We start from the raw sequence: 72,089 nt of genomic DNA on the forward strand, positions 1-72,089 counted from the left end.
GTTGAATAAAAAAGTTGTAATGCTCAATTTGTACACATCACATGAACCTCAGTATGGAATATGAAGTCATGAATCAGTCAGTCCTGATGTAACTTTTCTGTGGTGAAAGTAGAGTGATATAACTATTTTACTCCAAATTCTAATTTACACATTTTCATTTTAGACATGAACAACACATTTATATAGGCCTATAGTGTAATTCATACATTTCACTACTTTTGTGAACCAAAAACGTTGGTAAACCAAATCTGAAACACCAACAAAAATGGATGACATGAGTACATCTGTGTTTTCACAAGAGTTTTTAAGTTTTCCAAAAATCTGATTTCTAAGCTAAGTATCTCATGAGACAGTGCTCTAAGGTGAGTGACATTGCATTTCTAGCAAGACCAGAGACTGAACATTTTGAATGTTACACCATGCCATGTTATAAGAAGTACAATAAAAGGTGATTTAAGGAGACATAAATACCCTTCACTTCAGTAAGGTAAGGCGATTTTATTTTAAAAGACAATGAAGGCAGGTTATATTGATTGATATATTTATTATATTGAAAGGCAAATTAATACATAGTCCCCTGAATCTGGAATAACGTACAATTTACAGCCTCACAATGTCAGGAACTTTTCATCTACAGATTGCTTTGGTCTGGCTTTGCTCTTCCCTGATTGGTTACTGAAACTCTGAACTTAAACGGACCTCCCCATTTATTAAACGGACCTCCCCGTTTATTCGCGCGAAACTATGTGCGAATAAATGCGCCAATCCCCTTGCTAAACAAGGGATTAACTACCCTCACTATCACTACAATGAAACACGTCCAGAAGAATGTCATGCAAAGCTACCTGCCTTCCTTTGATTCTCTCTGGTCTTTTTAATGTTTAATGTCAACCATTTGTGCAGATAGCATGAAGTAGAAAAGATCGCGGATGCTAATGTAGCGTTAGCGTTAGCATTTCTCCCCCGGGCTTAAATTGTGTATTATAGAATGATCACACCGGTGTGACAGTACTCTTCAAAGGGTTCACGAAATATGACTACTACTCTTACTGTTTAACATTTTGGGTTACTTCATGTTAAGGCTAATACAAATTACAAGGCTAAGGCTGTAATGCTAACTAACGTGCTTGCTACTAGCTAGGTAGCTAACTTGATCCAGCCACTCCTGGTCCTTTCATCAGACGGGAAGCGAAAGAACGAGCAAGACCCATTGCTGCTATGATAACAACCTGGTAGGCTACTAAGCACACAGGCATCTTGTTAAAGTTATCTTATCTTAGCCAGCGCCATATAGATAGATTTTAATCTATATGGTGCTGATTTTAGCTATCTCTTAGTGGAGGAAAACAATTGTGACATCACTTACGCAACTCTGGGATTTGTAGTCTTTCTAGTTGCATATTTTTCATAGTCTTATATTTCAACAGTTTTACGAAAAACTGTGACTTTTTTGACATGAAAATGATTTTTTTAAGATTGACAAACATCATATGTGTGGCACAATTCAAACGGGATCGAAAGATAAGTTTTCTCTCTCCATTGACTTCAATACATCATTTTTTCGAAATAAGGTCTCATGGACCGGAAGTAGATGGGCGTGACTTCGCCACTCTATTCCTTTGAGCGATATGCGCCGGCCCGTGCCTTACCTTGGACTTCTAATAGAACTGCTCGGGTCTTGATAGATTGAGTGGGGAAGTTCAGGAGATATTTGTAGACATGTCATTTAGAACACAGTTTTGTTTACAAGGACAGCCTGGCAGAAGAAAAAGGCTATTGAAGGAAGAGAACAAATATATAAGATCATGACATGTTCTTAAGTTCAAAGTCTTTCTGATTTTTGCCAAGTCGAGTCTAAAGTTATCACATGTGATGTCATGTGACTTGAATCCACACTTCTGAACTTGATGATTCATGTTTTGCAGGGGGAACATTTCATGTAATGTGGTTACGTCCGTTGATCATAACATTATGTTCTTCTGTTGAAATAGAGATTTAGAAATGTTTTGGAATGAAAACAGTAATGGACTCAAAACTATTAATCCATGCTGTTATCTCATGTGTGGTCAGAAGAACAGATTGGAAAGTATCAAGAGTGCTGCAAAACTATCAATCCTGCATGTTTGGTTTTATTCTACAGAGTATTCAGACATTGAAGTTGGAAATGAAAATATTCTAATATCAAATCAAACCCTGCCGTTCTGTGTAAAAAAAACTGAACAGAAATGATGGAGGTTATGTCCTCATAATGTACAATAAGTCGATTGACGTAACTATTGTGACAGGCCTACAATTAATTGGTTATCATTTACATTTTCACTCACATTCTAATACTCATATCATGTTGTCACCTGATGCAAAGTAAGGTAGCGAGTAACTTAGCCCCACATTTCAGCTGATCAGGAAGAAGCCTGAGAAACATTTCCTAGCTCAAATAAAAACCCCACGGGTGCCTTCACAGTGAAAAAAAAAAAAAAAGGCTTCCTAAATAAAATAATAATAAAAAAAAAAATCTTGAACAAAAAACACATCAACCAATAACATAATAAAGCCTACAGGCATGAGGCTGGTAAGCAGTCTCACACTGAAACCTGCCCTGATGCAGTTCACCTAGTGGAAACTGTTTTTCTTTCATGTGAATGCTCAAACACATCGTCAGTAATACAAGTAAAACAATCCATCTTGAAGTGTTGAATAAGTGGAGGAAACATGTGGTGTGTGTTGTCTTCCAATAATTTTAAAACCTAAAAAAAGGGCTTGTCTCACTCTGATTGGCTGATGAGATATGCACCAAGCTGCTCTCAAGTAGGTGATCTGAATAACCTGCAATCAACTCTGAGTGAGTCATTCAGCTGAAATCTATTGGGGATATCAAGTTGACTCAAAGTGTTCAGTTAGAAAAAGGTCAGATATCCTTTAGGTTCAGACTGCAGATGGAAATCTGGCATCATTCATCTCTTCTCTGAGATTAATGTATTTGTATGCATGGTCCTTGTTGAAATAAATACATCATAATAATCATATTTGTTTCCATCCCTGTAATTGTTGTGGTAGTTCCCATTTTGTATAGGAGGAATTCCCCCCCAAAAAGACAAGACAACCTGATTGTTTATTTGTAAAATACATTTAATCCCTTTATATTTGGGCAAACCAAAGTCTACAAGAGAGAGGGGTTGAGATTTCAGTGGCAGAGGATCCTGAGAGTCACTTCCTGTTTTTAAAAAGGCAGCAACATGGACAGCAGGTCCTGACAAACACAGAAGTCTTGAGAATACTGGACTGGTGGCTGTTGTCATGTTTTCCAATGATTTCTGGGGACAAACTATTGAAGGTCACTATTCACCACTGGCACAGAATCTCCCCCTCTCTGCGCAGACTCCTTTGACAACGTACCAAACACTGATATCACAATACAAGAAGAAGAAGAAGAAAAGGCATACATTGTCTTTCTACAGCCTTCATGATTTCATTAATACGTCAGAGCTGTAAATATTACAAGACACTTTACTGTTTCTTGGTTTGAGTATGAGATGTTAACAAGGTTTTACTTGGTTGAGGAAAGCTGTGATAATATGGAAGGTTACACAAGATGACTCAGTTAATGTGAGTGTGTGATGGATGTGTACAGGTGTGTGTTAGTGTCAGCGGCAGCAGGAGCTAGTGAGAACAGACCTCAGGACAGAACAGTATCCAATAAACAGCATGTGATTGGCTGATCATGATATGAGGTTCTTATCCTACTTCCAGTGGATGGTGGTTGGCACCCCCCATGTTTTGAGAAGCTCTAAAATGGAGGCCCCACTGAAAAAGTCAATATCAATTTAACTGTACGCTGTATTCAGCCACCAGACTCCATTGACAAAAACTGCATCTATATAACTGTATCAGTTAGTTAGTGTTATTGTGTGACTTTGGTGTAATAAACGTACCAAAGTCACACAATAACAGAAACTACTGAATTAAGAAACCCCCATGTTCTGAAGGCCAAAATAACCGTTTTTGTCAGTGGAGTCTGGTGTTTCCTGTTGGAATGGGCCATCTGCAGGCAAGGTCAAGATAAATATAGCCAAACTTATATTGATTTGAATAGGTAGGCCTTTCTTTTAAGAAGATAACAAATGTTTTGCAGCTCCACAGTAGTAGATAGCTTAGCTTCTGTACTGTAACTTTTTTCTATTCAAACTGGGCGTCTGCCAAACACCCTCCACTGACTTCTCATACAACACTAAAAACATCCAAACTATGCCTTCAATGTCACCGAGCTGCCCTATAGTACACATATTACCACTGTAAACAGCAAACAGCCAATCCAACAGCCGTGAAATCACTTTGTTAGACTGACGTTACAACATGATAGTTGAATACTTCTTGGTAAGGGATTAATAACAAAGTAACAGAGTGAAGCTGGAACTATTCATCTTTTCAGGTTAAATACCCGGAGTCTCGGCTGGTTGACTTTTATTTTATTTTTTTGCTGGCAGGAATGGGAATCACAGTTTGATTGATGGTGATGATAAGGGTAGTAGCTGGAGAGATAGTACTATGACACAGCAGGTCGCACGAGACCAGACTCAACCAGATATTTCCACCAACTTGATTTGAGTTGAAATGTGATGGGTCATATTTCAATGTAATTCCTCTGATTTGGGAGAGATGATTATTACATTAAGCACGTTGCCTTCACAAATAAGTGCATAGTTGTATAAAACCTTTTAAATGTATCATTTATAATAATTGTATCCACTTGCATCAAACAAATGCAAGTGGTGAACTAATGATTTCTCAGAGCAGCAAAAGCCTGGTGGTGACATGTTCCTGCCTGCTAAGCATATTATACAAACGATATGCAGACTTATGATATTCATATGAAACCTTTTCACTACATTTGAGATGCCGGTGAGGATTTATAAGCCGGGCCGGCCAAACAAGCCAAAGTGTGGTTTGAACGTACATTACTTGATTTCATTTGATACAATTGTATTACCCTTCCATAAATGTTTTATACAACTTAGCACTCAGACAGTTTGGACACATGATGAGCGACAGACAGCCAAAGACAAAACACTCCACAGGTCCAACATGACAGACATCGGGTCACTTTGACTTTGGTTCCAGCTTACAAGGTTAACTGAGAATTCCTTCTTTAGTCAGTTTCTGCACACACCATCATCTGGTTCAGTCTAGAGCGAGACAAACAAGCAGAGTGCAGGAAGAATACAGGAGAAGGATCTGCTGTAATACAATTTCCATGCTGAGGCAGTCATAAAGCACTGTTAATATATATATTTATATACAGTTTATACATAAAACAGTGAAAAAACATCCATAAAACCAAGAATATAAGAGCATGTTCATACGCGAGGAAGCAGTAAACAACTAATGCATCACTAAAGTATTAATGCACCAGGACTGGTGTGATATCTACATATCAGGTTAGGGTAGCACGGGTCAATATGCAAACCAGCATGTGTGACCGACAACAAAAGAATGGACAGTGTCATTCAAATGCTCAATGTGTTACGCTGTCTTCTCAAAGAGCGGACTAAATCCAGCAAGCAATATAATACGTGACGTTTCCTGCTTATAAGAGAAAAAAGGGAAAGAGCGAGACGGAAACGCGGGGGTCCTCCCTCCTCCAGCGGGCTGTCGGCCCCTCGCTTTAATACACCGGGCTGTTGCGGATCCCGCAGCACAACACCATGCTGAAGATCATCTCGAAGATCTGGGAGGACCAGCACAAACACAAGCAGTGGTTACATTGAATGTTTGAAATATGCTAATATATTCAATATTTGAAATATTATTGTTAATACAGGCCTTTTATTTTAACATAATGTTCATTGAGAAGGGTGCTTATCCAAATTGGTGTCTGTGTCCTCGAATGAGATAATCTTGTGAATCTAAACTTGAAAGTATGACAATGTCTTCTGTCTTCTTTTAGATACATTCAGGCATCAATACAATATGTTATATAACGTTTTGAGGTGCGATGTGCAGCTTTCTGGTCTCACCATAATAACTGCGACCGCCAGAGCGGCGATGCCGATCATGCCGATCTTAACTGTGAACAGCTCATCGATCCTCTGGTGGCAACCCTGCAGAGGAAACCATCAACATGTCATTAAGATCTGATCATACCTGCAAGTAGAACAAACGACTGTGGCTGAGTATTTAAATAGTACTCCTCAGCTCCGCACTTGACAGTGATCAGTTCAGGGCTTTATTCAGCGTCTGGCTCATGATAGGATGAGGTCATACGGAAGTTGTTCACATGGGCAATAGAGCGTTCACTAAGCCACGCCCCTTCAGTAACTGTTGCTACCAATCGGTCCAATCACACACCGGACATTACAGAGTGTAAAATGACAACTGAGCCACATTTCCAACTTGTAATTCCTGATCACTTTTGAAACCGAGGCAGGCTTTTCATTACTGACTACTGTCGTTAATTCTATTGTCTTGAACTGTCACAATGTGCTTTACATGAAGGCAGCAAAGTGTGTGAGCACAGGGAGACATTAGAGGGCAGCAGAGCGACACAGTATGGAGACTCCTAGAGAAACACCAACTGCCTCAGACATCAGATCGTCTGCCAAACAGATGTACACATGTGCTGTGTGCAGGCTTGGGGAGAAACGGATTACATGTAGCAGAATTACGTAATCAGAATACAGAAAAAAGTACCTGTATTCCCTCATAGTAAGATACAAAAATATATAATCATATAAAGGTTACATTTCTAAAAATGGTCTATTACTTGCAGGATTACAGATTCTGCTTTTTGGTTTGAAATGTTTTGGTTCATTTGTTCTTTTTTTTATTCCGAAGGGGAAATCCAGGCAAATCCATGCTTTGACAGTGCGTGGCCACTTTAAAGCACGGATGTCTGTGACTTCAGCCCTATCATCAGACTATTATTGTTTCAGCAATTTGACTTTATTAAAGAAAATGCACCAAAATAAATTCCCTGCTCCTTTAAAAGGTTATTGGCTAAATAGTCCGGAAAACCCCAGTTCCAGAAAACGGAACACACAACACACAACATCCTGGGAGGCTTGGCTCAGACTTTGGTCATCCCAGTAATGTGCATGTGCTGCCAAGAAATCAGGTTAACCCGGGGTGCAGCACACAGTGTGAATACAGATATAGCCAAACAGGGGAACTACAACTTCTGTGTCGGTCAAGTGATGTGATTGGGACCAAAAATACTTTGGCTGCGTTTCACTTCTCTTATTTTTCATTTCCTCGCTCCTCGGTCTCGGTCTCACCGGAAGTTGATTTGTCTGCGCCATCTTGAGTAGCGTCCCAGTGGCCTTATTTGTGCCGGAGGACCGAGGATCGAGGAGCGAGGAGTGATAACGGAGGAGCGATAATCGAGGAACTACCAGACCATCCTGCGGTGAAACCCTCAGACACTCGCCCCGCCTCCTTACTGTGTATCGCTCACTGATTGGACGATGCAGCGCATGCACTGATCTGGCTGCTGTCAGACGATCAGCTGTGCAGCGTCATCACAAACGGACGTCGCTTCACGTGACGCTCTGGAGGAAAGGACGTCCCATTGCTCTTAAAGCTCATGTCCCTGCTTCTCGTGGTTTCCTTGCGTCCCTCCATGCTTCCCTGGTGGGAGGGACTAAACGCAGGGAAACGACGCAAGTGAGGGAAGCAAGGAATCCATTTAACCGACCTGAGACGCAGCCTTGGTGTCATTGATTTACATTGAGAAAGAGATATCTGTAAATTAGCATATTTTAAATCAACTACCCAGTTTGATCCACAAATAGCCTTTATTTGAATCATGAGCGCCTTTAGATTGTTGTGGGAGAGAAACTCCCTCTGAAGGGAACACAGGGATTTGAGCCTTTGCAGACCATTGACATGCACACAAACCACTACAGGGTAGGGAAATCCCAAACAAAGCATAAGAGGGCCTCTTTAAGCATTCCAAATGTTTGATATTCAAATATTTCAGAGAAAATCTTAATTTAAGGTCAAGACACATTATTCTGTGATGAAGTGGTATTGCACAAACCTTCTGAATAATGCTAGATGTTGACTTGGTGGGTGTAACCTTTTGAATATTTGATCTGAAATCAAGCCTACTTGAAATGCCAGCTACAATGTGAACACAACAGAAAGGGGCCTTAGACAGTGTGCAGGCAGGGGCGGAGGCACTTACAATTGGGGTTCCATTGGCGGAGCAGAGGTTAGTCAGGCCCAGGGTTTCTGTGAGGAAAGACGACGTCTGGCTTTTACCACAGCAGTTCAGCTGAAACACAGAGACACACTCATTATGGTTCTATTCTTTACACTTCTCCTCAGATTTCCTATTATTAACCTGCATTTAGTTTCCTTTTATGATCTGGTCCAACTTAAAACACGGCGAGAGAAAGTGCAGCCAAACATCTTAATTTACGTATCAGAAATCTATATTTCTACATTATCTAGACTTCATTATATCCTTACAAAAGAAAACATTTGAAATAACAATTTAGAAAAAGAATAGTTACACAAATCAGCTTCCCCCGCTTAGGAACTCAAAAAAAGGCACAGTTCACCCCAAAATAGTCAATTCTTATTTATTTTTGAAGTAGTTCTATTTGTAAATCTAGATTGTTCTGGTGTGTGTGGGAGATATAGGACGTAGAAAAGTATTTCAAATTATTTCAGCATATATTTTCTTTCTACAGAAACTAAACCTACCTACTGAATCACTGCGCAGGAGAAGTGTGTTTTAGTAATAGGTAAACTAAGAGGTCCCATTGAAATGCATACTATGCCAAAGCCCTGATTGTAAAGCCTAAAATGAAATGAAGACGTCTTTTGTCAAAGTACATCCTGTGTTTCAAAATGAATGAGTTATCTTCGAGTCCTTTTGTTTTGTTCTTACAGTCTCGTGGAAGACCCGGAGCACAGCGGTGACGGCGTCCTTCTCCTTGTTGTCCTTCTCTGTTCCTGGTAACCCTGGGAAGGATATGGCCTTGTCATACGCAGAGTCGTAGAAGCTGATCATCTCCGTGGCAACCTAAGACAGAAACAAAGAGGTCAGCCTGGAACTTTAAACCATGTGTGTTCCCTGAATTCAGTCAATTCATTTTGAGCTGATTTCAGGAAAGTCGCTAATTCGTTTGAAGGATTAATAGACACTAAAGGACACACAGTAGGATCTATGCCGTGCTACATAGAACATGTTTTAAGAATCATTTCACCGTTTTTGTGATATTATTAGTTTTACGATGTTTTTCTACCTGGCAATTCAGGCCTAAATCAGAACATCTTTATTCGTCCTACAGAGTGGACATTTGCAATACTAATAAACCAGAATAACTTAGTAATTTGTTTCATAATATTTAACTCTTTCATTATACACCTGCAATTGAACTGTATTTGAGCCTCAATGTAGCATGCATATTTGAACCTCCCGTCTTACAGTGTCTTTGTTCATGAAGCCCCAGATTCCAGCTGCAACCTCGCAGGCGAACAGGATGATGAGGCAGGCGAAGAACTGCAGGACAGAATCATCTCATTACTCCTTCAACAAGTCAGATAACAAAGGTTTTGACTTTTTAAATAGACAATATGATTTCATGTATTTCAAATCCAGTGTTCTTTACATCCATGTAAATGACCCCAGATAATCAGTGGAGCAGTGTGAGTATTGTGAATGCACACGTGCGTACGTGTGTACTCGTGCATGTTCCTTCAAAAATTAAACTCACAATTTCAGGATTGCACTATTTGATTATTGTGAAAAAAACATTTGTATCAATAGAAAATGAGAATAAAAAAACATGAAATAATGTGTGAAAAGTATCTTCACAGCTTGAAGTTGGTTTTGGTTATTTTTGGGCCTCTAATTACAACTAATTAAAACCTACATATGTGACTCACCGTTCCCAGCAGACACTGGGACTCCTGGATGGCGCCATAGCAACCGAGGAAGCCGACCACCATCATCACTGCGCCCACTGCAATCAGGATGTGGACACCTGGACAGACACAGAGAGGAATGATTCATATCCATGGCAACAACCATACATTAACAGGTATACTTATATATATTACACTTCATTTAAAAAAACAAACATAGGATGGTTAAAAGACAATAAGGTTAAAAAAGATTTTACTTTTTAAAATCTCATTTAATATGAGATTTAATTAAATAATTCTTTATGTTTTCCATTTTGTGAGAATTGTTTGAGATTGTTTTTTTAATCTCATTTTTTAATAATTGTTTTCTTTTGTTTATCAATCTTTATAGGATTTTTTTTTATCAATGTAGGTTGCTAGGCCTGCAGACATAAATCTGTTTGTGTTAATCAGGATGAATTCATTCGATTTTTTATATTGCTCAGTTTAAGCGTGATTTCAATGTTGATCATTTAAAAAAGTGTGCAGGCAGGATGACTGCAGGGATACCATTATACTTGACACTCGTTCTGCCTCTTAGAGAAAAACAAGTGATTGCAAAGAGCTATTACAAGAATGTAAAAAGAGGAAGGCTTCACTGTGGCTTTGACCACCTCCTGTGAATTCCTGCCAGCCTGCAATGACGCCTGATGGACAGCAGAAGGCGCACTCTTGTTTCTATGCCAGTAGAATAAAGCGAGTCATTTTCACAGGGAGTTGTTTCTTGTTTCTCGCCTGCTCCACAATGCTCAACATTATTTTTCATTCCGGACATAAAACAAGGGCTGCCCCCCGTCTAGCTGATGTGTTTTGGTTCTTGGTTTCAGTCCTATTAATATAAATGATTGCTCAACACTATCCTTTGTTTCAGATGACTTAATGTGTGTTTCCATACAGGAGTGAAGTTTCCAATTTACTGCAACAAAAACCTACATTCAGGGACTCATTTTGAGTGAGGTCATTTATTACAGTAGCGATTGCATCTGGTTTGAACTGTGTGCTTTTGGAAGTGCTGACACATTTGAGAAGCCGACTGCTAATCTGTGTTGTTTATGTGCTGAATAAAGCAAAGTTACAAGGTAGCCACGCCCTAAAATATACTGTTTACAAAATGACCAGCAGACTATATTGAAAAATATTTGAAACTAGCAATTGAGAACAGAAACCCGTCAGGAAATGTTTACTCAGGTATTAAAACAACTGAAAAAAAGGTGATTTTCTCATAGACTTCTATACAATCATACTTATTTTAACAAACCCCCTTGCACCGCCCTCTATTGACTAAAAATCATGCTGCCAGAATAGCAAACCAAACCAAAAACATTACCTTTATAACTAAAATTGTTATAAAGAATTATGAAATGTATTACATAATAACTAGCTGAGTAAATCATTATTTCAACATTTATATAAATTACACTTTTTGCATATGATCATTTAATTTAATTTAATTCATATTGAGCTCTGTGGGGCCCCATGAATAACACAATCCCGCCTTGATTGTATCCCACTAAATTATATTTCAGTGTATTGATATTGATGCCAGTGAGCGCTGTGGCATACAGTGCTTATTGTTCTGCAGTGAGGCTGGGAGTGCAGCTTTGGCATGGTTGCCAAACACAGAGAGGGTCTTATTCGCTGCTTTTGGTGTATTTTGTGGCGGAAGTACAGCGCCACTTACAGGCCCGGCATATGTACTACAGCGTCTCCAGCGGGTCGAGCGGTCTCGTGTGGACGGACACGTTTCTTGTGCCGATTCCGTGTGGACGGAAGACTTTTTTTATATCGACCTCCGTTTGTTTTCGTCTCCGTGTGGACGGGGCCTTAATTCGATTGTGGACCACTAACTGGTCCCGTACTTCACATGCCCCATCCCCCACCTCTCCTCTGGCCACAGAGACACTCACGCACACACTAAGGCTAATTTGTAAATCGATATCTTGGAGACTGACCAAGTGCTCTCTCCATCTCCTATATTGTGGCTCTTTAGCCTGACACAGTCCCTCCATCCCTGCCTTCACGATGCTGTTAGGCTTCTCAATCTCTCCCTCTCTTGCCACCACCCATCTGTCCTTTCCATTTAATGCATTTCCCCGTTCCAAATTATGCTCTTAATAATTCCATTTGCTTAAATGTCTTTTCCTGTCTGTCTTGATCTAATCTTCTCATGGATCCTCTTCCATTTTGCTCTCTCACCAGGCATTCTGCATCTGCATTGAATGGTCCGAAGAGGAGCTAATGGATTACATGACTCGAGATGAAAAAATGTCAAGGCTATACATAAATAAATAAAAAACACAGTCTACTCGCAAGTATTTAATAGAAACGTTACCAAAATGTGGAATGAGATTTAAAGTGTCCATAGAGGGGTGCAGTGATGATGTATTTTTGTAGGACGCATGGAAGTTGGCATCAGGGGGCCTAAAACTAAAAGCACTGGGATTTGAGAGTATTGCCGAAAATAAGTTCTGGAGCAACCGCTTTTTTTTTGAGACAGAAGCTTCAGATAATCACCAGTGGGGTTACTGATGTATTTTATGTCGTAGAATAAAACATTCTAGACACATCTCTTAAGATTGTGTTAACTACAGACCTTATTCCAGGCATCTAACCAAAAACCTATTTTAAAAACAATGAATTCATGATAAGGGAACTGGATGTGGTAAATTGATTTAAATTAAGATTAAACTCATTTCCGGCTTTAAGGACTCATTCCTCCCACACTCACGCTACTCAAGGTGTCAATATGCTTCATCAAAAGTGCTTGTCAGACAGTTCAACAGCATAACAAGAAGTCATTAACGCTATATAAATGATAACATATATGACTTAAATCTCTATTCCTTTCTCTATTAGTATGTTTAGCTATATGAATATATATTTATAAAGACACACCTATTTGTGTTTTATAATGAGCGCAAACATTAAGTAAATATTTCCATCTATGTTCTTGAAATTCGCCTATTGTGTTTGTCCATCTGCTCACTGCCGCAAACAACATGTAGTTCAGGTGGGGTTTCCCTAAGGTGATGGATCTAATATTATAATATCTATCATATTTCATCCAGATGCATTTAGTTGAAGTCATCCGACTATTGTTTATTCTACAATGAAAGCCTTTTTCCATTCCCCTGTTATATTTTGGTAAATGATTGTGAATACTGCGATCAGCCATGTAAGGACATCTTCAGATTTCAGTGGAAAAGACCTTTGAGGTGGAATTTCATTGAGGGCACTGTAAGACAGACAGCATGTCATCACTGCAGACTAAACTGTCAACGCTGCACAGAATGACTGTGTTTTATGAAGTATAAAAATTAGAGCATAACAAGTTGTAATCTGCTTCAAATTTTTGATTTGTTCTTTTGCTAATTGGTACAAAGCCTTATTGTTTCGGAACAATGAATATCATGCCTTGGCTCACTGACATCTTGAAGTCGTTGTCCAAAACAATGGCTGTTTCACTTCTCTAAAGGCCCGGACACACCAAGCCGATTTTGGCCGTTGATGGGCGTCAGGCCGACGATGAGCGTCGACACGCCCTACTCAGATTGGTGTGTCCCGCACCGTTGTGTCTTTTCAGCCGTGCCGACACCTTTTCGTCCGAAAACCCACCGATTCAACATGTCGAATCGATGGGCAGTCGGCCAAAGGCTGTCGGTCAAATAAATCACTCTGATTGGCTGTTCAGCTAGCGAATCAGGGCATGAGAAGCGAAACGGAAGTGAGGGACCCAAACAAACGATGAAAAAGGCAAATCTGAGATTTCATTTAACTCCAGCTCTCGACACAGGTTCGGGAAAGCCCCGTGAGCTTCTCGCTGTAGAGTGAAAATGGAACGCTATTTGTTGTTTGTTTATATCACGCAGTCTGTTCTTCTTCTCTCGGTGTATCACGCAGTCTGTCTTCCGGTTGTTGCCTCTTTTGAATGACGAATACACACTACCGCTGCCATACTTTGCCATATCCCCATTTCTGGTGCACTTCTGAATTATTGGAGCAAATCCTGAAAAAAGGGAACCCCTTTGTACTGAAACCAGAATTGATTTTGAATAATGACCCAAAGAATAAAATCAAAACCGAAGATTAGATACTGAAAGCCTCTCACCCCTACTCAGCAGGCAGCTGATAAACATGTGGAGCACTACTCTGAAAGATTGACCAGTTGGACACGTTTCAGGTTTCAATCCCTTCCTGGACAAGTCTATTAGATTCCAAAAAAAGCCTGCCTCTCTGTAAAGAGGGGATTCTCCTGTGACTCTGCTTCTATTTTTGTGGGGTGGTGCTGCAAACCACTGGTTGTGTGTAAAGTTCCTATGCTATGTGTCATGTTGGTTTCATGTTAACTCTTCTGGGAATACTCACTGTGACAGTGACAGCAAATGCATTAGCAAGTCAATGACTATGCATGTTTCTGTTGAGCAGGAAAGTCAGTCAAGTAGTAACTTCCTGAGGCTCCTCTTGCCTCAGTTGTTCTTTCTACATCACATGACATGTCACTTGTTAGACGCTTTTATCCAAAGCGACTTACATACTCAATACTGTGGGCAATCCCTACAGGAGCAATTTGGGGTGAAGTGTCTCAGGGACACCACGACATGCTGCCTGCAGTGGGGTTTGAATCATACGAAAGAACTCTCTCTGCCAAAGATCTAGAAATGTTTTGTTATGCTTGGATCAACCACTTTCCGCCAAAACATTAAGAGTTACAAAGGTTTGCAAATGTGGGTTAAATATTAGGCAGGGGAACTGTCGAAGAATGCGCTCTCGCCTGAAACACGCACGAACCACACCCATTTAGTAGTTTTCATTTTAAAGCACTCAATACAGTGAACCAGTACAGACTGCACTTCAACTGTAAAACCTATAATCACTAGGGATGTAACGATATATCGAATATCGCGGTAAATAAATGTCTCAATACCGTCGTGAGACTGACAAAATAGGCCGCGATTTTGTTTAGATAATAGTAAAATGAATTACCAAGCAAGATAGTTTTTTCCACAGCAGGGGATATTGTAACGCCCAAACATCCCAGCTTCTACCTGCAAATGTGGACATGCTCATATTCCTAAAAGATAACCTTGATGAGTGAGTGAGTGAGTTAGAGTTGAGTTACTTGAAAAACTAAAGTGAAACTTGATTTATTCTATTGCAGGGTCTGATTATTATATTGTTGACACTTTAAAATACTGCTATCCTACTAAAATGCTGTACAAATCAGATTTATTATCTAAGAAAAAATTAAAAATTCAAGTAAAAAAAGAAAAGAAAAAAGATTCACATTTTTTTTCAATATCACGATAAATATCGTACCGTGGACTTTTTATCGCGATATTATCGTACCGTGAGTTTTTGGTATCATTACATCCCTAATAATCACATTGTAGATCTTTAATCATGAACTGTATGTATTTCTCAATTTGTATTCTAAAATCAACTCAAAATGGGCAGTTACCATAGGTATTTACAATGATAGATACATAGACAATATAAGTAGCGAACATAGTACATAGCGTCACCTAATGTTGACCCCTGTTTTGAAGCCTCAAGTTTTCCATTTTGGCCGACACCATCTTGGTTTTTGGCAATTGCCTTTCTTGGTTTGTAGTTACAAATTATTTGAAACAAAAGGGATAGCTTAGTGAGACCGAACACCGTACTTAATTTTAGCCAATCAAAACTTAACCCCTAATTCATTTTCGTGACTGAACTGAAACACAGTTCAGGGTTCATAAGGTAGCCATGCCCTAAGTCATACCCTGCTTTATTTTCTGTTTTACACTAAATTTGATCAAATAAACATCATGTTGTAAAAAAAAGACTTAAAACTAAATATTGAGATCATAAACTCATTAGGAACACTTTCACAGAGGGTACTACTACATTAAGTGTGAAGTTTGAACATTTTCTCATAGACTTCTACAAAATCGGATGTCTTTTTGCAACCAGCTCTTTTACACACAGTCACTTTAAAAAAAAAAAAAAAAGTGTATTGGTGTATGGTTTGATATCATTATCCGTTCAGCCCAGCTTGATGGTTTTGCTTCGTTTATTGATTGGAACAGTGCATTATAAGAGTTACGCTTGAAAACAATGATTACCGTTAACATATTTTAATAAAGCTAAATTACCCACTTAAAGGTAGGGTAGATAATTCACTTCAGAAACACTTTGTTATATTCCATGGAATGCTCTTAAAGGTCCCATGTCATGGCCATTTCCACTGATCATAATTCCATTGTTGAGGTCTACTAGAATAGATTTATACTGTGCAATTTTCCAAACTCACATTGGTTTCGCATACAGCATCTCTGTATAGTATGTGTATTCAGCAGTATTCACTCTCTCCACTAAACGGCTCGTTGCAGCTCTTGCCCCCCCCTCCCTGTGAGCCCAGTGTGCTCCGATTGGTCGGGACGTTGTGAATCGCGCTGAGCTCCGTGGAGGTGTGATTTCCTTGTTTAGCGATACACAGCGAAACACAGCCAAACTCACCCTGAGCGCACACAAAGTCACAGCCGAAGTAAAAACAATAAGTGTGGCTTGATACTGAGTAAGAAAAAGGTTGATAAACGCTGTGAGAATGGGTCTGCAGAGAGAATGGGTCTGCAGAGAGAATGGGTCTGCAGAGAGAATTTCGCCGCGATCCCAACTGTCTGTTATCAGCCTGCAGGCAGGGAGGAGAAATCAGCAGAGCTGCCTGCACTGAGTGTGTGAGGAAGTCCGTGGATTGGTCAATTTGGACCAATCAGCGGGGGCTTAACGTAACGGCTCCGCGGACGTAACGTAACGGCTCCGCGGACGTAACGTAACGGCTCCACGGATTGGTCCATTTCGTTCCGGGGACGACATGACGTCATGATGTACCAGGAAGAATCAAATGGACAGTGACGTATCTTCAACGAGGCGTTTTGGGGAGGTATTTTCTGTTTTAGAGTTTTACTCGCTACAGGGTGTACTTTGAGGGGTTTGACTCTGCACACCGTTTACATGCATAAAAACCTTCATAACACACAAGGGGACGGGTAACAACCGGAAAAGCATGACATGTCACCTTTAACGTCCCGATAGCAATGAATAAATTAAATGCTTTGACAATAAATACATCCATTTCATCTGTAGAAGCCGTGGCGCTGTAAAAGCACGACCAATCATCTGAGCCGGCCCGGCTAAAATAACTGGATGGCCTACCTGCCTGTCAGCCTTCCGTCTGTGCACACACTTATCTCGTGCAATCATTGGTCATGTGCACGTTTGTGTGTGTTGGAGGAGGGGCTCTGGAAGGAAGTCTGAAGGAAGGGGCAGATTTTTTTCCGCTGCGTACTTTCAAATTCTAGCGCACTCGAGCTGGTTTCTCCATTCTTACCTACCCTACCTTTAACTGTAATGGAATGTTAACAGGAGACAGTTATACAATTTGTCTTTGTTTTCTCTTAAACATTTATTTGAAAAACATAAAGGTTGATCTTCTGACTGCTTGCGTTTTTTCAAATGTTTACCCATATTTGCATCATCCTTCATTCAAGATTAAAACATATTTTATAAAATATGTATTGGTTCCTGTTTTCCGAATCAAAACTGTGAGTCATAGGTCTCTTTTCTGATCAAAGCATTTGTAACAAAAAACAAAATAAGTATCTATTAGTTCTAACTGCCTATTTCATGACATCCGATAAATATACCACAGAAAATGTAATGATTAGGTAATCTGGAAGGAACGGACTTCTCAACTCCTTTGCAATTGTGTAAACGGATGCATCTATATGACTAAACAGGAACTGAAACAACACGTTCAGGGTTTCCCACACATATACTTTACTTGGGCGGGCTATATACAGCGCCACCCATTTATTTTTTATTATTCATCTGTGATCTAATCAACTAGTGGACAATGATCCCTCGCTCTACGCCTCATGTACCCAGTCCCGGACTGGCCATTGGGAGGGCCGGGGGGTTTCCCGATGGCCTGGCCTGTTAGGTGGCCTGCTGGCCTGAGGATTTTTTGTATGTATTGTGAACGCAACGCTGCGCAAATGTGGGTCTGCCTCACACAGGGTGACTGGCTGTCCACATGATGTGGCCTGCCGACATGGCCACTGTCATACAGATCATAAATCAAAGCCCTTGATTGGTCTCTGTGTGTCATTCAAGCTCGGGATAACCTCAGCTCAGGTGAGGTAAAGGACTCTCTGAGTGTTTAGATAGTTAACTTAGTCTAAGTTCTCAGTGGGTCTCAAACGGTTTGGTCACCATTTATGTAAACACATTTCCATTTGAGGGGGAAGTGATTAGTACTTTAGTACTTTTAAAAGTACTTCCCCTTTGTTGAGAGCTAAAACTAGTCTTTGCTGCTGCCTCAAAGAGGAGCAGGGAGGAGAGAATGGAGACAGGAGAGGCTGGTTCAGGAGCACAGACACACTCACAACTATAAATGAACCAAAAATAAATAAATAAACAAGTGTCAGTGTTTTTTCATATTGGAAATGGGATGTTATTGGTTATGGCCATGATTTTATGATTATTGAAATGTATGCAGTTCTGTTTCATATAGGTGTTCCCATAGATCTAGTCTCTTTATTTCCCCCTCAAAGTGCACCAGATTGATGCATTTAACTCCAACATTTAAAAAAAAATCTTACTGGGGAGCATGAGAGAAGCCGATGTAGGACTCCATATTGAAACGTTCCTGGCAGCAGGGGATGAAGACAAAGGGGGGACGGAAAAAAGGGCAGACAGAGATAGAGGGGGGGTGGGCAGTACTAAAGGAAAAATAAGAAGTGAGACAGCGCGACTTGAACGCTAACCACAACCAGATGGGCTAGTGAGGGGGAGCAACAGTGGAAAGAAAGCAGGCGGAGAGAGGGAGAGGAAAACTTTCACAGAGGACGGAGGAAGAGGTTGGGGGAGGAGAAGAAGGGAGGGCTAGTGAGGAATTTTTTCCTATACCGACGAGGCTCTTTCTCCCCTCCTCGCGAATGAGAGGCAGGCTTTATGTAATGGGTAGGATGCAATCATTGAGGCTGTTTGAGAGAAAGTCCCTAAGTAGTTCCTCTCTGACTGGGGAACCCTTTTTTCAGTGAAAGACCACAGCTATGCCACCACAGAGGACGGAGAAAACAATGTTCAAACACACCCTCATTTTCTTTCTGTAGCTCTACTTTAGATTGAGACAGAAGACTCAACCATTTCTGATTTCCTCCGTAAATCTTCTTTTGGTCTCTCATTTCGTCACAAGGCAGATGACTCAGGTTGTTGGCCGATTGGGGGAAGTGATGGGTACATGTGGACGCTGCTTTGTAGAGTTCAAGAGGCGACAGCGGATAACTATATAATGGAAAGCGAGCTTTTAACAGTCATATGATGAGCGGTGTGTCCTCTGTTAGTCCTGGTCACAAGCCGCTGGTGATTTTGGCCAGTAAACTTCACCCTAACGTATTTCACACCTCTTTAATATTCTCACGTCCAGGTTACTGAGGGTCCACTTTGTACATCCTGTACTGTACTGTATACATTTATAAACAATGCTCTGATTGGCTTGACACTGTTCAATCGTGCTGGAATAATAAGTCCATTCATGGAAGAGTGGAATAACAGAGCTTCGTTTTCCTTTTATATCACAGAATACTTTTTTTGTTGATTGCACAAACTGAGGAATTTGATGAAATGACCTTAAACTCTGGGAAATTCCAACAGGCCCTTTCACTATTTGTGTGAATGTTGTTATATTGTTATGTTATTTTGACAAAAATTCCACTATTTCCTAGTTCACACTTTTGTAGCTCTTAGTGTGCAAAATAAACAACACATTCAAGTGAACTTTTAGATAAAACATGTTTTAACTTAAAGACCATGTGTTCATCACATTGAACTGAGTGGTGTAAAACAACTGTATATATCTTCTGAGCAATGAGTGTATGTGTTTGTTATAATCAATTCAGATGACTGATTTGATTAACTCAGCCATTTCTAGACATGATTTCATCACGATTCGATATGATGATTCATTATCACAATGGATTACCGCCCAGCCCGCTATGAATTCATTATAACTCCTACATGATGTTTCATAAAAGCGCTTATGAACATAAGCTTAAATATCTTTAACTTGTGAATAATACATATCAACTTCATCTTTATCAGAGGGCCTTAAAGAAGCATCTGTTATTGCCCCCATTAATAGTTAAGGTGGACCTTTTATAGGTAACAATCATTCCACTGTCAGTCATTGCGGCACATCAATGAAACCTTAAAAGGCAACGATTGCTGCTTTCATGATCTGGCTATGTTGTTTTAATAAAACAGTGTAACTGTGTCTCTTTAAGCAAATCCTCAATGGAGATCTCTCACAGCTGTTGAACTCTATTTGTTTGGCTTTGACATGTGTTTTCTAAGATTGGGCCGATCATATAACCTGCCAGGGATTCATTACATGTCAACTTTTATTTTTAAATGTCTGCCAAAGTCACATCCTTTTGGTCTGACTACCTAATATGATAGTGTGATGTGTTGCTATGTTGAGAACAGCCCTAAATCATATAAGTAGATAGTAAAGAAATGGAGATTATACTGGCACAAGCTTAACAAAGTGAGAATTTAAAATTAAAACGTAAAAAAGATTATTGCCATTTGAACAATTCTACTGAGTAACATTCAACTGTGTGTGGTAAGTGGGAAAAGGGTGTCGTCGTGTGGAAATAATGTAGATCAGCAGAAATGCCAGAAACACCGCAATTTTCCAAGTGTGATTCAGTCGTAAACGAGGTTAAGACAGGGTATCTGCAGGAATCCTGAAGTCAAATGTAATACCCTTTAAGACCTTTTTTAAGACCCTTTCCATACACTTTAAGACCTCATCGCCACTTCCAGTTTTAACCGGTTACATTGGTGACAAACTTTACCTCATATTGACTACACACAGTATTGATTGTCCTTCCTCCTTATCTTCCAACCATTTGGACGCAGACTTGCATTTCCCCATAACGATGTTGCTTAGCAACCGGCGTAAACGGACCTTTGCGCTATCAAGCAGTGAGCGTGCGATGTCCTGTTCAGATGACGTCAAACCCAACGGGATGCCATCAATAAACTACACAGAATCACTACACACCTACGCCATGATTACATTCAGGCAGACTGTAGAATACAACCTCTTTGGACCATTTAGATACTTATTGAAAACAAGCTACAAAATGTAATACCTTGGAAAATACCATTTAATACTTTTTAATAGCCTTCATTTTCGCTAAATTGATTTATCAACTTTGAATACTTTTTAAGACCCCGCGGAAGAGGATTTTTTGATTTGTTTTTGCCACAGGCCTCGCCATTACTGGACTGTGTCCACAGGTTTAAGTTTTCCATCAGACAGCGTGAAGGCGCAGACAGAGGCAGAGAGGAGTTGTGGTAAAGATGAGATACTGTCACGATTTGTATGCTATGTCACGGTTTTAGTTTTGTATAGGTTTGGGGTTATTTTGCTGTTCTTTCCTCCCTGTTGTTAGTTTCCCTGGTGTGTCTAGTTGTCTAATTGTGTTCACCTGTTGCCCTTTGTGTTTCTGCCTCCCCTGCCCGGCTGTTTCTCGTCTCTTGATTACCCCTCCCTGTTTTAGTCTTGTCTCTTCCTGTGTTCCCCTGTCGGGTCATTGTTTGTCTTTCATGTCTCCCTTCATGTGGGTCACAGTCACCTTTTGTTTGGATGCTACCTCGTGCTACAGTACCTGTTCACGGATTCATGTTTTTCAGCTTTTGTAAATAAAGCTCGCCTTTTGTTTCATTTTGAAACCCGCTTCCCTCCTCAATCTGCATTTGGGTCCTATTTTTCCCCAACCCTGACAGATACGTACTGATGTAAAAGGTGTTGGGGGCCTGATTTCCATCAATCTCCAGTTCCATCAGGTTGCTGGTCTTGGGGTCGTGTCTCAACCACAGGGCCACGCCCAGAATGACACCTCCGGCAAGCTGCAACACACAACACAACACATGAAGTTCCTCTTGTTCACGACATTGCACTTGTATGAGGCATGATGAAAATGTCCTCTCATGATTATCCTGTAATTGCAATTTAACATATTATCCTGAAACATACTGGAATCACTTTGCATGACATTTTGTCAAGAAATAAATAGTTGTAATGCATTGTATATAGAGGACAAGCAACTTGTATTACACATAGTAGTACACATCTTCTCTAGTGAAAAAAATAAATAAAAATGTACGAGGTTATCATAAATCATTAAGTCAGTCCTGATAGAGAAATAAAAAATAGCAACAATTTCTGAGTCATGTTCTTTTTCTAACAATGGAAATCCATCAAGGGACAACAAATGATATATCATATATATTTATTAGTCATACGAAGTGAACTGAAACAAAAGTCCTGTTCCAGTCCTAGTTTGTCCCATTTTCTTCCTTACAGTTTACAGAAAGCACGTCTGTCTGCTTGTTATTACGAAGACAGCATTAGCTTAAGTGTCAAAACTTGCTGTGTGTTAGTGTTTGATACAAATATGAACAATACTACACTCACGTGTGTATACTCTACATGAGCTAAACTAATTAGCTAGCTGCTGGATGTAGCCTTAATCCGACAGACAAGAGGGTGGTATCAATCTTACTGTTAATTGTACTCTCTGAATCATTGTGGGTATTTTTATTTCACAAATGGCATCTTTCCATTAACACTATAAAACCATAGGGGCCTATAGTGGGAAATTAGCAGTGGTGCTATTTCACACATTTAATGAGCAAGGCTGTTGTTTTGCTGATTATTGAAGATTAGAAGCATTCAAGATGTAGGTGACCTAATTATAACTAGAAAATATGTTATTCAGTTGCCATAAACTCTTATGGATAGGTATTTTGGTAGTTCATGGTAGTTGTGCAAGATGACTAAGGCACATGGGCAGGGGAAATTGAGCAATGTGGGCATTTCTAATTCAAATGTTGAAAAACGTAGTAGTATGTGCTTCGCCTCTTTTGGCATAAGGATTGGGTAAACAGCTCGCCTGGATCCACCCAAACCTCTAAAGCTAACTAGAAACAATCTTTACTTAGGGTGTCAGTTTGGTTCATTTGGCTTCCAACAGCCCCAACAGTTGAAGAGGAGCTTTCAGTTAACCTGTTAAGCCCTGAGCCTGTTTTCCAGGTCTCAGGCTGGAAAAAGACATTCCCAGAACAAATGACTATAACTTCACTTCTAAAAGGGGTTAATGAATCGCCTTTTTCCTCAAAGCAATGATAAACCTGTGAGTTGGATGCAGGGTGATAAGGAAACATTATGTCTTTCATCTAACTCTCAGCAAGAAGGTGATTAAGGGTTTTCCCAAATGTTCAAACTATTCCTTATTGGGGTGTTTTTTGGGAGGCTAACAGATATACATTTAAGGCAACCAGGCAAACACTGGAGCATCGAACATCTGTGAAACCTTTTGTTCAATTGGTTTTCATGCTTCCTCTTCCAACCAATTTCCTTGGGGAAGCTGTGCACATACTGTGTAACTTTGTTACTGAAATGTATTGTTTTTTCAGGGTGGTTTACTTTACATTGACATAAGCCTTCCTGAGCCCTTTTGTTTGGCCCTGGACAAAGAAATCCTAAATATAACTGGAGTTAGCATATACCTCAGCCGGCACACAGGAACAAGCACCACAGCGGCAGTAAAATAAACCCCCACCACCGACACCCCTCTGCTGCACATGGGTGGGGATATTTAATAAAGGTCACGCTTAAGGACATATAGAAAATGTGGAGAAACAGAATATCTAAATTAAACTCGCCAACACTAGTTCCTGTGAAAAGAGTTGAACCAAAACAGGCCCATCCGCCCCCCCCCATCCATACTCCTCCTCTTCTTTTAGTGAGGTCCATTCCAGGGCTGAGGCCAGCTGCTGCCCAGCAACCAGATCAACACCATAACTGGAGGAGTGCAGATTCAACTCACACACACACACACACACACACACACACACACACACACACACACACAACACACACACACACACACACACACACACACACACACACACACACCACACACACACACACACACACACACACACACACACACACACACACACACACCACACACACACACACACACACACACACACACACACACACACACACACACACACACACACACACACACCACACACGCACACGCACACACACTCACATGACTCACATGACTCACTTACTTCAAGTGAACTCCCCACCTCCTAACCCCTGAATTACCACTGACTCGTCAATGACATGCATGAAGGTTTAACCAGATTTAAGCAGATTTACGCAAGGCTTTCATTTACCGCGTTTATATATAAATGATGAATAGAGGGAGAGCCCAGACAGAACATAGTTGAAATCCATGACGTGTTATGCTTCACCTGATGGAGTCTCACATTGCCACAGCTATCTCCACTTGGTTTTAGTGCCGTGTCAGCATAGGGGGAGAGGTCTTGCTGAACTTCAGGGAAAAAAACTAATCACAAACGTCTTGGGAAAGATTCCATCTGAGATAGGAAACCAATAACAGCCTGTTTTTACGATACTTGAATTTCTAACTTTAATAAAATACCTTGAAAAATGTGGATTTCTTTATACAAACAGGAGAAAACGACACAAAATTGAGGGTATTAAGTTTTACATTTTTGGAAAAAGATAAATATGAAAAGGGCAGTGTTTTCCACAGGGTTGTGAAGATTACTTTAAGGTTAAATTGGTCAATATGTTGCTCTCTGAAAGCAAAAGTAAAAGGCTTGATCTATGAAGAACGTTGTACTCCTGTTAACAGTTTATCATGAACTCTTTGGTGGTATAGATATGAATGGTGATTACGGGCAGATAAGGGACACCTGCGAATTATGTTAAACGAGACGGGGATCAATAATGAAAACAATTCATACGTTTTGACAACTCTAAAATGCACGGTCTACATAGTGTGCGTCAGATATGTGACCGAGGAGCAGCACGGCAAACTGCTGGTCCTGGTCCCATGTTTGCTACAACCTTTTACGGGCCGTCCACACTACAGCTTCGACAGCTTCAAAAACGGTTTCCAACGCGTCTGCCCATTCACTTTGAATGGGGTGACGTCACGTTGCCTCGCTTTTCGCCGAACTGAATTGTGGGTAGCATAGCGGTCCGTCTCCGGCGTCTCCGGTGTCAGAAGTTGAACAATGTTCAACTTCTGACACCGGAGACGCCGGAGTAGCCAGCGCCAGCCAATCAAATCCCGTTTCTGAAAATCTGACAGCTCAAGCCCTAGCCAATCAAACCGCGTCTAAGCTGGGAGAGATATCCCGCCGTTCATTTCTATATTTCAAAAAAAGATGGAGGAGAAACTAATTATCGCCGTAGCAAATCACCCGGTTTTGTATGACCAGACCCTCTTCACCTTCCCGGATACAAACCGGAGGAACCAGTCATGGAGGGAGGTGGCAGAGACAGTGGGTGAAACTGGTAGGTTTTCGCCTGTTTGGAGAGTTTATATATATATATATTGCTCGCATAAAATCCCCAGGTTTTTTTGCTTTGTATGTCGGGGGCGGGAGATTCATGTGATTGGTTGTTGGTCGCGTTGCTCGAATAAAATCCCCAAGCTTCAGACACGCCCAGCTCCAAGCTTTTTTTGAAGCTGTAGTGTGGACGCTCCGTAAAGGACTCCCAAACACATCGACAAGCTGGCGGTTGCTAAGAGAAAGTTCAAAAAATACACTGATCACAAATCCATGAGACAGCCTTTGAGCTATAAATATGTTATGTGGGAAGTTTGAGTCACAGGGACCAGCAGTGTGAACTCTTTCAGGATTATTTTAGAGAATCAAAGTAACTTGAATGAAAATCTTAAATTAGTAGTTAAAACGTTAACAGTAATTCCTTTCAAAAGACATATTTCAACAGCCAAAATGTTGCTATTGACTGGTTAGGTAGAACTAAAACAATAAGTTAATTAAACCTTTTTGATACAAATACTCTTCGTTCTTACACAGGGGTAGACATTAAGGGTAAAATGCCACTGGCCCTCCGGGCCGGTGGAATTGTATTATCACTGGCCCCACCATTGTACCCACTGGCCCGGAGCATTTGTCCAAAAAAATAAATCAACTAATAATGAAGAAAATTAACACATTTGTTGCAATAGTAATTGATGCACTAACTACATTACTACTTGTACTACAACATTTGAACAATCAGTTCTTCCTCATTTTCCTCAATTGTTAATATTTGGTTTATTATAATAATGATATTGTGGTCATTGTTAAAACATTTCTGCATTATGAGTATTATTATTTGTATAATGCGCTTTCTGCCTTCCTGTCATCAGGAGTTAGAAATGTAATGGCTATGTAATAGATTAGATTAGAACCTTCATTATCCTAAACTGCTGGGACATTTCCCTATAGCCAATACCTTTATATTTTCTAATCTTCACTTACTTGTCAGCATAGGTCGGCATTGATGCACAGAGCCGACAGAAGACCCTGTTTATATTGGCATAATATTGAGAGGTGCAGTGACGCGTCCTAAAACCAGGAAGTAAGCTGCTGTTTCCCTCGACAAAAAGCAATGGGATTTCTCCACAGGGTTTTGGAAAATAGCTGGAAATAAGGTCTGTGGAAAACTAACCTGTTTGATAAATGCACGTTTTGTTCAGCCGGATAATCTCCACATGTCTACCCTACTTTTATAATTTTCGAATCATAAATCTAATCGATAGATTATAAAAGGGTTTTAGGATGCGTCACTGCACCACTCTATAGAAGCCAACTCCATCGATCAAGCTGGCTGAAACTTTCTCTCCCTCTTCTTCTCATGCTCCCTGTCACTCTCCTTTAACTTCTCCGGTGACTTTCTTTTATTTGAAGATTGTTTTTTGCCCGGCGCTTGGCCGGTTACCGCTGGTATTAAAAACATTTGGCGAATGGTTAGGTGGCACGATAGTCTGTAGTGAAGGAGCGCGCTCCCGCCCACGGGAGCCTGCTCGCGCTGCGCTCCAAAGCAAACAACTGTTTGCTTTTCACCCAACAACGACAACCGACTCACGAAACGCTATGTTGTAGCGTTAATAAACGAAACAATTTAATTAAATTGCTAGTCAAAATACCAATACCACAGGAAACATTTTCTTTTTTAAACAATATTTTTAGTGGCCCGAGCGGGCAAGTGGAAAGTACGTTATGCTGGCCTGGGGTGTCTAAATAGTGCTTCCGGGCCAGCGGGCCATTTATAATGTCGAGCCCTGTTACAGCTTCTGCACTTTTTCAATGACTGCTTATATTTTTGGCCTCATATGCCGAAGACATTATCCAACCATCTGTTGCTCATTTAACTTCTGCATTTGTTGTCACACATTCCACTCCAGGAAAACTGTCTGAACACATTACAGCCTGCTGTCCCGATAGAGAGCGCAACTACTGCTGCCTGACAGTGTTAATATTAATATCGAACAATGTGTTGCAAGGCAGGAATCATCATACTAAATGACGCTCAACAGGGAGGGGCGACAGAGAAACGAAGGTGAAACTCTTAAATTGCTTGGAATATCATCCCGTGTTGGATCGAGTTTCCCTCGAGTGTCTATTTCTGCCTGTTGCCCAGAGTACAGGGGGTTGTAGAATGCCGGGCATGCTGGAGGGACTGGGAGTGGGGGGTTGGGGTGTTGTCTGCACTTCCCATGAGGCTCCACTACCACCACACACACAGAGGTTTCCCCCCAGTAGCCTCTTAACCCTCTTAATGTCCAGTGTGATATATGGAAACAGGAGGACTCCGTTTTAAAGAGCCCGGCTCCACGGCCCGACTCCATGGCCGCCGCACACTGCAGGCAAAGTGTTTGTCCAGAGCCGTCTGCTCTCACACATCCTTTCAGAGCTCTTTGGAGGAGCCAATAACACTAAAAGGGTTAAAGTGGAATATGTGGAAGAAGGTGCCACAGAGCTGCGGTAATACACTAAACAATCACATTAAAAGTGGCTCCTGAAGAGTATTACCAACACTTCTGGAACACTTTGCACATTGATTCACAATTAGAGATGCTAGCATCCCATATTTATGTCGCTGATATTGATTGATTCATGATCACCCATGAGCCTTATCAGCCAATACAGATTTGTTTTTATGGCAAATGGTATACAAGGCTCCATATAGAGTTGTTTCACTACCCCCACATAACTAGCCTGGGGGGGAAATTGTCAATGTAAATTGACAATTATAAAAACAGTTTCAAATAATGAGCACGTTATGTGTTTTAATATTGGCTTTGATTGAAATAAATCTTGCTTTAAGTATTTTTTATTGTAATGAATTATAACCTTTAAGTTCATAATTTCCCCTCTTATACCTTTTTTTTATTGCTATGAAATGATCCCCTTAAAATAACTGCGTATATTCAAGTTTCACGCCAACAATTATACAAGAGTACATTTGAACGCATCATTTGAATGTTATCATTAACTTTGGCTAACAGCTTACGTCAACTAGCTGCCCACAGAACTGTAATGTCTACAACTTTGGCTGGAGGTGTGTGTTTCGGCATTAAATAAATAGGATCAAACAAATCCACAGATACAATTAATACTAGATAACATATACATAGAAAGAGTATATGAAATGAAGTTCCTTGGTGTGGTTTGAGAGCACAACATCAGCTGGAAACCTCATATCACTCATGTAAAAGCAAAACTGGCTAAAACTATCGCAATATTGGGAAAAGCCGGATACATTCTGGACTATAACTCATTGCATACTCTAATACACTAATATTGCTGATATCTGATTTACTGTGTGGAGATTTGGGGAAACACGTACAAAACCAACCTACAGCCGTTATGCACATTACAAAAAAGGGCTATAAGAGTTATCAATAATGTTGGATATCTTGAACACACTAATGTATTCTTTTTGAAGTCACACATATTGAAGTTCATTGATCTGGTTACATTTAAAACGGCACAAATCATGTACAGAGCCAGACATAATCTACTTCCTAGGAAATTAAAAACATTGTTCGTAGACAGAGAGGGTGGGTATCATCTGAGAGGAAATCTACATTTTAAACTCAAGGTCAGAACAACTCAGAGAAGTATGAGTTTAACAATCTGTGGGGTGATTTTATGGAATGGTTTGGAGCAGGAGTTCAAACAAAGCACAAGCATCATTCAGTTTAAAAGGATGCACAGAAACACTTTTTTGGGAAAATATGAGAATGAAGAAAGGTGATTGAAGATGAGAAATGATTGTATATGTATGTATGAATGTAAATCTAAGTAGGAATAACTTGCATAATGATTTAAAGGACAATCATTGATCAAGTAAGGGGTGGGAATGAATAAGCATTTGCTTCCTCCTGCTCCCTTTCGGACACATATGATTTATTATTATTAATATGAAGACTTTTTTTGTTGAATATACAAATATGACCATGAATGTGGATAAATACTGTATTATAACAATACGGTATTCTGTTTTTCACATTTGTTATTTTTTAATCTGTTCGAAATAAAGACTGAAAGAAAGAAGAGGCAGTATTGGTGGTGAATGAAGATGCATCATAAGTATAGTGGGTGTAGAAAACTCATTTGAACCCAAAATAGTGTAACTGATTTACAAAGGTCTTGTTCTGAAGGGGTAACGCACTATTTAACATAAAAGATTGGTAGGGACTTGTATCTCCAGCAATTGTCAGTTGACACTTTATATGCTGGTTCTGAAAAGTAATCAAAAATGATCCAAAGAAAATGTTTTAGGTTGGAAAGGGACACGTCGCTGCTAACTTGGATACCGTGCCTGTGTTGACTTTGAAGCTGCTGCTGTGCCTGCTGACTTATTGTTATCTATGTGAGATAGTGTTGGCTATGGGGCTTAATTATTAACTCCCTGGACAGTTAGACTGAGAAAAAGTGCAGCGGTGGGAAATAGAGTCGATTACTCACTTTTCAACACCAGCTCTTAGGTTGACATTCATTATTGATAATGGCAATCAGAAGTGGGAGGTCAAAGGTCAACAGCATTTCCTTTTGGGGTTCCCATGCTTAAGCTGCAGGCCAGGTGTGTGTCAACTAGGGATGTTAAGATTCACCGATTCACATCGGTGCACCGGCACAAACTTTCAAGATGCGAGTGCACATCGGCTACAGTTTGGGTTGAACTCGCGATGCATCAATTGTAGGGGTGTAACGGTATACGTACCCGTACCGAAATGATTCGGTACGGGCCCTTCGGTTCGGTACACGTGTGTACCGAACGAATATAACGTTAAACGTAAAAAATTGAGAACGTGAACAACTTGTTGGAAGTAATCTCAGGTGCTGCGTCGCAGCATTCAGAGTAATTTGCTCACATTGGGTTCACATTAGGGATGCACCGAATATTCGGCCACCGAAAATTATCGGCCGAAAATGGTTAAAAAGGCCCTTTCGGCTTTCGGCCGAAAGGGTTTTAGCACCGAAAAAATATCACTGAATGTCAGAACAGGCTTACGTTGGTAACCTAACGTGTTGTTGTGATGACGTAATAAAGACGCGGCGACCATGCTCGCGGCTGGCTCACAGGGGGGGGGGGAACATTGACCTTTGTCATCGAGATTGCCCTGAGCCTTTAACAAATCGTATTAAATAATCTGATGACAGACTGTAAACAGAATAGCTGAAACTTTAACAAACTAAATAACTCAGTTACCTCTAATCATTAACCCATGTTTGTATCATGTAGTTAACTCTCTGTGTTGCTGCTAGCATACATAACACCTGACGTGGAAACGTTACTCGTGGATGGGGCTACAGAGCTGCTAGAAAGACGGTCGAACCCGGTGCATTCCTCCGTCTGCATGCGGTGCACTTTTGCTAAATGTTTAGACAAATTGCTCGTGCTTACATGCTAAACTCTTATTGCACTTATGGTAACAAGTATTCTCCACATCGAGACGGGTAAAGTTTAACCACACCTCGGAGCGCGTTCTCTCCGCCATCTCCGCAGTGTGCTCCGCTGCATGTAGCAGCTGCGTGTGTGTAAACTGCCCCGCCCCCTCGCACACAGACGGGGGAGAGAGATCTCGTCTGATCGAAAATACATCATAGACGCATTTGTTGTCTTTGCATATTAGAAACGAGTTGGCGACACTAAGACTGCGATATCATGTTTTTTAGCAATAATACATGACATATATAAATGTACTGTATGCATTCAAAAGTGCTGAATAAATGTTTTATGGACCCATAATAGTGATTATTATTTAAGTTAAGTTTTGCCATAATCATGTCTATTTCCATAATCAGGTAGCTGAACAACATTGGTAAAAAATGTATACATTATATATATATATATATATATATATATATATTTCTATTAATCATTTTCGGCCTTTCGGCATTCGGTTTTCGGCCAACTGTTTCCTATTTTCGGTATCGGTTTCGGCCAAGAATTTCCCATTCGGTGCACCCCTAGTTCACATAGAGCGACCAAGTCATTTCATTGGACGAGAGGCATACTATGAGAGCTGGTCACAGGGATGCGTTCAAATGTAGTCAGTAATTAGAGGAACTGTCGAAATGGCGAACGCAGATAAAGTTGAGCTCGAAAATCCTCCAGCATCATTGAAGTCTCCGGTTTGGGAACATTTTGGTTTCGCAGTTAGGCTACGTACAAGGATGACGGACAAAGACAGGTGGACCGAACCAAAGCTGTTTGTCGGCATTGTTCAACTACAATTGGTTACGCGGCTGGCAATACATCAGACTTGCACTCATTTGAAAAGGCATCACCCGAACGTGAATATCACCGGTGCCAAAAGAAAAAAGACTGAAGTGCAAACCCAACTCCCGCTAGCATTTAAGCCTCCACCACTCGCAGAAAGTTCAGACCGAGCCAAAGCTATTACAAACGCCAAGTATCCTTATGTTGCCATGTTAGCAAAGCGCTACCTGGCTGTATCTGCTACCTCTGTCCCTAGCGAGAGGGTGTTCTCCACAGCAGGAGACATTGTTAGTGCCAGCAGATCTGCCCTTTCAGCAAGCAATGTGGACAAGTTCATCTTTCTTTAAAAAAACATGAAAATACAATGACAAGCAAGTCCTAATGTCAAGCTGGCTGCTTAGGAACTAGTACAGTACAGTTCAAATACAGATTATTTCAGTTCATCGAAATGCTGCACCTTAATGTTTGTTTTATTATATTTTGTATTTATTTGAGTGAATACATTATTCACAGTTTAATAATAATTAAAAAAAAAATATATATATGTTTTGTTTTGTGATCATTTTTCTGCTGTACCGAAAACGTACCGAACCGTGACCTAAAGGTACAGAGGTACGTACCGAACCGAAATGTTTGTGAACCGTTACACCCCTAATCGATTGTAGCGTCTTTCAGTTATCAACACATGGAAGTCGATGAGAAAGAGAAACACAGCGCACCGAAAAATACCTACAAATCAAACGTTTGGCAACACTTCAGATTTTTCAAGAAAGACGGTCAACTTGAAAAATCGCTCGCAAATGGTAAACGATGCCGTGCCGCTTTAAAGTACACAAGTAGTACGAGGAACTTAGCGACGCACATAAAGAGGCGACATGGGGTCTGCGGCTGAAAAGAGAAACCTGAAAGTTAGACATATGAGTTAAATCACTCAGTGAGGTGTTCTGTCAGAGAGAGTGGTGTTTAGTTTACAGCAGCCTGTGACGGCCAATAACAGTTTACATGTCTTCCTTACTGTAAGCAGTTAGGAAAGAGCTGTTTGTGAAAGGTTATTTGTATTCTTTATTGTTCCTATAGAAACCACTGCTTTCTGCTCACTGGTGAGTTAGCCTCTGGATGAGTGTTAAGCACATCAGGCTGGCAGCTGTATGGGCATTGCTCTATGGTAGCTGTTATTTGCACATTGTTAATCATGAGCAATGCCTCCTTACATTGTTTAACTGTGAGGTGTTATACAATTGTACTTTACTCTGGAGGCAGAGAACATTGCTACACTTATGAAAAGGCCAGTTTGTGAAAGGTCCAAGTGTTTGTTTTGTTTAAGGTAAAAAATAAACGACATGATGTGCAGTACTAGTAGAGAGAACCAAATATGTAAAGCACTTTTTTGTTAATTTATGATTTGCTGCATATAAGGAATAAAACCAAATCCTCTGTCGTACCATATTGAATTGTATCATTATTTTGCATCGTGTTGAATCGCATCGTATCGCATAATGTTGAATCAAATCGTATCTAACTGTTTCGCAACAGGGGTGAATCGTATCGTATCGCATCGCCTGGTGTTTCAAATGTATCATTAATGTATCTTATCGTTGGCAACGTATCGAGATGCGCATGGCATCGGCCTCAGTGATGGAGATACACATCCCTAGTGTCAACCAATACCAATATGAAACTTTAAAAACGTTTCCATTTTGTTCCAGCTAAAGCTTTTAACTAATCATATCTTATTGACCTGTTGCTTTATGACAAGCCATGACATTGTAACTGTATGTATACAAATAGAATATAGTATCCACAATAGAATGTGGATTTAAATGTCTTAGTATGAGATTAGGTCATATAAAGTGGAGGCATAAACAAATAAATATAAATCAAGATAAAAAAAATAGACATTTGAATCCAATACAGTTGGGGAAAACGTGGCGATTTGTCAGTATCTCAAACTAAAAAAGGAAATTGAACATCATCATCTAGTCACTAGTGCAATTCATATCTTTAAGTTTTGGACTGTTAGTTAGACAATTTTCAAATGTTTCGTAGAAGAAAACAAGTGTTACGCATGTCTAACTGGAACACACTAGTGAAAAAAGCGTCTTCAATATTTCCACAATGCAGGGACTTGACTGACTTTAAAACTCTCTCCACTAACTTGCTTATGAAGCTACTTCCAAACTGAGTGATCTGTCTGTGGTGCTTACTGCACTCAGGCCTACAATATTGACATCCTGTGTTAGTGTAACTTCTCTCTGCAGACAGGCTGTGACAGGAAGTGATCTGTGACCGAGTGATAGACACTCCTGCAGCGGGGGGGTGCGGAGATATCGCGATGATCTCCGCGATATGGTGCTCCGTGCATGCATGCAGTGACATGTAATATCCAAGTATTAGAGACGGTTGGATGCTGCTGTTTTGAGCATTGCAATATATTTATTTTCACTATGTTATTTATTTATGATTATCTTTAGGCTCAGCAAAGATTTGATGTCAGCTGTTGCTATCTTCTTCTTCTTTTTTTCTTTAGTTAATACTGAAATAGAGCCCTGCTGTTTTGTTAGGGCTTTTTCTTTAAATACAATTTTAAAATGTCGATACAGTGGCTGTCCTTTTTTTAAATGTCTATGCTAAAGTTTAGGTGTTGCTATCTGCTTTGTGTAGCGTGGTTCTACAACTTAGCAAGTCAGTGCATTCATTGGGTGGTATCAGAGAGTTACAAGGGTCTGTAAATGCAATGAAAACAATTGGCCACAGCAAATCATTTATATTAAAAATGTAATTTTTACTTTTGAATACTTCAGTACAAAGGATGTTGTCGAGACGAAAGTCAATATTGAAAGAAAAATAATAATATCTGAGAAAAACGGACAGATAAATAATTATTTGTATGTATTTTCGTTTAGGTTATTGTGATAGTATTGTTCAATACCAAGGGGGTATTCGTTTTATTTGGAATAGCGTAGTCTTCTTTTCTTAATGAGAAGCGAGCTGTTATTAAAAAATATTAATGCCGCTTCCAGTAACACGGCAACAAAAGGGGCAGGATTTGTGACGGCCGGTCTTTTGTTCCCAAAGCCACAGCGGGAGAAGTTGGCGACAGTGTGTGTGAGGCTCCAGAGACGCCGTTGGTATGTTTCTGCATTTTTAAATGTATTTTGCGTACTTGTTCTGTTGCCTTATTGCTGTTGCGCAATCGACGGCTTTTTTGTGTGCGCTCCGTTTTGTTTAGTGTATATTTTTAGACAGCGCAGATGGTGTTCAGTGAGGTTTTCTGGGTTGCTTGGTTTCAAGTAGAGAAAGAGACTTTCTCATTCATTCATTTAAGTTAATGATGTTTTGTAGAATAACTCACAATTTATCATTTGAATTATAATACCCTGAAAATGGAATGTGACTGAATTATTATTATTATTATTAGAAATAAGGCAATGAGGCATACAAAATGTTTGTGATTTTGTTTGCATGTGTGCTAACATTTGTTTGTCCTCTGTGTTTGAAGGTTTTCAACCTGATGCAAAGCTGATGAGAATCTGACGAAAAGTGTCATATAAAGAACTGCTGAGCAGAAAATAAAGACAAAAAGAAAGACTCCGAGTTGTCCAAACGTCCTCTGTTGCCCTCCAGCCTCTCAAGTTTGGGCATAACACTGAAAACAGGCCAAAACCCAGAAGAATTTGACAGATGTATTGAACACTTTAAGTGATATATGTATACGCATATAAATCATTTGTCAAAACAGGGCTACATTTGATTGAATTATAAAAGGTATATGTGGTAAAAAGAAGAGCCGTTTGGGAGCCGAAAGAGCCGGCTCTTCTTGGTGAGCCGAGCCAAATGATCACTGAAAAGAGCCGGCTCTTCTTGGTGAGCCGAGCCAAATGATCACTGAAAAGAGCCGGAATTCCCATCACTACTGCTCCTGCTTTAGTGTGGAAGTTAAAGCAAAAGCAAATGATCCAAAAATAAGTTATAGCCAGTTCATAAAATCACCTTCTCTGACCCCTTATTCAGCTTTCTAACTGCTTTAGGTCCTGGTCCGCTGTTTGAATCATGCTGATGTGTTTATGCTGTGGAATGTCTGCACTAGGGCTGGGCTATAAAACAACACAACAATCTAAGGTGTTTTTTTATAATACATTTTCCTCCTCTTATAAAAACAATAGTTAAACAGCCAAAAAGCTGTGAGCTCACCGCTTACTCTGTTGCAATTATTGTGGCTACTAAAGGAAAAAATTAGGGCTGTCAGTCGATTAAAATATTTAATCACGATTAATCGCATGATTGTCCATAGTTAATCGCGATTAATCGCACATTTTTGATCTGTTCTAAATGTACCTTAGAGGGATATCTTTCAAGTTTTTAATACTCTTATCAACATATGAGTGGACAAATATGCTTTATGCTAATGTTTATTATCATTTGAACAATGACAAATAGTCTCATGAATATTAAACACAACAACCTGTGTGTGTGTGTGTGTGTGTGTGTGTGTGTGTGTGTGTGTGTGTGTGTGTGTGTGTGTGTGTGTGTGTGTCGGCGAAATGCCGCTCCTCTGTTTTCATAACTGTCAAAGCATGAGACTGAAGTTCCCACTGTGGGTCAAAATAATGTGACCCCGAGGTAACTGTCATTACTGAGTGAAGTCTCCAATAGTCTCCGACACAGTGGTGGCTCTGGAAGGCAATTCATAAGTGCAGTCGTTGGCTGCGACCCGAGTTATATCACGCAGCCCCTCGTCCTCCACAATGTTAATTGGCCTGTAAGCTGTAGCCACCCATTTATCGATCTTTGTTGAAAGTTTGCTGCAAGCGGGCGGCATCAGCAGTGTGCTTGGATTGTAGAGATGGTATTTTAAACTCGATGCGCTCTGAAACTACGGGGCGGCCGAGGACAAAAAAATGCACATGCGTTAATCGCGTTAAAATAGTTAATCGCGTTAATTTTTTCTTGCATTAACGCGTTAACTTGACAGCCCTAGAAAAAATATATTTGTATCTAAAGGAACCCCTGCGTAATGACTAGATTCTAGGGCTGTGCAATTAATCGTATTTTAATCGCGATTACGATTATGGCTTGCGACGATTAGGAAAACAGCATAATTGACAAAATACGATTATTTTGCTGGGTGCGCTTTTCGCCCCTCCCTAAAAGCCCACTCGGCCACGTGGGAGTGACATGTGTTGTGAGTGTTCAGCGCAAGCGAAGATGTCAGAACAAGAGCAGCAACTAGTTAAAAAGAAGGGTCGCGGGGAGATTCCCAGTCGATCGCGAGATGTGTCTAAAAATAGAACAACAATATTCTGTTTTATCGTTAATGTCCTGTAGCATAATGTTCCCGTGCCAGAATAATGCACTTGAACGCATCAAAGCTTTGTGATTGGCCGGCCTCACCCCATGTGTCCGGGCGTGGCTGGTGAGCAGTGCACTAGTTCGCTGACGTTGTCCGTGTCAACAACATGGATGGTCAACAGGAGTGACAGTCCGCACACACACAAGACCGCAATTATGGCAGTAGCAAAAAAGCCCAAAATATATAATTCTCACTCCGAGTGGGAGGATGATTATTTTTGTATCTATTCCAATTCAAAGTCCATCTGTCTGATCTGCAATGCGAGCGTGGCTTTATCGAAGAAGGGTAATTTAGGAGCGGCATTTCAAAACAGTGCACAAACGCTGCGAGACGGAATTCCCCTCCTAATTCTGCCCTACGCTCCTAAAAGGGGAGGGGCCTGAGAGCACAGCTAAATGCACAGCAGTCTATTTTCACCAGGCCCAACAACAAGAGCAAGGCTGCTACCATAGCATCTTATCGTGTCAGTCACGTTCTTGCGAAACACATGAAGTCTTTCAAAGACGGCGAAGTTGTGAAAGAAGCTTTCCTGGAGGCTGCGACGCGCTTTTGTGGGACAGTAAAAATAACAGCAGCATTTTCAACAGGTTTTTGATATAATAAAAACTCAAGTTAGATACCGTTATTAATCTGCTGTAAGTTTTAGTTTGTTTGAATTTATTCATGATAATTATTGTACAAAATGGTATAAGAATGCAAACATTAAGATCTGTTCTGTTTAAATTGATTATAGTCTATCAGTTCAGAAACTAGTGTTGCTTGCATCCTATTTTAAAGGCATTTCTTTTTATACTCTAATAAAATGCAACAAAAAATGGGTTTGATTCTATTAATGTTGTCTTTTTTATTGCACTGTTGCTGCAGCAGATTCCTGTGTAGCTTCAGATCTGAGTTGTCTTATTAGTAAGCCTAATTTATACTTTTGTAGCAACACTATTTTTATATAATGGCAAAGAAAGGGTTCCTCAGAGTCTTTTCTTTTTTTCCTGTGTCATATGTGGCAGCACTGCCACAAGTTCCTCTTCAGAGAGGGTCTTCAGTACAGGTGGCAATATCGTCCCCTGCCTGCGCTCATCTCTGAAACCAGACCATGTAAACAGGCTGGTATTTCTTGCAAAAAATCTTTAAGAGATGACATGAGCAGTCCCTACCAGCATTTGCCATGGTGGCCTAAACATTTTTATTTGGTCTTAAATTGTAGTTCAACATTTATTTCCTGTTACTTCTGGACCATGACGGTGGGCCAGCCTTCAACGTTTAACTGAGTGGAATATGTTGAATATGTTTTACCAAAATGTTGGCTATATGTTAAGGAGTTTTCAGTAGGTTGTGACAGTGCACTGCAACATATTTGATTTCATTTATTTTGGTCTAATTTATTTTTATTTATCATATTAATATATGTTTAGTATGGTTTTGGAAGTGCGCTCCAACATATTTGTTGATCTTGTTTATTGGTAAAATATTATTTGTTTTAAAGTTCAATAAATGGTCAATGAATAATCGTCAAAATAATCGTGATATCAATTATTGACCAAATAATCGTGATTATGATTTTTGCCATAATCGCACAGCCCTACTAGATTCATCAGAATTTGACAGGAATACTCTACAAACTGTAAAACACACATCTTTATTTATTTCATTTATGTCACTATGTTCATGTATATGTACGTCTTGACATGTTAAGCAATGTAAACAGAAGTATTTGATAAGTATTTTATATTCATTTGTAATATTCCTTAATAAATGCAAAAGTGAAAGAAAAATATATAATCACAACAAATCTTAATACACGTTGTTGTTGTTGTTATTATTATTATTATTTTATACATATTGTGATAGCATTTTCGTCCATATTGTCCAGCCAGATCTAGTTAAATACAGCCATGTTCCCCAGATGATGAATCTAATGGCGCGTTTCCACCGCAGGCCTCGCTCGGTTTGGTTAGGCCTTATTAGGCCCGGCTCACTTTAATGCTGCGCTTCCATTACAGTTTAGGAACTGGGGTAGTTACTATAGTAACGCAGTGTAGGCGGAGCCGTGACGTCATCTTCAATGAGAGCCCCAGAAAAACAACACAGCCGTTAGCTCTTAGCACTCAGAGCTCACAGCTCTTCATATCTGTTCAGAAACTAGACAAAAGTTAAACAAGTACAAACCACAGACTGCCTGTGTCATGGCGAATACAGTCGCTGGTTTATTTATGTCTGTATAGGCCGTTGTTGTGAGTGTGGACTAGGGCTGTAGCAATACACTAATCTCACGATACGATACACGATATTCAGCCAACGATACGATATATATCACGATATTCAGCCAACGATTCGATACGATTCGATATAATTCGATACACTTATATCATTTTCTGAAAGATTTTAAAGGGACAGTGTGATTTTGGTGACATCTTGTGAGTGTTCCATTGACTTGGATTGAATTAATTCAACTGAAAACTGAAAGCATCAATTATACAATATATGGCTCTGACAGAGAGTCTACAGCTTGCAAATGCTGGACAAAATGAATCAAAAGATGTCGTGAGAAAATTAGTTTCATTTATTGAAACAGTGCAAACTGTAGCTTACAAGCCTTTGAAACGTAAGTACATAAAGGGCAGTATCACAATGGACAATGGAGAATTAAAAGGTGCAGCAGGTGGCGGAACACGGGGGATTTGAATGGGACTTGTTAGAAATTAAAATCAATGTTTTGATGGCATAAAGTACCTTAAACATACCGTCAGTTTAAATGCTGTTTTATACTGAAAAACCAGAAGTTCTTGTGCACAACCAGTTGTTAAGCTTTTATTCTGAAAATCCTTCATCTCCGGTTAGCATTTAGCATGTGGCTAATATACCATTTACTATAGATATATTTAGTAGCGATATGACACGGAGTGTTGCACACCGAAACCTACTGATTTCAACACTACAACTATAGACGTCGAGATATTATTATTACTGAATATTAAATGAAGGTACAGTTTATTTGAATACGTTTGTTTACAGACGTGGGTAGCATGAGACAACATTCGGAACTACCGGAAATGATACCAGCCGTGAAGTATTTTTGGAGTATTGATTACAGCGTTTAAAATGTATGAAATGAAAAGTCATGAAAGAGTTAAGGAGGAGAAAAGGCGTGTTTAGTTATATATTTAATGTACAATGTCTGAATCCTCTGTAATGCGTAACAACGAACATTGGAGACGTGGAGGGCCGGCCCCCAGCAGCGCCAACCGGCCCACAGGGAGGAGCCAGCAGAGGATATTTAACAGCTGGAAAGGTGGAGCTCGCTCTCTTCCCTTCACTCAGGAGAACCAGAAAACAGCTGTTTTTCTGACTGAACCATCTTCTGTTTGTAACATTACCGCGCTTTTTATTAATTAAAGTATACATTTGAACCTTCTCAGAGACTCAATTAGTCTCCTTTTTAAAGCTTCTCTCCTGGACGCGAGAATAACGAACACAGTTATCAGACTTAATGTATCGATACCCGCGGCTGAAATATCGATACTTTCTCGGAAAACTAAATATCGATATATATCGCAGGATCGATTAAATTGCACAGCCCTAGTGTGGACGGGCGTAAAAATACGCATTTTAAAAGGGTTTTTCGCCTGCTGTCTGTCAGCATTCATTCATGGTTTTTACTAACCGGTATCAGTATGTTGTTACTTCGGCATCATTTTGAAACGTGTATTACAATTAAATCACGGTCAAATATGTTCATCTTGTTGTAGTTGTAGCCCCCTTGCCAGCGATTCTCTCTCTAGTTTAGCATACTCAGCCCGACTCAGCCTGGTTGTTCCTGGCCCTAGAACCACGATTTTATGGGGCCAGAAAAACTGTGAATTAGGACCCGCTAGCCGGTACTAGGCCAAGTGGAAACGCAACCAAAAACGGGCCCCGCACGGCTAGGCACGCTTAAAGCGAGCTACCCGCTGCAGTGCAAACGCGCCATTACTGACTTGCAGCACCATTCATTTTTTTTTGCCTGGTGGATTTTTTGTTAAAGTGGACCTATCATGCTATATTTGAATAATATATTGTAGGACCTATATAAAACATGTCTGCGAGGTTTTTTTTTTCAAAATACCAAACAGATCATGCATTTTAGCCATCCCTCATTTCGCCCTATTTGTTATTTTTTAGCCCTGTTTTTGCACGGGCTGATTCTGTGAGAAGTCTTCTTCGCTGCTTTTGTGGCAGACTACAGCGCCACCTACAGGCCTGGCATATATGTACTACAGCGTCTCCAGCGCATTCAAACGCAATGGCCGTCTCCTCCTGATAGTCTGTATCAGATCCGTTGCAGCCCCGTTTTTAGAGATTTGGGTATGGAGGAAAAGAGAGAGGGTTGTGTTTTCTGACACTTGGTGAGTTCCCTGACACACCGGGGACACATATTCATGTATAAGAGACGTACAAAGGTGCATTTTGCATGATAGGTCCACTTTAAATTAAGTACACATATTCTTTTCTGTTTGTCAATCCAAGCCCAAATTGCTTGAAGATTTTTTAATTTGAACAGAAATTGTTCTACTGTTTACCATGCAAACATTGCAAAACAAATTATATAGTTGCCTTCAAATCCTGTATTAGAGTATTAAAAACATTGTTTTGGGGTATTTGGCCTGAATGGGTTACTCCAACTGGAATTCCATGATCATATTTCATCTCTTCCACAAGGAGAGTCAAAACTAAACTCCCACAAATGTTTCCATGATCCATCACCCAACACAGGGCCTGGACTCACCAAATGGAAACCACCATGAGTCCCCCCTCCACACACACACACACTCCCAGATTGGGTGGAGGATGTAATCCAAACAAAGCCATTCCCCAAACCAAAGCGAGGTAGTCTCCATTTCCGCCCGCCTCACAGCAGATACACAAACTAGAACTTTTAATGAGCCCCTATAGTATTAAAGCCTCTCTCAGTGAACTAAATATCTATCCAATTGGTAGAAATATGTGTTTTGCGTCAAAACAAACTAAAATTCTCGAGTGAAATTGTTTTTTTGGAGCTTTTTTTTCACATGAGGTGACTCTAATTCGTGTGGTGTAGCCTATAAACGATTATATCCACCAACTAGCAAATGTGTGTTATACCAACCAAATACGCCTTTCTAGCAATTTATTGTGTTGCCATCCTTTTTGCCATACTCTCCCCTAGTGGTGAAAATGCGTCGCTGGTTATTCATAAGGTATAACGGTGACTAAATGTGAGATGTTGCGGGGCTGTTGTTGGTTTATCCATTCATAATGGGCGGGCTGCCTAAACAAACCATACCCGCTAACCAGCGCGAGGAGGCGGTGATGCGTAGCGAAATAAACGCAATATGGATTATAAAAAACAATGTTTGCTTACCCAGAAGATGAAGTTGAACAAGAAAAGCATGTACTTGATGCATTTTGTGCAGCCTTCGACTCCCATGGTGGTCCGTTAGTCGGGTATTTTTCGGGTACTGAGTTCACAGGACAGCAGCAGTAGCAGGCCAGGTGTCGCGGCGTGTAACGGGCTGAATCTCGACTGGGAATCAGTACTAGGGCTCAGAGACAGAGGCAACACCCAACTCCTCCCTCCCTCACTGCCGCCGAGCACCCCCCGTAATACAGTCCCAACATGTAAAACACAGCGGACTTCCGGCCAACGCCTTCAGAATAAAACACCGATTTAACATGCCATAGCATAACATTTTGGGAGGGGTCTGTTTTGCTTCTGTAAATGCTTCCTCTCATACACAATTTCCCAGAAACTGACTTCTGTTTTACCAGTAGAGTATGGAAACTTGTTCGCGCCAAAAGAACAAAGGAAACATCTCATTCAATGATTTGTTGATTTGCTCTCCTCCAGCACGAGCTGTAAACACAACATCAACATATAATCTGAATCCCATTCCCACAGAGGGGATATTTACGAGACAGTACCGTAAAACAACAACAAAAAACAGTAGGCCTGCCGCCTATATGCTTAAGTGAACATTATTTAGTAAAGTATGCAGAAATAATAAACATTTCAGGGGTCATTCCAGAATTGGAGGACAATTTAGACATGGACACTTTTGAAAAATGAAACTTTTATTTTATATATTTGTGTTATGTAATTGAGAAAAACAGGTATTAAACCATCAGAAAAAGTGATTGGCCCAGCGCAGGCATCAAAGGTATAGTTTTTATTAGATGTTTTATTGGTTGTGTGCCATGCTTTGTTCAACCCTGTTACCAATACTCATCAAACTGAAAAAAGTACATTTCAAAATATTGTTAAATAAAATCATTTTCTATTATGTAAAGAAAGTCACATTCAAGTTAAATACTGATGTTATTTAGGATAACACTTGTTTTATATTAATTTAAGTAGCTTTTTAAATCTGTCTTGCACAACTTTTCAATAGTCAAACGTTTCATTTTACACATTTCTGTATTTAATGAAAAATATTTGCTCAAATATATTATATATACAATTACTCAAACTATTAAAAGGACAATAGTTGTAACCCTTTGGAGCTGAGAAAATAATTTAAGGTTATTTTAATAGAAAATCATATAGTAACAGGGTTGAAATTAGAGTAACAGGGTTGAAATTAGAGTAACAGGGTTGAATGGCTACATTGCTTTGATTTATCGATCATGAAATAAATTTGACAAATAAATACTCAGGATCACAGAAACGTTGTTTGATCATATTTTGTAGATATTTTTTAATAAAAGATTAACAGGATGAGTATCAATGATAAACATCATGTCAACACAACAACAAACTTCATATTTCATATAAAATATTCAGTGGCAAATGTATAAACGGGCTGTTTGCCAAGTTTTAAACAGATGAGATTGTTCTCACTCATGTTGCCTGGGAACAGATTTACTATGTAACATTGATTAATTTAATTTATTTATTAATGTTCAGGGCTAAAATGTGTCATTTAAATTCTTTAGACGTTTAATTGATGCAGTTTTACTGATTAATGTTACATTTTCTAGTGTAAACCATAGACTGTATATATAAATGGACGTAGGGTCCGTGACGTCACCCATAGAATTCTGCAGAGTTGCCGTGAAGCCCTTAGTAGGCGGAGTCGGCCACTAACGGCTCGACAGTGACGTTAGAGTTCAACTCCCGCCTTCTCCAGCCTGCTCCAAATAAGGGCAAAGAGGCGGAGCCGAGGCGGGACCTGCTGCCACCGAGCTGAAAGTTCCAGAGCTAGCTGAAGCTACCAAGCTAAGCTAACATTTACGTTTCTAAGGTAAGCGGACATGAAACTATAAATAATAATCTAAGTTATTGAGTTTTTAGCATAATACTTCAGAATCTTAAAACCCCTTAACGTTTGTATGCAATTGTGCTAAATTCAACACTGGAATCAAGCAAATATTAATATGTTTGCATGACATTAGTTATTTATATTTTGATATCACTTAACTATACGTTTAATACATTTAAGTCAAGCTAAGGTACATGTGATGGTAGCTAGTTAGCGCTCTTACCTGTGAGGCCTCCTCCAAACAGCATAATAACCAGACTATATCATTAAAACTAAGTACCAGTTCTAGATCATTGACTTTAGACAAACAATTCAAAAGATAAAATGTATTTAAAGACCAATCTTTATTTGAATTTGCCTCTTAACCTGAGATATTAGTTATACAGTAATAGTATTGACAATCTAAAAAAACTGAGCAACTCAACAGTCAACTTTATGTTTCTTATTGTCTAAAGCATTTATTATTTTAATTTTCCCCCTCTCATATTCAGTGTGGACGGATTGAGACAGTCTGGTGTCCAGAGAGCAGCAGAGACTTCAGGGAGAAACCTCCGTGTGATGGACGTCCTGTCTGTTGGTTTGGAGAGGACTGAGGGTCTTTCCTCTGCGAGGAGGACCAGGCCTGATGGAGGAGCCCATGCTGGGCAAAGCTGATACCAACTGCACAGGCCTAGTCTGTCACTTTATTTGACTAAATGTGTTTACATTTAATAGGTTTACACCTTCTGTCCATATGTGCTTTTGGTTCACATTTCAATAAATTGTAATTGTATTTGCACTCCTTTTGTCCATTATTCTTACTGAAAATGTTAGATTACACATTCACATCTGACTGAAGATTGGCCCCATTTATTTATGACGTTGCAAAACAAGGTACATGTTGTGAAGCTCATAAAGTGAGGCAAATAGAAATAATCAGCTGATGGAGTGTAGATGTGGAAATAGCTGCATTCGATCAGCTGAATGTTTTTACAATAAAAGTAGTTTCTTAGTGAATGTCCTGTACTGGTCTTGAAATCTCATAACACCAGCTTTTAATGTTCCTCTTGGATGTTCTTCTGGACCCTCAGAGAAGGAGAAAATGTCCTGTCTTTCAGGCATGTCCTTTCCTAACAAAAATGACAGGAAACATAAAACATATTATTGCAGAACAAGTGTGTTATTTATGAAAGCGGTGTGTTTGTGTGTTTAGGGGCTGTAGATATAATTATTTTGTAATTGTAATGTTTTTTTTTATTTCAACAATGAGCTACAAAGACAATCAGATTATGAATTGATTGATTGATTGAAAAGTTTATTAACAGCTTGTATATTGGGTACAGTACAGTACAGCTCAAAACATACAATTGTTAAGGAGATGCAGACCAGAGAAAGACTTTCGTCTTGTTTACATCAGGGTCCCCCATTTCCAATTCATCATGTCATTTAAGACATATAAGACATATTTGACATACAGATGGCTTATTTACAATTTACATACAGGTGGTTTTTTACATACAGATTGCTTATTTACAATTTTCATTTTAGATTTCGTTCTAATACATCCTAACCGGATATTTAAGACATACCAAGTCTACAGATATACAGCTAGTAACAGAGTCTAAAATGCGAGTATATACATAGATGGGGGGGGGCATAATTGCGAAACGTGTATTCCCCCTTTTTTGTGCCAAATCTGGGTTTCACATGATTTGTGGAGCTCCCTCTGGTGTTATGATCATGGTATTCCTTGACCTTTGGGAATCATTTTGACATGTACATGGGTACCATAGAGGTGTAGTGGATCTTGTAGACCAGGCCCATAGCAAGAAGCTGTACTCTGTCGTCTACTCTAAGCCATCCTAGGTTGTCAAAGTGGGCAGAGGTGAGGTGGGTTCTAGATGAAAGGTCAAGCAGTAGTCTGACCAGTTTATTTTGCGATGTTTGAAGTTTTATTTTTAGCGCCTTGGAGGTGCTATGGTACCATGACGTGCAAGCATAGTCATAGTACCCTTGAATGAGTGCTCCTGCCAGAGTCTTCAGGGTGTTTTTGTTTACCAGAGAGGAGATCCGGTATAGGAATCTAGTTCTTTGATTGACTTTTTTTATTACATTGGATGCCATTTTGTCACAGGAGAGGTTTGCCTCAAGAATAGATCCTAGGTATGTAATTTCCTTCTTACTTGTGACAATAATGTCGCCCACTGCAACTGAGAAGTCGTCGGATTTGCTGAGATTATGTTTCGAACCGAAGAGAATGGACTCTGTTTTACCCAGGTGTAATGATAATTTATTATCGGCGAGCCAGGTGCAGATTCTGCCGAGCTCGGAGCTGAGGGTTTTTTCAACCTGCAACCTGTTCCTGTCAGAGACCAGCAGGGCTGAGTCGTCCGCGAACAGGAACAAGTTGCAGTCACATGCTGATGACATGTCATTTACATAAATTAGGAACAGTAACGGACCTAATATGCTTCCTTGTGGAACACCACTGTGAATGAACAGTATGAAGTTCAACAACATTGAAATATATGTTATTATCAAAATAATATTTAACTGTTATCAAAACGTAGTGCAGCTGTAGAAGCTTGCTCTGTTGTCTCACTGAAAGAATCACTTTTACCACGTTTTTTACAGACAATATTGAGAGATAAATAGTAGCAGTTCTCACTATGTGTTAAATATCTTTGCCTTCAATACATTAAATTAGAAAGCTGACAAAGCCTTATTGCTAAATATCTAAATGTAACTTTTTGCATGGAAAAAACCCTCAACTTCACTGATGTGTAGGTGATCTAGTATTTAGTATTGTTTAATGGAATGTATATCAGTGTATTCAAGTCAATACTTCATTCATTTAAACCAATATCTTTCTTGATTCTTTGTACAGTATGAAAAAAGAGTCTTTGTACCTGTGCTGAAGTTGACTGCTGTGAGGAGTCCAGTTCTGTCTCTCACTCTCTGGTCCAGCCTGTCTGCATCACCTGGACACCTTAAACAAACAGATATATATATATATGTAAAGTACCATGTGTACAAACAATATAACTGATTCTCTTCTGTTGAACATGTTGGATTGTGTATTGTCCGAGTCAGGGGCCTTTTTATTTTACTGTAACTTTGGAAGTTGTGTTACCAATGCTTACTGTTTATTTGATACCCATTTGGTAATGCAATTAATAAAAACTTCAAGGTTTGGGTTCGTTCTTCAGATGACTGTGACGTTAACGTGTAAGCTCAATAATGAACTCCAGCTCAACCAACCATATTGTAATATCTAAGTAATCATCTTGAAATATGACATTAATAATTGTAATATACACACATCTTATTGTGAGGTTGATTTCACATACACTACTTCGACATTAGCTTGTCTACATACTTGAGCATAGCCAATTCAAATTAACCTTAGATGCATACAGTTCTACCTACATAATAAAATATCTCTAAGTTACAAGGATGTAACCTTATTTTATCAACCTCAAACAGAAGCCGTTTGTTCAACAGTATTATCCCACTTAACACTTGTCTATTTAGTTTTAACCTTTATATATACAGTCTATGATTTTAACTTGGAGGCTACGATTACAATCGTTAGCACCGATGTAGCTACCACTAGCCACTAACTAACCCAAGCCTTACCATTCATTACGTAGCCGATTAAAATCATTAACACATAAATAAAGCACTCGAATTTCACTTACCGCATTCATGCACCGTCTGTTTTAACCGCAGAGCGAGTCACAATAGTCCGATATATAAGCATGAAGAACAAACAACCACGGCCGGGCTACAAGTTGTGTTTCCTGGATGAGCTGAGCAGGCAGAGTCCCTGTAGCTAGCTTCATGGAGCAGCTAGCAGAGAGACAAGAAGCTAGCAGCGGCAGGCACTTGACAGAGCCGTCACTCAATGTGACCACGCCCTAATCTATGCACAAACTTTAAGACCTAATATAAATAAAAGGGTCGCGTTAGAAAACAATTCACTCACAGATCCATAATTATGAAGGTGGAATCTAACTATATCGCTAATAAAATGTATGGAGCCAGGGGTAGAAACATGTTTTTTTCTGCTGTAAAGTTGGGCATTTTAACATGGGGTCTATGGAAATTGCTCCTTTCTGCAGCCATCGCCTATCGGCCAATATATGAACTGCAGTGTGTGGCACTTCCGTATTGGCTTCCCGGCTCTACCCCACAGTTTGCCGCTTGGTGTAAACAGATAATTAACATTGGCTGATAACATTGTTGCTTCTTAAGATATTATTATATTATTTCATTTCATTTAGCTGATGCTTTTATCCAGAACGACCTGCAATAAGTAAAATATATGCTCTAATCACAGCATTGGAATAAAAACATTTTTGGCCACTTGTCACAAAAAAAAAGAGTCAGGAACTGACCAATCTTTTAAACTAAACATGAACTAATCAAGAATGTGATGGATCCCCCCCTGCTGCAGTACACATTTTCACTTTTCGTGGCTGGCCAGAGTATCCCATACCTCCCTTGCAATGGCCATGTGGCGTGATGTGACGTTCTCTGGTGGAGGAATAAGGGTCAGCACATCCTGTATAGCAGGGGTGGGGAACCTGCGGCCCCCGGCCCGTATACGGCCCGCGAGACAATTTGGTACGGCCCTCGAGGTAATTTATAAACACACGCAAAAAAAATTAAAGAAATCTAGACCGCAAAAAAATTAAAACAAGCGAGTACCTGTTTTTCCTGGCCAAGGTCAGGTTCCTTGAACACAACACAAGCCTAACGTGTCATCACGTGATATATGTCTCGTCTGACAGGGGTGCAGTTCTGACGGAGAGCACCAGAACGCCGCTCCGTTCCTGCACTTCTACCGATAAGGAGCCGTACACATACCGCAGTTTTTGCGTGGCTGTGTCTTAGTTGTAAACCCAGTGGCGATCTGTTCATCTGTCATACTGATCATACAGACAATAACTTTGTTGTTATTAGCATCTGGTTAGCTAGCTATGCTAACGAATATAAGAAGCTTTTTCTACAACCAGTGAGGTATAAAGGCACATCTTTATATGATCATTATTGAATAATAGAGAATAAAGTAAACAGGTATAAAATACTATATGACGGTAACAAAAAGTTGTTATTAATAAACAAGAATACAGTTTGAAAGGGGAGTGATTTGTAAAATATCCATAAAGAAAAAAAAATCTGCTTACAGTTCTGTTTCATATGGGTGTTGAGAAATGTATCTATAGATCTCTCAATGTTGCTCTCAAAGTGCAAAAATCTTCATGTCCACATGAATAGGAAACTAAATACATTTGCACACATCTTGTGTCCATATCTTTCTGTTTTGGTGGTCATGCCACAACCGTGCACGTGAATGCATGTGCGAGTCATGGTAAGATATCTGGATTAAGAGGTTGCTTTTTCTTTGCACAGCATGAAAGAAAGGTGAAATGAATGGGCTGTGATTGTAGTATTTTTAAGCAGAGGTCAATCATTTGTACGGCCCTCGGAAGATGTTGAAAACATTGAAATGGCCCTTGAGAGGAAAAAGGTTTCCCACCCCTGCTGTATAGGGATGCCAATGAAGATCTTCCTTGGACGGCCAGAAAAAACGGTTTGACCCCACTTTGTGCATACATTTGACCTGGCAGTGGGTCTCATTAACCTCTTGGATGATCCCTGGGTAGATGATGTGGTCGTACACCAGGGCACACCATTTCCCCACAACCTCTGGGCTGTGCCACTGCACCACTTCTGGTGTTATGTGGTTGGGGTCTTCAGTTGGGTCATCTGTAGCATTGAATGTGAATGACTTGGTTTTTTGGCAATCACATTCAAGATTCCCATTTGAGGAACACATGCAACTGACGTCGCGGTAGCGAATCTTACCAGGAGAAAGAGTGACAACCTGATGGATCCTCATTGTGGTTGGTACGGCTGGGATGTCAGATGGCATTTGTTTTACTGCATCCTCCACAGCTTGCTCTGGAATGTAAAACAACTTTACCTTAGATTTCCCCTCACTCAGAGCTTGGTATAGGGACAATGCCGTTGGGATATCAAATCCTTGACTGACAAGCTTGTCTGCCCTTCTCTTTAATGTTCCGCCCACACCATCTGGGGTACCTTTCCCATGACTGGCTTCAAAGTAGTTCCATGTTCCTCTTGTGAACCCTTTCCTGTAGATCTCGGTGCAAAAGAGGTACAAATTGCCACGCTGCTTGTACTGTGTGCAGGGCCCATCGCTAAAAAAAATTGATGGTTGACACATGCGGCCAATCCTCTCGAATTTCCTCCAGGATGGGCTCCAGGTGTTGCCAGATGGCAGGCGGCCCCTTCCGTCAACATGGACTACACAATCATTTACAGGGAGGTTCAGCTTCAGGGCCCGTAAGAAAGCATATTGCTGCCTGAGATTGAAGAGATGGCGCCTGAAATTTGAAGAAGAATGGCACATTTTTCAACCAGCTCTTCTTGGGAGCATTCAAATTCTTTTTTTAGAGTTATTTTAGTGGATACTCCAGGATTATCTTTATGGTCTTTGTCCACAGTGGCCCACTGAATATAGGAGAGGAGACACGATCAGTTGCTCGTAGTGGCTTGTAAGTTTGTATTCTTTTTTGCTGCATTTTTCACACTACCCATACATGCAATGCTTGTCTGTAGTGTCACATGTGATGTCTTCTGTAAGGCTCTCCAGATTAGATGTATCAATTATGTGCATCTGATGAAGCTTTTTGGCAATGAAGCCTAGATTTTCATGTTGTTTACACATGCAAGTTTCACGATCCGCTAATGTTGGATGCACAATCCAGTAGAGGCGAAGTGTGCAGAACAGAGAGTATGACAGACGGTGGTTGGAGTGCTCAGCCAGGAACTTCAAATGGAGGTTCTTCATTGAACCGTAAGCAATCTTTTTTGCATTTTCTTTTGTCACTGTTTGTTTTCTTCCAGTTGTGATCCTGCTGATATCGTCACGTGAAAATAACAACCTCACTGTTGATCTCAGCATGGCAGCTTTCCCCTTGTGTGTTTTCCGTTGGTACAAGCAGACATTTTCATTTGCCAGTTTCGTCCACCTCCTTGTTGAAAAAACAACAACTTGCTGCGCCAATCTCTGCAGCCTGTATTTCTTTAAGATTTTGTTGGTGACAATTCCTGCAATGACTTGCCTGTCACTCTCTCTTCTTGAATGTGCATACTTGATACGCACTTCCTCAGCTACTGCTGTATGGAACAACAAGGTTCTCCTTAGTGATGTGCCTGAAATATTCTGAATTAACTTGTTGACTTTGGATCTTGGAGATGGATGGTCATTTTTCAGTCTTTGGAGGCGTTTCTTGTATTTTTCTGCCTTCTGTTCGGCTTTTTTGAACTTGTCCTGTAGTTCCTGAAATTCTCTGTTTATTTTTGCTTTGGTAGCCTTCCTATTCCTTCTTCCAAGATCACGTTGCCTAAAAGAAACATAATACATAAACATACGTGTATTGTCACTTGACCATTTCACCTGCATGGACCTTTTCACAGTAAAACTTGCATTCCTCAATAACCTCAACTTATAAATATCCTAACCTTAAGGTCCCAGGTTGAGGGTCGACTGGAGGATCAGGGCTGACTGGGGGGGGTGTTAATTCCCTCAAGTACCTTTTCCATGGCATTACTCCTCTGCTCTCTCCATTTCTTTCGCTGGGCACGCTGCTCTCTCTTACTTCTGTCTTTTTGCCTTTTCTTCTTTCCTGTCTCTACATCTTTCCTCCACTTCTCTCTCTCTTTTCTTAAGTACTCCTGTCTCTGCTGATCATTAGCATCACGCCTGGCACGATAGCGCCTTTGCTTTTCAGCAGCACTCAATGGTGTGCTAGAACTCTGTAGAAATCAATTAAAAAGAATTCTATTAACCTCTTGATCTAACCATGATTTAAACACATTTAAGTTAATTTTGAGTTAATAATTCCAACTACTAAATGGTTAGTAGTTGGGGTTAGGTTGGGTTAGGGTTAGGTAACCCTAGGGTTAGGGTTATGGTTAGGCGAGGGTTAACTAACCCTAACCCTAGTGTAATGGCAATTTCCTTTTCCTATGTCCTATATATTTTTGCCGTTACTTTCACAGAAGGGTTGAAAAGTGATCCAGACGCAGACACAAACAGATGATTTTCCGGTCCTTAGTTGTGGTTTATGATGATGTTTATTCGTCTTTACATACCAGGGTTAATTTAGCGTTCTAGTGATTCTATGAGCATCTGCCGGGCTGGTGGAATCGGTATGCTCTTCTCCTACTGTGTCCACCCCTCTCCTGTCACCTATGACCTCCTTATATACACCCGGTGCAGCTAAACCCCGCCACCCAGTGTTCATAAATAATATTGCACTATACATATAACTCAAATAAACTGACACACCAACATCACCCACAAAATGGCTCCTACACACCGGCCCCTAATTGGCTTTAGTATGAGAAAAAAGACAATTACCAATAAATAATAAAGGAGCTATACAAAAAGGTGTGTATGTGTTAGCATGTAATTCTTAAAGAATGTTTAGTTTATTTTCTTCTCCCTTATTTTAAGGTTCATCAGTCTTTGCTGTTCTTAGGTTGAAGCAGTCGTGTTGCCATCCCGTCCAGCGCTGAGAGAACCTGTGGGTTATATTTTCATCCAATTCCAAGCCTCTCCTTATAGGGCTCCTGCATTGATGAGTCAGTCACTTCTTCAGGTCTGTCACTTGGATTCAGCCGGTGCCCTGCTACCATAGCAGCAAAATCGCAGATGAGCTGCTCGGTAACGTGTTTGTTGTTAGGCAAGCTGGGATTTTCTTGTCTGAATGGCAAGTCTAGGCAGTAGTGTCCATCTGACATTTTCACTTTCTCGGCCACAGGCTTGGCTTCTTCCTCAGGCACTGCGTCAGATTGGTGTAACTCGACATCTGCTGTGAAGTCAGGCATGCTGTGACAGGAGTCTGAAGTCGGCTGGCTTTCAAAAGGCTCGTCTTCTGCCTCTTCATAGTAATCACCTGAATCCCGACCCTCATCTTCTTCTTCTTGGGGGGCCTCAGTTTTGCCTTCAACATCCCTATCACTGTCTCCTTTGGCATCTGCTACAACATCTCCATCCTCTTTGGCGTCTGCTACAACATCTCCATCCTCTTTGGCGTCTGCTACAACATCTCCATCCTCTTTGGCGTCTGCTACAACATCTCCATCCTCTTTGGCGTCCGCTACAACATCGCCATCCTCTTTGGCGTCTGACATGTTTGCAGAGTGATTCATAATGTTCAGGAATGGTTTGTCTTCTCTGGACATTTCCTCTGTTTCCTTGCTTGTATTTTCCTTGAAATCATGCTTGTATTGTTTGACCAATAGCTCCTCTAGGTGTACCATGGCTATCCGATTAACAGCAGCAGCAGGGTGGCCATTAGCATCTCTGCTGTCGTTGCTTCCTTTTAGGGGACCATAGAAGACCCACCCCAGTAGGGTCTTTGCAGCGTACGGTCCTTCTCCTTGGCTGTTGATCAGCTCCCAAGGTTCCAATACCTTAGGAGAATTTGTCCCAATGAGTAGGTCAATGCCAGAAGCAATTTCATTAATTTTGATGTCCTTTAAGTAAGGCCATTTTTCCATATCTTCTTGTAGAGGAATATTGTGCTTGGAAACAGGCATGGTTTTATGTGTAAACACATCGGATAGTTGAAGGAAATTGTTTTCGTCCAGACTCGATATTTCCAAACCTGAGATATGATGACTAGACACAATCTTTCTCTGATTCATTGTCTTTAGGAGAATGTTAGTCCTTTGTCCTGTAAGGCTTAGCCTCCTCATTAAACTTTCTGAGCAAAAGGTGGATGAACTTCCATGGTCCAGAAATGCATAAGTTTGTAACACTTTGTCCCCTTTGTGGCTCTTTACTTGTACTGGTACAATGGAGAAGATGGAGTTTTCATCACCGGCCCCAATGTGACCACATGTATGAGGTGAGATGACACTATTACTTTCCATTGGCTTCCCATTCTGGTTTGTGTGTTCTGCTTCCTCTCTTTTGCCTTTTTGTTCAATGTGGAGTATTTCAGGATGACTTTGATTGCACACATAACATGTCAAACGACTGTGGCAGTGTTTGCTCATGTGTCCTATTTTTAGGCATCCAAAACACACCCCTTTTCCTTTCAAGAAGTCCATTCTTTCTCTGTGTGTTTTCTTCAGAATGTGTGGACACTGCTCCAATGAGTGACCACTTCTTCTGCAGAACAAACACAAATGTAGGGAGTTGTGGCTTGATGGAGGTATTTTCATTCCATTCGTTGTTACATGTTCTAGCACTAGTGTTCTTGGGCAGGTAATAATTGTTGCAAAACTACTTGCTCTTAGGCTTGGTTTTCCCTTTGAAAAGGTAGAGATAACAGTTTTGATAGCTGCAGTTGGTTTATCATCCTGGATGCTTCCAAACAGAGGATCTGACAGTATCTTCACTTGCCTCTCTATGAAGCTAACAAGGTCAGGAAATGTAGCTCGATGCCCACGCTCTTCCTGTAGCTGACATGCTCTATTCCTCCACTTGTCTCTGAATTTGTAGGGTAGTTTCTGAAGTATGTGTTTCATGTTTGAAACAACATTCATTTCATCCATATAGGTGAGATGTTCCATTGCATTGCAACAACCTCTTAGGAACAAAGAGAAGGCTTGCAGTGCTTTCACATCTTCGGCTTTGATCATTGTCCAGGTAAATGCTTTGTTCATGTATGCAGTGGCGATCTTATGTTCATTACCAAAGTGCTCTTTAAGCAGCTGTTTTGCCCTTTGATAACCTTGAGCTGGAGGCAGATGTTGGCAGCTGCGCACTAGGTCCTGTGGTTGTCCTCTAGTGTATTGCTCTAGGTAATGCAGGCAGTCACTTTCATCATTAGTTTTCCGCTCTACTCCTCTTTCAAATGCACGGATGAAAGCTTCAAACTGCAATGGGTCACCGTCATAAACAGGAATGTCTCTTGGAGGTAAAGTAGAAGTGAGATGTTGTTGAGCCAGCATAGCAGTGTTGTAATTTTGCCTCTGGATTAGGTTATAGATGTCACCTTGATTACCATTGTTGATTACAGGTGGTGTGATGTCAACATGTCCCTGCACATGTGTCTGTATACTTTGTCTGGGAATAGAGGTTTGGGCTTGATGAGGCAAGAATTCAGTGGCCTGTACGTTAAATCTTGCTGTAGGGTTTCTGTAGTAAGAGCTCATCCCATCTGATGCTCTAGAGGTGTGTCTTGATCCCATGCTGAGCACGTTTAGCCTGGCATTGGCTTCTGCCAGCTTAGTTTGTATATCCAGTTGTTCCTTTTTCCGTTTCACCTGTTCTTCCAACTGTTGTTGTTTCTGTTGTTTCAACTGTTGTTCCTGTTGTTGTTTCTGTTGTTCCAACTGTTGTTCCTGTTGTTGTTTCTGTTGTTCCAACTGTTGTTCCTGTTGTTGTTTCTGTTGTTCCAACTGTTGTTCCTGTTGTTGTTTCTGGTGTTTTAATTGTTCCCCTTCTACATCAAGCTCATGTTGTTTGTTCAGTGCTGCCGCCCTTTCGATTAAAGCCACCCTTTCTGCCTGGGCTTTAATTCGAGCAGAAGAGGTAGATGATGCGTGTGATGAACCAGGTTTGTATTTTGACTGAGGGTGTGATGCCTTTGAAATGCTGTCATCAGGTCCGATGTCATCTGAGCTGACACTTTGTTCTATGGCACTTCCCACAATAGAGTGTCTAATTGCCTGTCCACTCTCAGATAACCACACATTTGCATCTTGTATAAATCCATCAAATATATGCATCTTTTCTTGCAGCCACTGCCTTTGCTTTCCCATTTCTTCTTCAGGCAGTTGAAGGTCAGTTAATGATTTGTGATTTTCTTTTAGTTCATCACACAACTTCTTAAATTCAACCAGTTTCAACTGTATTTCCTTTGCATTGTCTTCTGAGCTCATAAGCTCTTTCAGTACTTCCATTAACTTCTTTACTTGTTTGTAACTGAAGTTTCTTGCTTTTTGGCAGTTTGCAATAAACAATTCCAATCCTTTGGCAGTGTGAGTGATAATCCTTTTTTCTCTCACAGATTGCAGTCCAACAGCGCCATCTTGTGACGTGACGTCAGATGTCACAGACATGATTAATGTTCACTGTCCCTTTAAGTTTCGTTCTCAGGAATTGTCCGTTAGCTGACAGCGCGCTGTTTCAAACAGCTGACAATGTTGCAGCACCACATCCATTTACTAAGCCATTGTCCAATACAGCTTAATATCTCCAAAACAATCTACTTATCACGCTGCACGGTGCACATACCCGGCCGCTTTCCCAGTCCTCTCTCAGCCTCTTCGGTCCTCGCAGGTGGGAACAATCTCCAGCTGATTGTGGCGTGTGCAGCTGATCCGTGATGAGAAGTCGATGGTGCAATAATCCAATTATTTGTTTTCCCCGAAAACGATCCTTAATCCAATTTGAAGTGAATCCAATTGTCCAGTTTCACTCAAAAGTACGATTCCACTTAATGTAATGGCAATTTCCTTTTCCTATGTCCTATATATTTTTGCCGTTACTTTCACAGAAGGGTTGAAAAGTGATCCAGACGCAGACACAAACAGATGATTTTCCGGTCCTTAGTTGTGGTTTATGATGATGTTTATTCGTCTTTACATACCAGGGTTAATTTAGCGTTCTAGTGATTCTATGAGCATCTGCCGGGCTGGTGGAATCGGTATGCTCTTCTCCTTCTGTGTCCTCCCTTCTCCTGTCACCTATGACCTCCTTATATACACCCGGTGCAGCTAAACCCCGCCACCCAGTGTTCATAAATAATATTGCACTATACATATAACTCAAATAAACTGACACACCAACAACACCCACATAATGGCTCCTACACCTAGGCTATCCAGTGGCAATACATAAAAAGTTAATTTATAGCCTGTGAAAATACAGTAATACATTTAAAACATGCTAAAATATATATAACACATGTAATGTTACAGTAGATTATAGAGTGAACAGAAGGAAATGCAACCCTGTTACTGTAAAGCAACCATGTTACTCTAATTAAAGTAACAGGGTTGAAAGTAACAGGGTTGAAAATCAATGCTAATGTTAGCTTTAACCTCAGGAATTATTGCTAGATGTAGCATGTAATGCTACTTTCAAGGCAAGGACACACTTGGATATTTAATGAAAGAAAGATAACTTTGAAATGAATATGCTTTATTCTGATAATATCAGTAACAGGGTTGAGTGGGTCAGAGTGCCACACTCTTTTAAGACTGAAAAGATTGTAAAAATATGAAAAATAAAAGAGAGGATTTACCTTTGCACTAGCACATGGCTTGCTGATGTCACTTCCTGTGTGTCATTTGACTTACAGTTTTTTCACTTCCTGTGCAAATCTAAAAAGGTTTGGGTAACAGGGTTGAGCGCATGTTGAGGGACACACCTTCTGTGCAAAATTACTGTTATTTAAAATATGTTTATGATTTAACAAATTGATTTTACCATTACAAGAGACACATATCAATAGAATAATACCAAAAAAAGTAAATAAAATCCCTATTTTAAATGTTATATTTGACATGCAAGTTGGTCACCAAGAAGCGGGGACAAGAGGAAAAAAGCAATTTTAGGGGGTGTTCGAGAGCTATTTGATCATTTAAATAATATTTTGAAACCACTTTTTCTACAACTTGATATACATTTTGTCTCAAGACAAGTATGTTTAACACAACAAGTGCATGTTTTAGCTTTTTGGACATGGATTATTTGATTTTTTATATGGGGGACATGAATTGTTCTCCAATTCTGGAATGATCCTCAAATAAAAATAATTACACAATTCAAGTATAAAAAGGTAAGTGGGAGCATTGTGAAAAATAAGTGAAACACGTAAATATAAGGAGGAAGCCATATCCTACAAATAATTGATGTCTTTATTTTTTATCAAATACATTTACAGGTACGTGTGAGGTATCTATATTACTTTGTAAGGGTAAAACCCCAGCTCGGTTCAATAACCAAAATCCAGTGAACAGAGATAACAGTACTCGAGTTTCAAGTTTACTTGCTGCAAGGAGAATCGGCGAGTGACATGCAATGTCCACTCCTTAACCAACTCTAACTCGCCTTCTCTCAGTGCAGCCTTTTTATTTCAACAATACAGTAACATGACAATCATGTGATGATGACCAACGCCTTATTTGTTAGTGTGAATCTTGTGACTCTCAGTCATGTGAATCTGTGTGTGTGTGTATGTGTGCCATTTGAACAGACTGTTCTCTGTTCCTCCATTAACACATTTATGAAAACACATTTATGAAAACACATTTATGAAAACACATTATGAAAACACTTTTATCCTTCAATAAACTCTAACATTCCCTCCTGTTTTTCATAATTACTAGCTGGTTACAGTGTCTTTATTACTTTCAGAATTAATTCACTTGTTTTTGACATTTTCGAACCATTCGTCATATGACAGACAGTAACCTAGCTTTAAGTCTTACACATTGGAGGTTAGGTGAGTATATTCGTCCTTCTGAGAGAGGTCTGTGTCAGTATAGTCACCGTTATCTGTCTGTTGCAACATCGTTGAGTAGTGACCATTTTTTCTCTCGATGGACTTCTTCTTTTGTTGAGGATTCCTCACTCAATTGTCTTATAGTCATTAGCGTCAGACCCAGCAGGGTCACTACAAACAACACCTTTCCCAACATAGTCTATTTGTGATAGTGGTTCTGTTGTTTTCTTCACCGGGGTTGAGACCAGTATTTCCTAATGAAACACCGCCCTTTGTAGCCGGACTTCCACCACTTATCCGTCGTTAAGTTGGAGAGGTATTATCTTTTTGCAGTGGCTCTGATGTATCCACGTAGTTCTTTCGGCGATTTTTAGTGCAGTCGGTGTTGTCAGCAGTACCGTGTAGGGACCGTCCCACCGTGGACAGTGCCAATGCTTCCTCTTAATCACCTTCACGAGGACCTGGTCACCAGTCTGCACTCGAGTATCCTGTAAGGGAGTAGAAATGTCTGGCAAGTTATTTGTTCGAGCTATCTCATTGCTTCTGAAGAGTCTGCTCATCCATTCAGTTAATGTAGTCTCTGCCTCAGCATCATCCTCCTCCCTCACCTCGTCTGTGATTGGTAGTCTGAATTGCCTTCCTGTTATGATCTCAAAGGGAGACAACCCTTTTGCCGTGGGCGTGAATCTCATGCATGTTTCTACTAGAGACACACATTCCACCCATGGTCTTCCTGTTTCTTCCATTGTTTTCCTTAGTCTTAACTTTACTGTTCCGTTTGTTCTTTCCACTAAGCCTGCACTCTGTGGATGATATGCACAATGGTTTTTTAATGTTATCCCCATATGTTCGGACAGTTTGGTAATAACCTGATTTACAAAATGGGAACCATTATCACTGTACAGTTTCTCTGGAATACCTCTGTTTGGTATTATTGTCTTGCATATGGCTTTTGCTACGGTAATAGCGTCTGCATGTTTTGCTGGGAATATTTCAACCCACTTTGAAAACGGACATATCATTACCAAACAGTATTTGTACCCTTGGCATGGTGTTAGTTCGATGAAGTCCATATGCATGTGTTGAAACGGGTATGTTGGTGGAGGGAACTTTCCTTTCTGTGGTCGCTCATTGCCTTGAGCATTGTGTCTGCAACATACTACACAGGCTCTACGGTTTAAATTGTGGCCTAAAAAGATCACTTCCTCTTTCACAAACTGAAGTTTCTGTCTTGAAACCTTGTTTCCTGTTTTGGCCAAATGTGTCAGTACTTGTAGTGTGACTTTTGTGCTTTCTTCCTGTGTGGGTGACGCAACAAGAATATCATCTACATATACCAAAATCTGTGATGTGTCAGGTATCTGTAATGTAGCCAAACAATTTGCTATTTCTTGTGAAAAGATTGTTGGGCTATCCACATACCCCTGAGGTAATCTGGTGTATGTGTACTTTGTTCCTTCATGTGTGAACCCGAACCATCCTTGTGAGTCTTTTTCTACAGGAATGGAGAAAAAGGCATTGCTCAAGTCTATCACTGAGAACCATGCCATATTTGGCTTAAGGCCGTTCATTAACGTGTGTGGATCTGGTACTGTTGGGGCTGTGCTTTGTACAGCGTCATTTACTGCTCTTAAGTCTTGAATCATTCTCCATGACTGCCCATCAGCCTTTTTTACTGGGAAGATGGGGGTATTGCATGATGCATCAGGGCACTCACGCAGGATCCCTGCTTTTAGCATTTCTTCAATTACAGGTTTGATGCCAACTTTTGCATCCTCTTTTAAGGGGTATTGTCTTATGTTAGGTCTGTAGTTAGTTTTTGGTCTAACGTGTACAGGTTTTGCGTTCACCATGCGACCTACATCACATTTTCCTTGTGACCATACACATGGCGGCACCGTTTTCAGGACCTCTAAGGCCTCTTCACTTAGCATACATCATTGTTGTTCAGGGTCGTCTAGGTGGGCGCGTGGTGTCATCACTAGGGTAAACCCTAGAGTTTTGCGCTTTAACCCGCCTCCAGTTTGCCAACCGTTTTTGTCATCTGTCCATTTTGTTATCCTGTTACCTCTAGCCACTAATAAACCTAAGTCTCTCCATGAAGTCCCTGGGCCCATAGCTACTGATATGTGTGGCGTGGAACCTGGTTCCATTATCAAGGCAGTGGTTGATGGGACCCTAGCGTCAATTACAACATCCCCGTGTTGGTTTGCATACATCGAGTGGAACACTACCCTCTGTGGTGTCAGTCGATGCACGAGCACATCATAGTCTTTGTCTGGGCCAGGGGTGTTCTTGTACTTTAGTGTAACGTGCAATGCGTCAGGTTTCATTACTTCTTGGCCATGTTGTGGGGTGAATAGTGTTAACAGGTGTTCACCTGTGTTTGTCACGTCAGGTTGTGGCATGTCTAGTGACCAGTAGTAGTTGGGGGTGTTTATGGATTTTTGAAGGAAGACCTGGTCTTCCACCTTTTCTCCGGGCCCTACTGCTCGCATTCCCCCTTTGACTGGTACTACACTGATTTTTAACATTTCCATGCCGTCTCTCCCTAGCAAATTGACAGGGCAGTTTGAGATGAACACAAATTTGAGGGATGCTTGGAGGCCTGACCTTCTATCTTCCATAAAAAGTGGCTTTGAAATCGACCTCTGATTTATGTGTCCATTTGCTGATTTTACAAACATAGTGCCAGTTGGTGGCCACATTCTTTGGACCTCTTTGTTCACTACTGATGAGTCTGCACCGCTGTCACATAAGAATTCTAATTTTTCCCCATTGATTTCGATTGTCCTGGTAGGTTTAATACTGTTGTCTGACAGATTCAGTAATACTTCAGAAAGGTCAATGTGATGTGTGTGGACGTCCTCTTCTTCCTTTTCTACGTCTAGTCAGTTGTCATAACTATGTAGGTTATGTGAAGGGGGGGGGGGCCATGTCTTTCGTCTTTGTACTGTCCCTTTTGTCCCCCTTCTTTGTTCTGTGGTCTCTGTTCCTCACAGTCTCTCGCCATGTGCCCCTCCTTTCCGCACCTGTAGCAGAGGAATTTGCCTTCTGCGTTTCTGCCTCCTCCTCTGCCTCTGCCTGTTCCTCTACCATTCCCTCGTCCTCTGTTAAACCCGCCTCTCCCCTGTCCTGGTCCCACAAAGAAAATCTGATTTTCTTCCCCTTCTTCTCCTATGAAGAAAGCTGATGCTGACGCTTTCTTATGTCTTTTTTCTTTGATCTGGGTTGCTGCATGTTCTGCATAATTTAGGCACTCTTGTAAGTCGCATGTCCTATGGTTAACATTATGCTTGCGGATAAAGTCAGCAATACCTGGGTGGAACCCATTCATCAGGCTTTGTTTCAGCTGCTGCACATATGGGGAGTCAACAGCATTGTTGGGTGGAATTCGGCTATGGATACGGAAACAATCTTCCATTCTGATTCTGAAATCTTGTACTGACTCTTTTTCTCCCTGTCTACACCCTGAGACTTTAGTAAAGTCTCATCTCAGTGCAAAAACCTTCTCGATTGAGATATTTACGGGAGCGAGTGCATTGATGAGGTCCTGCTGACCTGGTTCCAGGGGGTTTCCATTGGGCCAGGACCCGGTGAAATCTCCCTTTACCCTGGCCCATTCGTGGCCAAAGATTGTCATAAGGGTTCTTAAAACTTCATGTCCATTTAAACCATATGACGCTATTAATGCAGTATGGTCAAGGACAAACTGCGCCGGGTCCTGTTTGTATGGAGTCAGTCCCTCACAAGCCTTTTTACACTCATCCATTGTCCATGGGCGGAACACTCTTAACATTCTTTCTAGGTCACCGCCAACTCCATAGTGCGGGTTGGCCACTTGTACTAATGGATAAGCGTCACCCTGATATGCTGTTCCGTCGAAGGATTTTTCTGCTTCTCTTAATTCTTCAACAGGATATAACTTGGTTTCTCCCCTTATTTTTTCTGGTGTGCAGTGGGCTTAATGCATCTGCCATTTCTTTGTCGATGCGTTTTTGTGTCTCTCTTTCCCTGTCTTTTCTCTCTTTCTCTTGCTTCCTTTTTATTCTTTGTTCCTGCACTTTGTGTTCTTCCACTATCGCTCTCTCTTTCTCGCGGCGTACAGCGTCAACTGACCCTGAACGCCCTGTCTCCTCGTCTGCTTTCACTGAAACAGCCGCTGCTATCATACCTTCTTCTGCTCCACCTGTCCTTTTATGGGCTTGTTCAGCCCATAAAGCTGCAACCCGCAGTTGAGCTTCTAACTTCTTTCTTTTGTTGCCTTGTGTTGTTCCAGCTGTTGCTGCTCTCAATTTGTCGCTTAATTCTCTTACTGCTGTTTTCTCCAACTTTCCTCGGAAGCCGTACAGTTTATACCATTTGCTACAATAACTGGTGCTGCCATGACTATATATTTCCATATATCTCATGTCCCCTGTAGCGGCAGGCTTACTCCCATTGGACCCCATTATTCTAGCTTGGTGTTCCTACTGGACAACGTGCCGGTCAGAACCTAATTCCTAATTCACCACTACGTGTACTTCAACAGACCACAGACTTTGTGTTATCACCGTTAGGTTTCCACTTTGTGCGCTGATTCCACTGGTGACACTTTTACACACCGCTTTCCCTCAATCACTCATAAGTGTACCCAAAGGCACGTCGATCCTCCTTCTAGGCGGAGTAGCCTTTCTCTATCAACGTTTTATCAACCTCCTTAATGGCGGAGTAACCGTGTATATCAACGTTTTATCAACCTCCTTAATGGCGGAGTAACCGTGTATATCAACGTTTAATCAACCTCCTTAATGGCGGAGTAACCGTGTATATCAACGTTTTATCAACCTCCTTAATGGCGGAGTAACCGTGTATATCAACGTTTTATCAACCTCCTTAATGGCGGAGTAACCGTGTATATCAACGTTTTATCAACCTCCTTAATGGCGGAGTAACCGTGTATATCAACGTTTTATCTTACCCGTTATCTGTGGTCACTGGTCCGGTTGGATTCCGTCAATCGTGCATAGCATGAGGGAGGTTGGACATATAAGCACCGGCCCGGCCACGAATTCTGCGTCCCGGGTCTTTCTCGGGGTCGGCTGATGATCCCGGCTGTCGACAGACTGCGGCGTGTCTTTTCCTTCCTCCTTCCCGTCACGATGTGTTGGAATCCGGCTCGAAGGACCAATTAATGTGAGGTATCTATATTACTTTGTAAGGGTAAAACCCCAGCTCGGTTCAATAACCAAAATCCAGTGAACAGAGATAACAGTACTCGAGTTTCAAGTTTACTTGCTGCAAGGAGAATCGGCGAGTGACATGCAATGTCCACTCCTTAACCAACTCTAACTCGCCTTCTCCCAGTGCATTATTTTTATTTCAACAATACAGTAACATGACAATCATGTGGTGTTGACCAACGCCTTATTTGTTAGTGTGAATCTTGTGACTCTCAGTCATGTGAATCTGTGTGTGTGTGTGTATGTGTGCCATTTGAACAGACTGTTCTCTGTTCCTCCATTAACACATTTATGAAAACACATTTATGAAAACACATTTATGAAAACACATTATGAAAACACTTTTATCCTTCAATAAACTCTAACAGTACGTCCATGAAAAATGATAGACCTGGATCTGAATCTGGATGAATACTGAGCAGAACCCAGAGGCATCGTGCTCAGTGGTGGATGGATAATCCCCACTCCGGAAGCAGTCCACGACTCTGCATTGACAGCTTCTTCTGGAGGAAAGCTCCCCTCTCTGAATACTCTTATATATATATATATATATATATATATATATATATATATATATATATAGATACAGTCTAGTAGCTGTTCATTAAGATTGTCCATAATATTTCAGCTGTTGATCAGAATCAGAAATAGGTTGATGGCCAAGTAGCTTAACACATACGGAGAACGTGTCTTGGCAAGGCCGGATTAGTACCTCCAGGGGCCCCTGGGCACTGAGTGCTCATGGCCCCCCCCCCAACCCACGTACCAACAAGTAACACCACACCTACCCAATCCTACCAACATGACCAATATTTAGAATTTTCAGTCAATCTGGCATGTCAAATCGCACACCTATTTGTCAAAAGCAGGGACGCAGCCACATAGTTCAACCAAAGTAGGTCTAGCCTTTTGCCCTTTTAGTCAAAAATCACAAGACAAAGATACAATGGATAAGATCCCAAGACAGTGTATGGCTCAGGAATACCTAGGTAATATCACTCAAAACCTCAGAGCAGCACCCCACTTAATGCCAAAATATGACTGGCTGGCTGTACAAGTACACAAGGAGTTTTATTAGTTACAAACATTGAGATTTACAAAAGTAAAATATGTAGTGAACTGGTGTGGTTGCTTAACTAAGTGATCAGTATATGTGATGGAAGATAGTGTGTGTGTGTGTGTGTGTGTGTGTGTGTGTGTGTGTGTGTGTGTGTGTGTGTGTGTGTGTGTGTGTGTGTGTGTGTGTGTGTGTGTGTGTGTGTGTGTGTGTGTGTGAGAGAGAGAGTGTGTGAGAGAGAGAGAGAGAGAGAGAGAGAGAGAGAGAGAGAGAGAGAGAGAGAGAGAGAGAGTATGAGAGACAGTGGATCTTACCTTTTAGAAGTGTCTCTTCCTTGCCTTTCTCTTTGAAAAGTCTGTGATTAGGTCATCAAAATCCAGATCCCTCACAAGATCAGACTCGATGGCCATCAAAGAAAGGGCTGAAAGTCTCTTCTGAGCCATGGTTGTCCTAAGTTCATTTTTGATGCGTTTAAGCTGTGAAAAGGACCTCTCACCCTCAAAGTTGGTTACAGGCAGTGTGAGAAAGATCTTGAGCGCAACAAAAACATTGGGGAATGTTGTCTGTAGTCCATGTTTAAGCACCGTCTGCAGTCTGTTTGCAGGAGTTTTATCTGGCTCTGTGCTGACAAAAGCCCTAAACTGGATAAGCTCATCTCCTAATGACTTATCCAAGTCAGTAGGATATGATGAGGAGAAAATATTGGCCCGTCTGCGGAGATCAGTGTCATCACAGCACATGTCAAATAGGACTCCAAAGTGATCATTTATGTCTTTGTATGCATCCAGGCGTTTGCTCAGTCCTGAGAGCAACCTGTCAATAATGACATTGAATGTCTCAACCTGGATTTTTTTACTGCCAGTCAGTACCACCTCGTGCTCCACTGTCTCGTCATCAAATACTCGTCTTTTACCAACACGGTGAGTCTCATGCTGGTATGTCTGTGTCACGCCGGTGACGGCCCGGGCAGATGTCTCAAAGTCCGAAAATGTCCCTCGTAGTGATGCAACATAAGTGCGCAGCGATTCCAAAAGTCATTAGGTCAATGTCTTTATTTTGCAAGCCAGTGCTCGTAAGCTTGAATTGGTGCAGTACAGTGTCCCAAAATATTGTCAGCAGAGCAGTCTCTAGTTTCCCAAGTTTGCCACACAGCGCAGAGGCCTCTCGCCGTGTGTCCTGACGCTCTTCGTCATCAGCCACCAACATTTGTGAAGCCCCTCTTATTGCAGTGTAATTCTCACAAAGAGCTCTTGTTGAGTCTCCTCTGCAGCTCCATCTTGTACAGGAGAGAGATGTTAGCGTCAGTGTGACGTTTTCAGTGAACACTTTATTCCATCGGTGGGTAGAAGCAGAGCAAAAAGCATAAAGTGCTTGAAATATATCAAAAAACTGGCTTACTTCACGGAAACTATTTTCAACACAGTTGACACCAACCAAATTCAAGGAGTGTGCTGCGCACGGAATGTAATGTGGGTTGCTTTTCTTGAGATGAGCTTGCAGCCCTTTATATTTTCCTGACATGTTGGATGCGTTGTCATAAGCCTGGCCACGGCTGTTTGAGAGATCCAGCCCCATATCAATGACCATATTCATCACACAGTCAGCCAGACTTGACCCAGTGTGACTGTGAATGGGTTGAAATCCAATAAATCTCTCAATAACTTTTCCGAGGAGCTCAGCCTGAGCACCGCGGTGTCCCGCCGGCACAGCATTTGGTCTATATCCAGCATCCAGGGAAACAGAGCGGGAAATCCACCTCACACTGTCCGCTCCGGGAGCCTCGCGGGACTTCTAAACTGCTCGGGAGTCAACCCTGGCAGAGGGTGTGCCTATTGTTCTATAGCTGTGTGCCAATTGGTCCATTTGGACTTAACGTAAATAGGCCCCGGAAGAAAAAATGGAAAAAGAGAAATCTCCAACGAGGCGTTCTGGGGCAGCATAGACACGTCTTTTCTGTGTTAGAGTTTTACTCGCTACAGGGTGTACTTTGAGGGTTTGTGACTTTGCAGACCGTTTACATTCAGACAAAGCTACATAAGACACAAGGGGACGGGTAATAACCGGAAAAGCATATGATGGGACCTTTAATTTACAAATATTTATTGTGGCCTTGCTGTAATAATTATCATAGTAATAATAGCAAGACATTTGCTTCTTGATTGTGGGGTAAAGTGATGTTATGGGTTAAATGCAGATTTTTATTTTTACTTAATATTGTATTTGAATGTCAGAAAGGTAAAATGTTTATAATGAGAGGGATTTTATCTGTCTTCACTGTATCTATGGCAGTGCAGCAAAGGTGTACAGCCTAACATATACATACATTTACATATGAACATATGTAAATATCTAATTAATGAAAAAATGTGCCTCCTCCGCTTGGCTAGATATTTTAAAAGTATCTGCATTAGGGCTTCATATTTGGCTTTATTCAGATACTGCCAAGAAGTTGTATAAGCAAAAACAACATTTTAGTTCAGTATTTGTAGTTTCATATGTTGGAGGCACACCCATTGGGCGTTTCTCTTGTGGTAATAACTATGTCCTGTAATGGTCGGTTAAAAAAAAAATCAAGAAAAGATATTTACAGTTGATGAGTTTTATAATTAACACTTATTTATATATGAACCAGTATTGTTGATAGGGGAGCTGATATGTCAACTATCTTCGTTTAAAAACTTGTTGTATCACATTCAGTCACATTTGATAATCATACCATTTAAGTTATTTAAAAAAAAGTTCACGACAATTGTATTAATATTTATTAATATGGGTCTCCATTGTATTTATACTCCGTCCTGTAGAAGCAAAACATTATACTGTCGCTTCACAATGTGCGTCGTTTTGTGAAACATGTTTTATGTGTAGTGAGGTCAGCTAAGGTACACAACAGGGTGTTACCACCATTGTTTTTTCACTGTTGTGTGCACCCACTAAACTGTTAATACTAAGCCACACATACAGTTGAATGTACTGTTAATTGAATCCCTTTAAAAGATTATGCTTGCTTATTTTATGTCATTACTAACTAATACTGCTAATGAGTCCCTCTAATTGTTTGAGCAATGCTGTACGCTGCATAGCCTGTCCTGCTTAATTTGACTAACACACATTAAATGTGCTTTCTCTACATCATTTATCATTGTAAGATAATTGTAGTTCAATGCATTCACATTACATCTAAGTGCGTTAGTTGCTATATATGCCTATTTGTTAATTATCGTATACTCACACACAGTATATTTGCAAATAGCTGTCCACCTTGTTAAATGAGTGGTTGCTTTGCTCAGCTTTTCCTAAAATGAGATCATTTATTGTGGGTAGCTTCCCGGAACCATTGTGGTTGTTACAGTTCCACCTTGTGGTATGAGCAGTGCATAGCATAAAACTAGGTGATGACATGTTTTCATTTGTAGTATTAATACCACCATCCATTTGTACAGAGTGATTAATGGCATAAGATACCCTGAACATTGTGGCCCGAATTTTATCATTTTAATGTATTTAAATTATACAATATTTTTTATTTCATTATACAAATGTATACATTGTTGACAGATCTACTGTTTAAGTGGCCGTGACAGACCTCACTTTTACCTCACCTACCTCTATTAAGTTTACCATTGATACAAAAATGCTAAATTGGCTATAATTTGGTTTGATGTAAAGGATGTATGTCTCAATAATGTCTTATCAGACATGTGAAACTGGACAGAACATCCTGAACTCTTGAAACTAGGTGATGACATGTTTTCATTTTTAGTATTAATACCACCATCCATTTGTACAGACTGATTAATGGCATAAGATACCCTGAACATTGTCGCCCGAATTGTATCATTTTAATGTATTTAAATAATACAATATTTTAAATGTCATTATACATATGTATACATTGTTGACAGATCTGCTGTTTAAGTGGCCGTGACAGACCTCACTTTTACCTCACCTACCTCTTACCATTGATAACAAATGCTAAATTGTCTATAATTAGGTTTGATGGAAAGGATGTATGTCTCAATAATGTCTTATTAGACATGTGAAACTAGACAGAACATCCTGAACTCTTGACCTATGCACATTATGCATTTTAGAAGGTGCAAGCAAAGCATAAAAGTTCCAACCACAATTCTAGGAAGGCGTTTTTGACACCTTGACAACGATTACAATGATTGAGGACAACAATGCACACAGGATGAGAGTGAACTGTGTACAGACTTGATGATTTTAGGTCCAACATCCAGTTCCAGGGCCGGTTCAGAGCTACAGCCTGAAAAGCACCGTTTTTTCCTGTTCACACTGCAGCGGAGCCATCTCTAAGCTCCGGAATCCGGTTCGTTTCAAGCACCAAAAATGTGTCGGTCTAGAAGCAATACGACACGCTTACGTCGGAGGGGGGCGATATTAACCTGAGCTAACAGTTAAAGGCGAGTACGGCAAATAAAAGTTGTAACAAGCAGTAGCTCTGAGAAAAGTGACTAGAACCAACCCAGTCTCACGGCATTTCGTGTTATAGTCACAACATTTAATCTATTGATTTGTGTTCACCAACACGATTTTCCCCTTTTTTTCGTGTCACACAGAACGATTTTAAAAGCAATGTATTTCTATTGGTAGTATGTTTCGTGCCTGCAGCACGTCTTTTTGTCCGGTCGGGTCTTGGAAGACCGGAAATTGTGTGGTTCATAAAAATATTTTCTTACTCAATATCAAGCCACGATTATTGTTTTTATTTGAAACCGTATAATGTCGGACTTTTTTTGCCGTCCGTTAGGAAAATAAATGGGGCTCAGAGCCTCAGAACACTGAAATCTGTAGTTTTTTAATCTTTCGTTCCTTCTAATTTGTTATTCTTTTCTAAATAACACACCATTATTTACTCAACAATAACACACAATTATCCTTGTTTTTATTTATTTGTTTAATTCTATAATCTCGGGCTTTTTTGGCATCCGTCAGGAACTGAATGTCAAAATAAAATAACCGGAAACAGACGTAGGCCTATAAGGGAAATTTCGAGCATCATTGCGATACACACCGGGGGTGTTTCTCAATGTCGAGGACGCTTGCTTGGTAGCACATGTCTTCCGAGTCACTTGCTTCAGAAGCGAGGCAAGAATCCTTCCTAGCCTCGGAAAACGAATAATTGTGGAACAGGCTAACAGGTGTGCAGGTGCGCGTCATATGCGAGGCCCCGCCTTAAATGGAGCGGGATTTCCACCAAAGATTTGGAAATTGGTCCGTGCGCAAAGCATTGTGGGGATTTTAAGACTGCAGAGTCTACACATGTGCAGGAAAAAGTCTTTCCGTGCCCAGCGACTGATACAGAAGTGTAGTACCGCCGTTTGGCCACAACGAATATTTTCCTCAGAGTCCGGCGCACTTCCTGGTGGCTTGATACACACCCACTGAACTGATTACCCAAGATCCTCAACTATGGTTTAAGCTCGGTGATTGGATGTTTTAGCCGCAATGCACGTTGGGATATGGTGTTAATGTGATATGAAATCCGAAAAACATTTCGGAGTTTAGGATGGCCGAAGACACTACACTACCCATAATCCCCAGCTATCGTTTGGGACTACAAACCCCGTGATTCATCTTCAATCTCTGGGATTGGATGTTGGAGTGGCAGTGCCCCAAGGTTACGGCGAGCGTTAAACAGCTCTTTGAAATCGAACGAAACCACGGCAGACTATCCAAAACTGGACTCGAACGGGACCAGACCCCCCCCCCCCAAACTACACATGCTGGCTATTGTGTTTCGCAAAATGTTCTATGGAACATCTTTACTGGGAACGTTTTCGTTTTCCCACAATTAGAAGTTGCCAGTATTAAACACATTGATGTTATCAAATTTAAAACATATAATGAATACATCGGTGAAAATTGCTTGTGTCCATAATGGGCAGCATTAATATACAGTATAATCACATGACAGCTCATTGTTACTTCTTAAATCAGACTTTAGTTACACCTGAGTAAAATTCAGGGAAGGTGATTGTCAAGTGCCAACAATCAGGCGAGATATTTGATAGTTGGTGCTTGAGAAGACCAAACATTTATCTGCAGATCCCTATAAAGCATCTTCATTACTCGTTATTCTCTACTAATAGTTAATTAAAGACTGTATAATGGATATTTTGCACATCCCTTTCAAGATTTCGAGATTTTCTAAAGTTTATTGACATATCATATACACAACTACATTATGCAATGAATGAAAAACTTGGGTCGCAGGTTCCTCAACAGTGCATTACAAGAAATCTATCAATATGTGTGTATACCTCCACCATTAAAATGTCATATTCTGCACATTTCTTATACTATCTACATACATCTTATGAGTATAATTCGTATAATATAAGTTAAAACTAGAGAATGCAATTCCTGAAGAAATTGCTAGTGGGAATGCTTTATGCTGAAAAGCTGACGCTAAACTGCTATGCTGAAATGTAATGCGTAAGAAGAAAGTGAAGAATTTAGATTGAAATGAAACATGAACACTGGGGGCTTGAATGTGTGATGAGAGAAGAAAAGAAAGTAAAAAGGCTTGGAAAAGCAGCAGAATATTTGAACCGCAAACTTCTGAACTAAGTTGATGGTGAATGATCTGTCGCCATGGCAACGGCATTTGATGACACCCCATAATACGCTTAGATGCGTTGATGGCTGCATCGTTACCAAACCTGTGAAGTCTTGGGCTGTTTTTTACTGAAGTTATGAGAAAACCGTGTTTCAAGGCGAGCATTTTGTTGCCATGGTAACGGCATTTGAAGAAATCTCAAAACTGTCCCGTAGATGTCTTCAAGGCTGGACTGTTAGCACACATGTGAAGTTTGAGCACTTTTTGAACATTTTCATAGGAGTTATAGCGACATCATGTGTTATGGCGAGGAATGCGTTTCCATGGAAACGGCATATGGTGAGATCTCAGATTTGGCGTAGAGCTCTTGAGGCATGGACCGGTGATATACAAGTGAAGATTGGGGGACGATTGGACAGTGTCGATTGGACTTACAGCCTCATCGTGTTTCATGGCGAGTGGTCTGTCGCCATGGCAACGGCATTTGATGACACCCCATACTACGCTTAGATGCATT

The 72,089-nt window shown here is 40.5% G+C and overlaps 1 protein-coding gene across 1 annotated transcript; it reads right to left on the minus strand.

Moving 5' to 3' along the window:
- Window positions 1-3,105: 3,105 nt before the first annotated feature.
- LOC117534597 (CD81 protein-like) lies at window positions 3,106-42,572 on the minus strand. The gene is made up of 8 exons (XM_034198832.1): window positions 42,325-42,572; window positions 21,756-21,870; window positions 9,892-9,989; window positions 9,431-9,505; window positions 8,891-9,025; window positions 8,180-8,269; window positions 6,012-6,095; window positions 3,106-5,722 (listed from the first exon to the last, which is right to left on the minus strand). The coding sequence occupies exons 1-8, from the start codon at window positions 42,388-42,390 to the stop codon at window positions 5,660-5,662; spliced, it is 726 nt and encodes a 241-aa protein (XP_034054723.1). The 5' UTR covers window positions 42,391-42,572; the 3' UTR covers window positions 3,106-5,659.
- Between the last annotated feature and the right edge of the window lie 29,517 nt (window positions 42,573-72,089).

The sequence above is a fragment of the Gymnodraco acuticeps genome, unplaced genomic scaffold (genome assembly GCF_902827175.1).
Source record: "Gymnodraco acuticeps unplaced genomic scaffold, fGymAcu1.1, whole genome shotgun sequence".
Classification (NCBI taxonomy): domain Eukaryota; kingdom Metazoa; phylum Chordata; class Actinopteri; order Perciformes; family Bathydraconidae; genus Gymnodraco; species Gymnodraco acuticeps.

Coding starts and splice junctions, on each gene's coding strand:
- LOC117534597 (XM_034198832.1), bottom strand. CDS start 42,390: ATGGGAGTCGAAGGCTGCACAAAATGCATCAAGTACATGCTTTTCTTG. Junction 21,871..42,324: donor TGTTCAACTTCATCTTCTGG/GTAAGCAAACAT, acceptor TGTGTGTTGCAG/CTTGCCGGAGGTGTCATTCT. Junction 9,026..9,430: donor GCTTCATGAACAAAGACACT/GTAAGACGGGAG, acceptor TTTCTGTCTTAG/GTTGCCACGGAGATGATCAG.